At 33.1% G+C, this 72,089-nt stretch overlaps 3 protein-coding genes across 20 annotated transcripts; 2 read left to right on the forward strand and 1 right to left on the reverse strand.

Moving 5' to 3' along the window:
• Nucleotides 1-8,360: 8,360 nt before the first annotated feature.
• Nucleotides 8,361-15,934, reverse strand: LOC141720881 (uncharacterized). Of its 16 annotated transcripts, none has more exons than XM_074523539.1 (12): nucleotides 15,780-15,934; nucleotides 13,137-14,818; nucleotides 12,515-12,649; nucleotides 12,297-12,410; nucleotides 12,092-12,200; nucleotides 11,708-12,008; nucleotides 11,170-11,477; nucleotides 11,021-11,068; nucleotides 10,061-10,155; nucleotides 9,080-9,309; nucleotides 8,807-9,001; nucleotides 8,361-8,700 (listed from the first exon to the last, which is right to left on the reverse strand). In XM_074523539.1, the coding sequence occupies exons 2-3, from the start codon at nucleotides 14,809-14,811 to the stop codon at nucleotides 12,627-12,629; spliced, it is 1,698 nt and encodes a 565-aa protein (XP_074379640.1). In that variant the 5' UTR covers nucleotides 14,812-14,818; nucleotides 15,780-15,934; the 3' UTR covers nucleotides 8,361-8,700; nucleotides 8,807-9,001; nucleotides 9,080-9,309; nucleotides 10,061-10,155; nucleotides 11,021-11,068; nucleotides 11,170-11,477; nucleotides 11,708-12,008; nucleotides 12,092-12,200; nucleotides 12,297-12,410; nucleotides 12,515-12,626. The 16 variants fall into 16 exon arrangements, with proteins under 16 accessions (XP_074379640.1, XP_074379636.1, XP_074379642.1 ...); XM_074523535.1 differs by having other exon boundaries at nucleotides 8,362-8,700; nucleotides 11,002-11,068; XM_074523541.1 differs by lacking the exons at nucleotides 8,361-8,700; nucleotides 8,807-9,001; nucleotides 9,080-9,309 and having other exon boundaries at nucleotides 9,957-10,155; nucleotides 11,002-11,068; nucleotides 13,137-14,580; nucleotides 14,709-14,818.
• A 2,214-nt stretch (nucleotides 15,935-18,148) lies between these two features.
• LOC141720883 (CSC1-like protein RXW8) lies at nucleotides 18,149-29,141 on the forward strand. Of its 3 annotated transcripts, XM_074523548.1 has the most exons (14): nucleotides 18,152-18,398; nucleotides 19,669-20,048; nucleotides 21,399-21,545; nucleotides 21,904-21,967; nucleotides 22,268-22,474; nucleotides 23,751-23,927; nucleotides 26,034-26,332; nucleotides 26,829-27,105; nucleotides 27,484-27,762; nucleotides 27,899-28,132; nucleotides 28,202-28,484; nucleotides 28,558-28,605; nucleotides 28,710-28,754; nucleotides 28,867-29,141. In XM_074523548.1, exons 2-14 carry the CDS (start codon nucleotides 19,768-19,770, stop codon nucleotides 28,956-28,958), a joined length of 2,433 nt encoding a protein of 810 aa, XP_074379649.1. In that variant the 5' UTR covers nucleotides 18,152-18,398; nucleotides 19,669-19,767; the 3' UTR covers nucleotides 28,959-29,141. The 3 variants fall into 3 exon arrangements, with proteins under 3 accessions (XP_074379651.1, XP_074379649.1, XP_074379650.1); XM_074523549.1 differs by lacking the exon at nucleotides 18,152-18,398 and having other exon boundaries at nucleotides 19,869-20,034; XM_074523550.1 differs by lacking the exons at nucleotides 28,558-28,605; nucleotides 28,710-28,754; nucleotides 28,867-29,141 and having other exon boundaries at nucleotides 18,149-18,398; nucleotides 27,899-27,935; nucleotides 28,093-28,132.
• A 6,146-nt stretch (nucleotides 29,142-35,287) lies between these two features.
• On the forward strand, nucleotides 35,288-36,529 carry LOC141719567 (uncharacterized). The gene is made up of 3 exons (XM_074521944.1): nucleotides 35,288-35,425; nucleotides 35,674-35,899; nucleotides 36,006-36,529. The coding sequence occupies exons 1-3, from the start codon at nucleotides 35,288-35,290 to the stop codon at nucleotides 36,527-36,529; spliced, it is 888 nt and encodes a 295-aa protein (XP_074378045.1).
• The last annotated feature ends 35,560 nt before the right edge of the window (nucleotides 36,530-72,089 follow it).

Raw genomic sequence — 72,089 nt, forward strand, 5'->3', positions numbered from 1 at the left:
ATATAAATCGTTTGGTAGGTGAAGAATTATGCACGCAGAAGGATGATCAAGGCATTTTGAGATTTTTATCTAGAATCTGGATTCCACCAGTGACGGAGTTAAAGAATGAAATTTTACAAAAACCACATATTTCAAGATATTCCATCCATCCAGGGAGTACCAAAATGTACAGAGATTTAAAGAAAAATTATTGGTGGCCAGATATGAAGAGGGAAATTGCGGAATGGGTTAGCAAATATTATACCTGTCAGAGAGTTAAAGCAGAGCATCAAAGACCAAGCGGATTGCTACAGCCATTGGAGATTCCAGAGTGGAAGTGGGAACATATTACCATGGATTTCATAGTTGGATTACCAAGGACAAGGGCTAATCATGATGCCATTTGGGTTATAGTGGATAGACTTACCAAGTCAGCTCATTTTCTGCCTATAAATGAAAGATTTTCGTTCGACAAGTTGGTCCATATGTACCTAAAAGAAATTGTAGTTCGTCATGGAGTTCCAGTATCTATCGTATCTGATCGAGATCCAAGGTTTAATTCAAGATTCTGGAAGAGTTTTCAAGAATGTTTGGGAACAAGACTGAATATGAGTATAGCTTATCACCCCCAAACGGATGGCCAAAGTGAAAGAACGATCCAGACAATCGAGGATATGTTACGTGTTTGTGCTATTGATTTCAAAGGAAGTTGGGACGAACATTTACCTCTGGTAGAGTTTGCTTACAACAACAGTTATCATGCCAGCATTGGAATGCCACCCTATGAAGCCCTTTATGGACGCAAATGTAGATCTCCCATATATTGGGACGAAGTAGGAGAACGCAAGATACTTGGACCTGAACTGGTACAGCAGACAAAGGAAGTTGTTGAACTTATCCAAAAAAGATTAATAGCCGCTCAAAATCGTCAGAGGAAATATGCAGACCAATCAAGGAAAGACATGGAATTTGAAGAAGGAAGCTTGGTATTACTGAAAGTATCACCATGGAAAGGACTAACGAGGTTTGGAAAGAAAGGGAAGCTAAGCCCAAGATATGTCGGACCTTTTGAGATCCTAAAGCGCGTTGGCAAAGTAGCTTACGAATTGGCGTTACCTCCGCACATGGAGCACATTCACAATGTTTTTCATGTATCGATGCTCAAGAAATATAATCCAGACTCCAGGCATGTAATAGAATATGAGCCAATAGAGCTTCAGGCAGATTTATCATATGTAGAGAGTCCGATAGAGATTTTAGAGGCAAGAGAGAAAGTATTGAGAAATAAAGTGGTAAAGTTAGTAAGAGTATTGTGGAGAAACCCAAAGGTTGAAGAGTCAACCTGGGAGTTAGAAAATGATATGAGAGAAAAATACTCTCATTTGTTTTCTTAGGAGATTCTGAGGACAGAATCCTTATAAGAGGGGAAGGATATAATATCCGGGATATATCGTGTAATTATTTTTTATATTATTATGTGTGCCCAATATCTATTCTGTGAGTTAATTGTTAAGTGTTATCTGTACTTGAATATTCAAAAATAATATTAATTGAGTATTTTAATTTTTATATGTCCAAAATAAAATATAGATAATTGTCATATCTTCCTAATTATTTTTATGTTGATTTATGGATTTATAAGAATCATATGAAATTTCTAAAATCTTTTTCCGGGTAATTAAAATCTATTTTATAAAAACGGGAACCAACCGACGTCAACCGTTGTTACGTTTTTGGAACCCGAAACTCTTCCAAGAACTCCTTCCTAACCTAATTGTAATATTCCGAGCATTTTTCATGTTTCGACTTTTTCGATCCGGCTTACGGTTTGTCCTGCGCGGGTCCCGGCGCAACATTTTCGATACAATATTCATTTCGGTAAATCAATAAAACCCGTATTTTCGATAAACGGGAGCTTTTTATTAAACTATCCCAATTATCACTTCGTAATACGTGTAACCAGGCGCTGAGACCAAGACCGCAGTACAAATTGTACTGATTTGGATAATTATCTCGAAAACCGATACCGTTTGGATCAGTTTTTACAGATAAATGTACTGTTTTATATCCGGAATGATCCAACGGGATACAAATTTTCTGTAATTATAAATAGCCTTTTACCGTATTTTATTTCGTATCAAAATCATTTGCAGATAGTTAATTATATAATTTTCAGAGAAAAACCCTAATTACATAAACTGTTCTAAGAATCAAACAGCAAAACGAAGGCGTTACCGATCTCTGTTTTTAAAGCTTGAGTAACCAAAACGAAGGATTTGAGGTGTTCTATCAGATTCTGAGCTTTATTTCACTGCAGAAATCAAGGGTATTTTTCTAAAAATTTATTTATTTTCGAATTTATTTTATTAAAAATATGAATTTTTGTTCGGATGATTGTTTGTATGATTTGATGATTGCATGTTGTAGAGCTTGTTTTCCTGATGATTTTCATATGTCATACGTCTGATTTGGAGTTCAATAACATGTTCAAATTTGAGTTTAATTTTCGAATTTCAAAATTAGGGTTTATAACCCGTATGAATGTTCTTAATTGAAATTTGGGGGTTTCTTATTCTGTGATAGATTGATGTTGTGTTATAGTGGGTTGTGTTCTCTGTGAAATTTGCAATCTAGTCGTATAAGTTTCATGAACCAACGAGGTCTGTAGAGAAGGGAGTTGTGTTTTGAAGTTTTCCGATGTTCGCCGGAAACTGGAAAACTTCACGGCCAAATTTCGGCCAACTCAGGGATTGTTAGGTTGTTTTGATTGCATGGTTGTGTTCCTGGTAACCTGTAGATGTGATCTGGAGGTGTTGGTGGGGTGAGGACGTCGGGAACATGTTCTCCGGCCACTCCCGACTTTTTCCGGCGACTGGACTGCAAAATTGCAGTTTGGTCCCTGCAGTTTTGAAAACGATGCAGTTTGGTCCCTGTAGTTTCCAGACTTTGCAAAAATTGGATTTCTGTTTTAAAAATGTTTAAAAATCATATTTCCTATTTATTTTTATTATAAAAATTCGTTTTTAATTTCTGAAAATTCTAAAAATTATTATTTTAATTCCGAAAATTATTTTTAATTCACAAATAAATCTGAATTAATTAGTTAATTAATTTTAGTTAATTTTTAATTGATTAATTAGTCAATTAATTCGAAAATTAATTGATTAATTGATTTAATTAATTATTAATTGATTTTAATTAGTTATTTAATTAGATTTAATTATTTAAAAATGATTTAAAAATTCTGAAAAATAGTTTCGAGCTTTAAAATATTATTCTAAATTATTTCCAAGGCTCGATAATTATTCTAAAATTATTTCGGAGCCAGAATGGGCCAACCGAACCCTGTTTATTAACCCGAAATTGATCCAACGACCCGTTTTAATTCCGAAAAATGTTTTAAAAATCATTTTAAATACCCGAAAGTATATTTATGACCCGAGACTTCTTTATAGATGATATGTCATTGATTACGTGATGTATTATGTGTTATACGTGACCTGTTGTTTGACTATCGGTCTATATATTCGGTGTTTACTTGGTTATTGCATAGATTTCAATACGTTAATCGGATTTGGGTAAAACGAAGGGTAGATAGAAGTATGTGTTGAATTGAATCCTGTGAGTTGATGATTGATGGATGCTTATGATATGTGAGCAGAAGAGGCAAGGCGTAGGAAAGGGAAACAGGTAGTTGAGAAGTAAGACGATTGTGATTGAAAGCAAGTGCAGGATAGTAAGCTAATATCAGGCAAGTGTTCTGAACTTTCTCGAGATATTGTAATTCTTGATAGTCTTGTTGACATTGCAAGTGCTTTGAAGCACGGAAACCTAAATCCTGATTTCAGTTATTGTTCTTGAGCTATGAACCATATTCTTTCTAAGCCATTGATTATTGTATACCCAAACACGAACCACAAATCTACGATACTATTCCACAAATACATACAAACTAAATACCAGACACTGAACTGAATTATTATATACTCAATCCATGATATCTTATGCTTTGAAAGACCAAATCCTTGAAACCCTGAAACGTTGTTTCCTTTGTTATCCAATTCTTTCATTACCCAGCATTCAAGCTTTGAAAGTACCTTGTTGATCCTTATAAGGATTGAAACCCTTTCATTGTTAAACATTTATTGTTGTTAATGATTTCGGTTATTGTTTATTATTGCATATTCTGTTATTATGTTAGAATTGGATTGTTTTTATAAAATTGTGGACCAGATTCGTGGTCAGACCATATAATGGTCAAGTTAGGCCAATGTGTGCCTTGGATCCAGTAGTTAGAGCAATGCTGTGTGCCTTGCTCGGGGTTAGTGCGTGACTGATCAGCAGCCTAACCTTGGTTTTAAATTAAAAGTATAATATCCAATTCTAAATCATAATTCATTGTTCACTTGATATCATAACCATATTCACCTGATGATCATTATTCTCAGTTTTGTCATTGTGACTTGCTGAGCTAGTTAGCTCATTTGTGCGATGTTGTTTATATTCTTTCCAGTTAAAAAGGAACCAGTTGGTAAAGAGGATCCCCAGTCCAGCGCGAGAGTTAGGGGTTCAGGTTGAGAAAGCTGAGCTAGTAGGCTTCTTTTGGAATAATTTAAGTTTGTAAAAGTTTGTAATAATGTTTAATACTCAGTTTGAATTTGAAATAGTTGGGATTTGAACGGTTTGTAATATATTAGTGTGTTTGGCTTGTGTGCATACTGTAACCTGTTGCGGTCCGTGGTGGTTGGTAAGTAGGGTCATTGCATATATTATTATTATCTTTATTATTGTTATAAGCAGGTTATAATTAAGGTGTGTGTGTGGACCCCAAACTTCTGACCCGGGTTTGGAGAGCGCCACATTTATACATAAGGGGAATGTACCATTATAGATGGATTTTTTTTAAATAATCTGTATATTTTTTATTTATAGTATGTATTAATAATTTTTAGCACAGGATTTTACATGGTTGGAGATGTTCGAACATGCGAATAATCCGATTTTCACATTTTTATGCTCACCCCTTTGGTTATCGTTTTTTTAGAACTCAAATAAAATATTAGAATACTTGTGCAATGCACGGAATATAAACTTGTTGTATAAAATTCAAAAAAATTGATACTAAATTAGCGTGTTTACATTTAAAGAAAAATACAAAATATATAACGAGATGCCCGATATAATAAGGCAATTTATCAAAAATATAAAATTTTGTAAAATTATTTGTGATTTTATCAACTTCTGATTTTTTTTGCAAAAAAATTATTTTATTCTGAAAGTATTTGTAAAAATACGATATTACGTAATAAGTTGTATTTATTCTAAATTTAGGTTGTATTTCAGGTTGAGCTTTATGTGTTGCATTTTAGGTTACAAATTATTTCGCAAATATTCTTGAAATTTGCAGAACATATTTTCGTAATTATATTTAAAAATTTCAGTTAAAAACGCGGTTGCAAAGTAATTTTAAAGTTGTATAATGTATTTTTTTAAACAGTTTAAAAAAATAATAATAATTTTTTAAAAAAAATTGTAAAACTTTGATATTTATGAAATTGTAATGCTTGATAATATGCAAGCGCAAAATTAATATGTACAGTTCTTTAGCTACCTGTAAATGTAAATGTATGTAAACAGTTTCAGCCTATACAATGTACGCTATTGGTCTAAATGCATTTTTATTTAACAATTTTGGGATCCAATTATACTGTGATACTACTGAAACTATTATCCCACTTTTATATTTCACCTCAGAACCTCAACTGATTCAATTTACTTTTAGAAAAAAGTCAAACGATGTGAACCGAAAAGGTTGACTAATACCCACAATTGCCCTGCAGTCCGGACTTCGGATCCTTCGAAAAGGATATAATTGATTTTTAATTAAATGCAAGAATATTATGAATTTAATAAAATAAATACTTAAATAGAGGGATAAAATAATATAAAATAAAATTAGAAATAATTTATTAAATAGATAACAAAGGAAGTATCTATACTATATTATAATAACCGGAATGGGGAATAATTTGTATTTTGGTTTACCCCTCATTTTGGTTATCCCTTTACATCACAACCGTCGGATCTTTTTCATCAAATAATCATAGCCATTAAATCCGCATACTAAAAAAATACACTCCACAAGTTTTGAGGTTCGAATCCCGTCAACAACAAACATTTATATTATTATTTATAAAAATACATATAAGTTCTCAAGTTCGAATCCCCTTAACATTAAATATTTAATAAACATTTATATTATTTATAAGGATACATATAAATTTTCATATTCGAATCTCACTAAGCAACAACAAACATTTACATTATTATTTATGAATAAGATCTCATCAATCATATACTATTTATACTATTTGAACCTAATTTAAAATTATAATTATATAATCATTATTTAGTATTTAATTATTTATATAGAATTTTAATAAAATTATATGAAATTAAATTAAAAATATATAAATATTAACTAAGACCCGTAGCACGTAACCCATCAATTAGGCTATGCAATTATCGGCCCCATAAAATATTATCGAATATAAACACCGATTCAATTTACTTTAAGAAAAAAGTCAAAGATACTTTAAGAAAAAAGTCAAAGATAATGAACCGAAAAGGTTGACTAACATCAACAATTGCCCTGCACCTGCAGTCCAGATCGTTCGGTAAGCTCCCCATGTACATCTAGTCATCTGTCATCTCATCTGTCATCTGCTACAACATACTCCCTCTGTCCCTCCCATTTATTTACACTTTTCTTTTTTGGATGTCTCATCCAATTGTTTATATTTCAAAATTTTTCAAAAATAGTAAGATTTTTATAATTTTTAAAATAACTGCATCCACTACTTCTCTCCGCTATAACCACTTTATACATATAATATTAATCGGTCCCACTACTTTACTCACTTTTTTAACTTTCCTCCACTATTTTATCATTTTTCTTAAACTTCGCGCCCCACCCAAATGTAAACATTTGGGAGGGACGGAGGGAGTAATATACACTTGTGTATTCTTGTTTAAAAGTTAAATGAATCGATTATTTTACTAAATATTGAATTTTTTGATTAACTATTTTCAAATATAAAAATTACGCCGTAAGTGTTGACTTAGTTGGTTAAATATGAGATAATTATCCTCTTATCACATATTCGAATTTAATTATGCCTCATGAATAAGAACATGTCGCTTAAGTGTTGTTCACGTGGTTTGCAGACTATTGCATGAGTCCGTGAGATTTATCTAGTACGCACTCGAAAGGTAGCGGCTGCAGATTTCTTACGATAAAAAAATAGGAAAATTACGTTTTAAAATAAACTAAATGTACTTTTTAACTATATAATTTTTATTATTTTTGTCAATTATATAATGGATGTAAATTACAGTTAAAATTTGATGAAATTAACGGATCAATAGTTAAATCAATATTTAGGAACGAATGGAGTACCTCAGCATCTCCGATGTTAAGAAGTTCTTAGCAATAATATCTATGTGGCACATAATATAGATAATACGTTAAAAAAATAGCACTCCAATACACCACACCCATTAGCAAAATTATTTAGACAATCTTGATTTATCGACTATATTTATGTGATCAAAATTTCTCTTAGCAAAAATTGTACCTATTTATTATTATAACTAAGTCAATTGAAGTTCACCCCATTCTCCTTATTTAAAATTTTAGTTATTTTCTATTTTAAATTTTTTTTAACCAACCATTATAGTTATTAACTTAAATCTCGTGCGATGCCAATACAAGAAATCTATATTTTACCTGCTAATTGTAAATGTAGCTAAAAGTATAATATTGGTAAATGAATATGTTTACTTACCAATATAGCTTTGGTAGAAATTGTTAGATAAAAGCTGGTAAATAAAGAGTCTTTATCTACAAATATATAAATTGGTAGGTAAAGTGTTATGTAGACCCCACTTGATTAATTTAGTCATCATCTGATGTGGCACAAACTGACATGCAAATGTGGCTCTTATGTGGAATGCCACCTGGAAGATTCTGATGTTCCACGTGGTGTCTCCAGGATATGCCATGTGTTGCCTCTTTATTTTTCTACATGGCACCTCCGGGTCGAACCACGTGGTGTTCTATAATTGTGCCACATGTCACCCCGGTTAGTGTACCATATGGAGTTTTAATTATTTAACACGTGGCACCTTGCAATTAATAACATTTATTTTAAAATTTAATACCTGTCACGTTATACAATTTATTTGTTTGCAATTTTTTAATTAATTAACACTGCACAAATGTAAATAATAAAAATAGTATTAAAAACTACATTTAACTGTTTAATCAGATATAAAAAAAACAAAGATAAAGTATTCAATAACCATCCTAACAATTAAAAGTTCCAAATAAAATTAAAAACAATGTTCTGAACTATCTGAATGTGCATCCGAAGCTTTTTTATCCTCATTTATTGGAGATGTCTGAGGCATGAGATTATTTTGACGTAGTATGCTGACAACCTCGTTGAGACGATTATTAGTGTCATTAAATTGTTGGAGCAACTCTTGGTAGCTTGGTTGATCAGGCTCTGTAAAAACACGATGACTTGGATTATCGGTTGCACATGAACGACCCCATCCACGCAAATGTACAGAATGACGACCAAGTACCCTTTCCATAATTTGCTTATCAGACTTCTCCTCTGGTGTAAAATTCTCTCTTAGAGTCATCATATCATCCTGATGGTATTATTTAGAGTAAGGATTATCAAACATACTAATTATAATAAGTCTATCCTAATTTACATTTCCTCTATTAAGTATGGAAATAAATTAAATTACTCACATATAAATCTTCAAGATCTGGCCCGGTCCATCCCTTTTCTTCATCAAAATGTTGTAGACGCCATGTCTCAATTTGCCCAGTGGAAGACGTTAATGTCATTCCACGTCTAATGTGATGTCGAGGTGTAGATACTGAACCATTTCTAGATGCCCACTTTCTTTTGGCTTGATTTTCGCTGTTTTTTCTTGCTCTTTCCTAAACAAAGATAATCAACCAATAATCACTAACAAAATAACATAGCAGGACTATAATAGAAAATACAAATTAAGTCACCTTAAAATGCTCTGCACTCCAACAATCACATAAGAACTCCCAGTCCTTTTGTTGGTCTTCATTCAAGTCCGCATATCGCTGCTTTCTTTTGCCATCTCAACATCACTTTCACCTCCGATGCGCTTGAAGTATAAATGTAACTTGTACCTATAACTCTTGCTTGCTTTTCTCATCTGATCATCAATACATTCTATGGTTGTTTTATCACTTAGGTCGATATCAAAATTTTCCTACATATATAAAAGCAAATAATATGAAATGATAGCAAGTATCTATTTTCAATCATATAGATGTTATACTACATCGATCATTATCCTCATATGTAAGCATCAAAACTCAGGTGTATCTTATTTCAATTCCTATCAAAATTTTATACAACTAAAATACATGTTCAATCTTAATTATAAAATGTGATTTACTTTTATTGACATTGCGTTTGACACTAATTTTCTATATATAACGAACACATTCCTCTAACCACGTTACTAAGGTTAACTATTTTTATATATTTGTGGTCACTATGCATCAATTATTATTATGATAGGCATTAGTGTTCACAAGTTAAGGAATCAAATCAGGAGGTAAAACATTTGTCAAGTTGATATAATTTAACAAGGTAACCTGTGATACTGGTTGCCAGTTGATAATCACAAGACGCTGCAACTAAAGTCCTCTAAATATACTTAGTCTAGAATATAATCCTATTAAATTTATTGGGATAACGAAAGTAAGAATTAGTGAATGAGTTCTATTACTTAGACATTTTCCTTTAAGCTGATATAAATTATGAAAAAAATGATTTTTTTTTATTTGTGGTTTGAAATGTACTAGAATATCAAACTAAATTCAAACAATCTAATAAAAGTATACTAACATAGTTCATAAAGCTGTTGGAACTAGATTTTCAAGAGAGACCAATCTCATTTAGTATTGCTCTAAACAACTTGTAAACAAGAAAAATACAAGCACCACTAACGAAACCTGCAAATCTGTAATTGAATGAATAAACTAATAAAGATAGTATGGTCTGGACCATGAATCTCTTATTCCTTCCGTCCATTTAGCTTTGGATGCTCCTGCAATGTAGAAAAATGTAACTTAATACTGAATGTTGTCCGTAATTCATAGCTGAAAATTTAGAAAAATCCCGTCAACGTAAAGCAAGAACAATGAATAGCTAGAGAATATATGCTTCTGTGTCTCAATCCATGTAGAATGCAAATTAGATATCAAACATCCAGTAATTACCTATTTATTTGCAACCCTGGTTATCTAATTATTAGGAATCTATTGACAATATACAAAAAACTAATACTTATGTATACACTTCTATAAATCTTACATGTAAATAGAGAGCTTGATATGGTTCTACAAAAACCAGATTAAGAGCAACTCCAAGAGTTGCTTGAGAGACTCCTAAAAAAACTAATATTTAATAGGCTCTGAAGTCACTGAATCATCACTGGCATATTTAGGAGGGTAGATATAGATGCCATTGGAGTTCATAAGAACTGACTAGCAAGATAAGCTCTTAGGTCAAATGAAGTCTCCCTCCCTCCCTCTCAGGCCTAGAGCTTAAAAATATTAAAAGCCAGACTGCTGCAATCATATCCTGAGTATTGTAAAGATTGTTGAGCATGTTTATCAAACTCTATCTATCCGTCTCTTTAAGGATTCATCATATATAGTGATCTGTGATGTACCCATTAACAACTACTTTATCTTCCATTTTTCTCCAACACGAGTCTATTTTATTATGGAAAATGTATATGTTAAATTCATAGTCAGAACCTAAAATAGTCCAACGTGTGGATTAAACGATAAGTATTACTTACATTTAATTAACTGATGTATTTGTCAATAAATTAGAGCAAGTGGCAATAGCTCCACACATTATATATTAAAAAGGAAATAAACCATACCTGGTACAAACATTAGTACCTGGAGCTCTGCGTTAATTTCCAAAGAAACACTCCCCTGCTAAAAGCCCTTGAATAACAAACATAACTAGCACCAATTAAGAACATAATTTACAAGCCTTGTAGAAATCAAGTAGAAAACAAGAAAAATAATATAAATGGAAACATTACATGTGCTAATAAACATTAATATCATCATGCTTCTGATTCTGTTTCCGAGGCTGCCTCATTGTCGTCATCACTCGAACATAGCAGTTCATTGTTACTGAAGAATCTATAACCATCATCATAAACTTCATTTTACTCATCATCGTCTTGATCAGCTTCCACACCAGTAGGCAACTTTTCATTTTTGGAGAATAGATAACAACAAGTTGGCTTGGAAGGGTTGCAGATGCAACATCTCTACGGACCAGTGATGAGCTTTCAATTAAATCGTCAACTGGTTAAAAAGGTGGTAATTGAAATGATTCTTCTTCCTGGAATACATCATTATCCGGTTGTTCACTAACCAGCTCATATTTTTCAGGAATATCAAACACAAAATGATGATTTACTTTTTGAACAAATATCCAATTCGAACCACGCTTCATATCAAGCAAATAGAAAACTTGTTGGGCTTGAGTTGCCAAAATAAATGGTTCATTAGAGTACCAATCAGTTGATGTATTAATGGATGTCAAATTGTTATTCATATAGATTGATCTACCTTTGGGATTTGAGTTGTACCACTTACAGCGGAACAAGAAAACTTTTCGATCAAACAGGAAGGACAACTGCATAATCTCAATCAGGACCCCATAGTATACGACGTCATCATTATCATGATCACCTTCTGTGCAGACACCTGAACACTGGGTTCGAAGAGTATTATCATACTCTTTGCAATAAAATCTCACACCATTTACAATACAACTTTGGTAACTACTATATCGTTCTAATGGACCCTGAGATAAAGAGTACAGATCATCATTGACTTTAACTGACTTTTGCATTTGCATTTCAGATACCTGTATAAGGATATATCAATGATTACACAACTTATAAATAAAAATTCAATTCAATCATTAAATCATTAAATGCAAGCTCACACCTTCTTTTTAAACCAACGTGGGAATTCTTCTCTTTGCTTAATACCAATATCTAATTGTGAAATGCCTCTTTCTACCAATGTATTTTTGTGATCACTACAAATCAAGCATCTGATTCATCAAAAAGTAAAAAATACAATTGAAAATATTTACACAAACTAAGAAAGTTATAGAATCAATTAAAATGATATTAAAAAGTTTACTTACTTGAGATATTCTTGGATTACATCTACAGAATTATTTAAAATGTACCACTTAATTGTATTCTTCCATCCCCTCAATAATTGGGTAGATGCAGCGCCCAATGGACGAACACATGACCTAAAAACATCCATTTGATGATTTGGAACATGTATATCCCAATTACGTTCAGGTTTGGAGTATCTTGTTTCTAATTCAAAAATATATATAGAGAGAAAAGTTACAGCTTCATCCACGACAAAAGCTTCTGCAATTGAACCATCTGGTCTAGCCATATTGCTGACGTAGCTCTTGTACAAACCCATATGACGTTCTGTCCCAAACATCCATCTTGGGTTAACCGGGCCGCCTAGCAACACCTGGTCAGGTTGTACACAAAGATGAACCATTATAGTAAAAAAGGCTTGGGAAAATATTTTCTCTAACTTACATAAAATTATTATAATTCCCGATTTTAATTCCTCAACATCAGAAATTCGTATAGTTTTGGCACAATTTTTTTGAAAAAATTGACATAGCTCAATCAGTGTGCCATGAATGTTTTTCGTCAGATAAGGTTGTATTGCAATCGGCAATATCTTATGAAGTAAAACATGGCAATCATGGGTTTTATTCCTTTCAGCTTGTTACCATTTGTAACACATCGACTAATATTTGAAGCATATCCATCTGGTAGCCTTACACAATTAATAAATTTACAAAACCCCTTGCATTCTTCTTTTATAAAAGTATAACTAGCATGGGGTTTTTCAAATTTATTATTTGCTATCTTTTTCAACCAAAACTCTTTACGAATATTTAAATCTTGCAAATCTTTACGAGCTTTCAAATTATCTTTAGATTTACCTTCAATGTCCAAAAGTGTGCCGACAATGTTATCACAAACATTCTTTTCTATATGCATCACATCAAGATTGTGGCGCAATAAGAGATTGGACCAATATGGCAAGTCAAACAAAATACTTCTTTTACTCCAATTTAAGTCATTTGCTCCACGTTTTTGTTTTCTGGACAAATTGTTTGGTGATTTACCAGTTGTACGTACGGGCACTTCCTCCAACTGCTTTAAAATATCTTCACCTGTAAAATTTCTTGGAGGACCACGAAATTCACTAGATCCATCGTATTCTTTGCTTTTTCTCCAAGGATGATCTTTATTTAAATAACAACGGTGGCCAGTGAAGTATTGTTTGTCTGTTATCCTTCTCGATCTTGTATCTTCCAAACACATTGGACAAGCTAATTTTCCAGCAGTGCTCCACCCAGACAAGTATGCATAACCAGAAAAATCATTAATCGTCCATAATACCGCTGCTTTAAGTTTAAACATACACCCCTTATATGAATCATATGCATCAATCCCATCCCATAACTGTTTTAGTTCTTCAATTAGTGGTTGTAAGAACACATCATAGTCTTTTCCGGGTGACTTAGGACCTGGAATTAATAAGGACATAAGGTAGTTTGTACCATTTGGGGAAGCCCAATGTGGCATGTTATAAGGAATCAATATCACAGGCCATAAGCTATATGTTGATGTCATATTAGAAAAAGGGTTGAACCCATCTGATGCCAACCCCATTCTTACACTCCTAGAGTCTGCAGCAAAGTCAGGGTATGCATTATCAAAATGCTTCCATGCCAGCCCACCAGCTGGATGACGTAATATACCAGGTTCATTTTTACGTACTTCTTTATGCCATCGCATGTCCTTTGCAGTGTGTTTTGAGCTGAACAATCTTTTAAGTCTATCCTTTAATGGGAACCATCTAAGTCGTTTATGTGGGATCTTATTTCGTTTATAATGACTAGATTGACACACTGGACATGATGTAGCATTCACGTTTAGACCGTAAAAAATAGCACAATCATATTGGAAGACATCAATGTGCTCATATCCTAGACCTACTTCACAAAGAAGCTTCCTTGTATGGTAATAATTCTCTGGACAAGAACTATGTTCAGGCAAGATCTCTTTTAAAAACTTTAATATATCCTCAAATGCTTTATCAGTCATTTTATTTAGCACCTTTATTTTCATTAACCTTACAACCGCACTTAGAACAAAGATTTTGCATTTGTCAAACAAAGGCATATGAAGAGATTTAAATAAAGCATCATACTTTTCATTCACTTTAGATGAAGAATCCTTGATAAGATCACTAGTCGGGCCAACATCGAAATACTTTGTATTATTAGCATCATTAAGACCTTCAGCCAAATCGTCTTGTTCATCTCTTGAATCCCAATCTTGATCATCAAAAATCACCTCATCTTCTAGGTCATCAATCTGCTCACCATGATAATACCATATCTTATAAGTACTTAAAAAGCCATGAGTGACCAAGTGTAGCTTTATCACATTGAGGGCTTGTGATTGCTTATTTATACATCGACAACAGGGACATAAAACCATGCCTTTGGAATTCACAAACTTCTTTGCAACACCTATAAATTCAGATACGCCTTTTGTATATTCTTCTGATAACTTATCTCGTATATTTATCCATGAGCGATCCATGTCCTTCCTGATCAAATTTTAACTTATTAAAAAAACTTACTAAATAACAAAGCTAACATACATGATGCACATCATATCCAATTCGAAATATACAACTATATAAATGTAGTCTTACTACGGGTAATAAATCTTATACAAGTACAGTTTGCACTTCCGATTCTCGAAATATACAACTATATCATATTTAGCCAAAAAGAAACTATATGTATCAGAATTTACCAAGACATTAAGGATCCACTATATATATTTACCATCTAAAGAACAAATGGTCGATGGACTAATAATCATGTTTACATGTGTATAGCCATAAATAATTAAAAAGGTAATATTCTGCAAATATATCACCAAGAACAAACTCAGATCCTAGCTTTAAGTGAATTTCATATTTTAGTTGCCTCACCTACATGATTTTCACTCCCCAAAGTGCTTCCTGTTTTAAGAACCATTTTTCATGATTTAATATTTGAATTTGGTTCGAAATAAGAACTAGATAATTTATTTCTTAACAATATTTTCATCAATATTCTTCATAAAATATACCAGAAGTAAAAATACCAATAAAAATAGTTTGATATCTTCCTGGACTTATTTATATAAAATCTCACGAGTATGTAACATATATACATTTAATCTACAATTAGCAATAGCAAAAGAAAGTTGGAGACATACATAATTGGGAGGAAACATATATAAAAGATATATCATTTTTTACAATACTTTTCTTTAAACATTCCAAGAATTTGGGATTCAAATTTTGTAGAAGTAAAATTTGTAATTACCCATTAACTAGATTATATTTTCCAATTGCGAATTAGTCATCAAACATAAATCTACAATTATAACTATAAAATTAAAGAATCAATCAAATTCATATATATAACCATCATCGGTTAATTTACATATATTTGAAATTAGCAAAGGTGTATACACACACCTCTATATGTACAGAAGAGTTCAAGAATATTTACCTAGAACAGATTTGGATGACTAGGGATAAAAGATCAACTTATATCTCTTTCTCTTCTTCTCTTTGAGAAGTCCACTCTCTGACAAATTTTAGATACTTTCGTTCAGAACTCATAAACAATGACATGACCTGAAAAATTGAAACAGAGAGACAGTTTAAGAATATATAATAATTATTGTAATATAATGATGTGTCAATACATTTATTTCTGATATTTATTTATAATTGGACACGTAAGATTATAGGGGATGTCCTATTTACGCATCAACAATAATTTTTAAAATAATAATAGGATAGAATAATATTAATAATGTATAAGTAAGTTACTATCTTTACCAACCAACTTTTATTATTAATTTACAATTGTTATGTACAACAGGCCATTTAGCTACTGATACCCTTTACCAATAAATATTAGTAGGCAAAAGCGAGTTTTAGCTACCAATATTTATTAGTGGATGAATTATTGGTAGATAAATGTCAAATTTCTTGTAGTGTGAACGGATTTTCGTTAATATTTAAATTTTTTATTTGTCCCATCATATTATAATTAAAAAATACTTATATAAATATATAATCACTATCTATCTATACTTTCATACTATATTATAATATACGAAATATTAAAAGTTTGGTAGTCATTTGGTCGGTACTTGGGGAAATTACTTAATTATCCTTACTTAATTATTTCAATTCTAATTATTGGGTCGATCAATTTTAATTCTAATTGATATTGAAGTCAACTTCCTCTCTTACTTTATCAATTTCAATTCTATTTTATACCGAACTATATATCATTATAATTTATATTAAATTCAACTTCTTCTACCAATTTATATTTTAATTCATATCGAGTTCTATATTATTCTAATTTGTTACTTCGGGCTAAATTAATAAATAAACTAAATATAATTATTAAGATTTAGTTGATATGCCATGGGAATCGGGTTAAGATAAAATAATAATAATACCAATTCTCCTAAAAAAATTATACAAATGAACTTGGATAAACAAAATAATATGTTTTATTTATCTAGGTTAAAAAAATACATTATATAATTGATTCACACTAACACAAAACTAAAATAAAAATACAATTCAGCCAACAAAAATAAACTAATTATTCAATCTAAAACAAAATTATCTTGCTGATCCACACTTAAAAAATAATTAAAATTAAAAATAACTAGTTTGATTTGGTCAGTGTACTGGGCATGAGGCTAAAATAAAATAATACAAACCACTGATCCGAGATAAATCAAATTAATATTAGACTAAGTATAATTTGTATCCTATTGATGTGAACTAAAAATCAAATTTTAATTAAAACATAAAATTATTTTTTAAAAAATACACATAGAATTACAAATAAAACTATATCGTTGAATTAGTAATATTGTCTTTTTCAAATATATTTTATAGAATTACTGTTAATCGATTAAGTAATCAACATGCTAAAATAATATTTTTTAAAGTCCCAACATAATGAAGACATTATATTTTTATCCTCAATAAAATAATAATTTCGTTATAATAACATTTCCCTCCTTACCAATGCTATCACTTTAAATAAGTTTAAATATTCTAAAAAGTTATGAACATATACGTCTACTAATATAATTATTATGAAATCATATCATTTAAATTTTGAATGAACAAAATTAAAAATTAAATTCAAAATTTTAATTTTTTTATATAATATTAAAGAAAATTTGTGTGATCCGTGCATCGCACGTGGTTTAAGCTAGTAAATTTATAATAAATATAATAGCATAACTTGTGGTCGTAGTTTAGTAGGATAAATATACTATATCTAATAGTTTAATAATTTAGTAGTTTAGCGGATATATATCACTATTTTTTTTAATAATAGGATAAACTGTGATTGTAGTTTAGTAGGATAAATAGACTATGTGTGTAATAATTTAATAATTTAGCTGATATATAACACTATTTATATATATTTTTAATAATCAAAATTAGATAATAACCGTTAAACCAAATTATATTTCATTATAATAACTTATTATAGGACAGATATTATTAAAATCGGTGATGCTCTCAAACCTAAATACAATACTATAAATCCCCACCCCTCTTTTTTCCACAAATATAATACTAATCTAATCAAATTAAAAGTAAAAAAAACTCAACAAATGACAGATATATCCACTCATATACGACACATTAATACACGCCACCACTTGTTTAAACACAAAAGCAAATTCTAAGTTATTCACACATGTCCCATTTATCAGCCCCTGGCTGGCCCCACTATTCCCTGTATTTTCCGTGTCCTCTTCTGTCTCGCGAATATTTAGCACTACTTATGAGACTTAATTATAAATTATACATAAATGCATACATACCCGTATCTCTATTATTCTGTACGCAAGTGGCTGTGCTTCCCTTTTAGGTTTTAAATTACAGATACATACATATATTTTACTCCTACTGGAAAGTTGAAGCAACAACAAATAACAGATAGTAATTGTGCTTAAGCAATTAATTATTAAATAATTTAATCTCTTGTTATATATGATAATTATAATATAAAGTTGTTTTGATTAGTGAGGTACACTTTTTTTGATTAGCACTTGAAGAACTCAAATCTCTGCAGGTGATTCTTATTTTCTTTTCTCCAATTTAATTCTATTTTTGTTCATATTTATTTTGTTTTTTCATAATATGTTGTGCTAGATTTTGCTTGCATTACACATGTATATTTTTGAACTGTAATACTTTGAATTTTGCTCTATTATGTGATTTATATTGTTTGATGATGGCGAGTGATGCTAGTATATTGGAGTATTGTATACACACACGAGTTACACGAAAGCGCACTCGTGTTATTGATTATTGTATGAGCAAGTGATTTCTTCTAGGTTCTAGTAATTGTTTTCTGTTTGTGAATTTCGAATTAGCAAAGTAGGATTCTATTTAAATGTTCAATCTGTTACTGGAAGTTGGAGCACAATAAAGACACGAAATAGGCATAGTCTACGGAATTAATTACTTATAATGCGAATTCAAAAGTGTTTTTGATTAATGAATTATATCATTTGTTTGACACTTCTAAAAACTTGAATCAGGATAGGTGACACCTAGTTTCACAGAGTCGTAGAATTCATTTTTATTATTGTTTTTGACTTTTGAGTGTTGTTCTTTGTTTGATTTTGCTGGCATTGTATTTCCTCAATTTATTCGTATGTTTTTATGATAGAGTATGATACTAATTTTTTTAATGATGAGAAGTAATTGGACCTATAAATTAAATTGTTTGTTGTTACCATGTGAACAGTCATGAGAATAGGTTGAGATTATTTTGTATCAAAAAATTGGAGTCGACACTTGGCAGGAAGTGCCTGTAGGATGTGCATTGTCCATATTGTTGGTGTATTAGTGTCTGGTAAGGTTTTGGCATACAGTATACACACATTTAATACATGTTTAGGTGAAGTGTAGTGTGATATAGAGTGGTGGGAGGTTTGTTCCGCCCACATAGATTGTTCATCCTTTCTCCTTTAAGGTACCTGAATTCAGCTGCAGATTTTCCACAGATCCCGTCATCAAGATGATCAAAAACAGGAGTTAACAATGTTTAGGTTTTATGTATACAATTACATGCATTGCAAGATGTTATGTGACTTGTTACTTGTTTTACCTCTTGTACTGTTTGTATATTTCCTTGGACCCAAGCTAATCACAATACACTCTGTATGCCCCTTTATTTTACATTAGCCCTATGCTTATGCATGTCCACCATGTTAGGAGAGAACGTAAACAAAATAGTCCAAATTATTAGAGGCAGTTTAATATTTATCTATTATGCATCTACTCAATAATTATCTTCTCAATAATTGATCTCTCACTGAATGTTCTTTCGGCAGGTTCTAAATTTCGGCGTCACTTTGTTTTTGGTATATCGATTGTTCTTGACATCTATTGTTTATCTTGGGTGAAGAGACCTCTTTTGTTAGTGGTAGGAGATGAATGTATCCGGGCTGCTGACTTCTGCTGGAATAAATATAGCTGTGTGCACGGTTTTATCTTCGCTGTATTCAGTTTTGAGAAAACAACCAAGCAATGTGAAAGTGTACTTTGGGCAAAGACTTGCTCAGGTACAATCAAAAGGTCATGGCCCTTCGTTCTTTGAAAGATTTGTTCCTTCACCTAGCTGGATAATTAAGGCTTGGCAGACATCTGAAGAGGATTTGTTCGCGGTTGGCGGTTTGGATGCAGCTGTTTTCTCCCGGGTAGTTATTTTCAGGTGGCCGTATATGTATATTATTAATATTATCTCTGTAGTATATTATTTATCCATGTTTCAACTCTTACATAATGATAAATTGTTGATTTTTTTAGTCGTCTATCTGGAGCTTTAAGAAATACCATGACTTGCTTATGTCACAGACTTATGTTAATTGCTTGGTTGTATGACAGAAACTATATAAATTATTCTTTTACATTACATATACTGGTTCTGATATAAGCATATGACAGTTTTTGTGTTGTCATTTCTTTTGGCAGGCAGATTTATTATACTCAAAGAAATCCTACTCTAAATTTATTTGTGTACGTATAAATGTGTGTATGCGACTATGCACTACAGTAAATGGGAGGTGCTCAGAAGAAATTGTTTTACTCTTTTACCCCCAAATACCGAGGAGCTATTCAGAAGTGATATCACCTCCTTTCTCTTAGAAATAGACTGTTGATCCTAAGCTATTTGCATATATCACCACTAGTTGTTAAAACATAAACATGTGTGAATTAATATAGCGAGTAGAATATCTTTGTTTCTAGTAGTGGCAGAGATTATTCAGATACAGTACATCTAATGACCGAGTGACTGACATTGGAAATTATACTTTTCAAGAGCAAGAACATAATGGAAAACAAGGCTCAACACAAAACCAAATTTAGTCTCATTAGTATTTTGTTCTCCGTGTGTGCCAATATATCTACTTTTTGACGGCCACGGTCATATGCGTACTTTTGGAGACGGATATTGTTTTACGTTCTATGATAGTAACTTAAGTTATTTTCAGGTGACCGTATATGTATATTATTAATATTATCTCTATAGTATATTATTTATCCATGTTTTAACTCTTACATGATGATAAATTGTTGATTTTTTTTTACGTCTATTTGGAGCTTTAAGAAATACCATGACTTGCTTATGTCACAGACTTATGTTAATTGCTTGGTTGTATGACATAAACTATATAAATTATTCTTTTATTAGCTTGAGGTTCAGTTACATATTGTTTTAGTCTAATTAGAACTTCTATCACTTCTAAAAATATGTACCACATCTGTGCAAAATGCTCTATCCTTAGGTTAAAATGTAATCTTTAATAACCATTTTTTTTTCATTTTAATAACCTTTTTTTCATTTTAAGAATTAATGTTTTTAACTTACTACTAATTTTTCATATGATCTTTTGGTTATCCTAATATTGGATTTTTTCCGGAACAATGAATGCAGACAATGCTTATGTCATTTTCAATTTACTGGTGATATATGTAACTTTTGAAATATGCGTTAATTACAAGTAATAATATGTTTTATCACCAGAAAACTCAACATAGGTACCTAATTGTTTCTGTGCAGTATCAGGATTCTCTCCGTTGCTGCAGTTATTTGCATTTTTCTTGTGCTTCCAGTAAACTACTTTGGACAACCCATGCATCATAAGAAGATACAATTGGAGTCATTAGAAGTCTTCACCATCGGGAATGTTGTAGAAAGATCAAAATGGTATGGTTCATCTCTCATCTCTCTCTCTCTCTCTCTCTCTCTCCTCCCCTCTTTTTCCCGTTACCACCAATGTCGTCACCACCACCGATGGTGGTGGCTTCGTTCTTCCCGAACCCAAAAACGCACACACACAACCACGACACACACACAAACACCGAACACACACACACCCACACAATCCAACACAAGTAGTAAACTACTTGTGTCAGGACTATATAATGACAGCATATTTAAATATTCTGTTACTTACGATATTTATTAAGGAAAATAGATCTTTTTGGAATATTATGTGCCAATTAAGGTGCTTGTTTTCAGCTTGGTTCGTGATTTTGCCAATTGATTGTTCATTCTTTGTCAGGATGTGGGTTCATTGTCTCGCGCTATACGTCATATCTTGCTGCGCCTGTGCTCTTCTCTACATCGTAAGGATGCAAAATAAATTTATATACTCCTGTACTGGGCAGACTTTAGGAATGTTGATTAAGCAGGCCAAGCTGAAAACTCTGGTCTTTTAGTATTTAGTCTTGGGCAGATAAATGCTCATCTAGACACCTTAAAAAAAATATTTTTACTTTTATACTCTCTATTAAAAAAGGAATCATTAGATATCATTGTATCTGTAGTCTGTACTTGACTTATTTATTGGAAACTCTGAAAACACTAGTATTTTCTGTTCTGGTTTATTTTCTAATGCTGTGTGGACCTGTTGCCTTTCGGTGTAGGAAAATAAACAAATTACAAAGATGAGGCTTGCATATATTTCTGGATCTCCGCAGAACTTAGGTCGATTTACAGTTCTTGTTCGTGCAATTCCCTGGTCAGGAAAATCGTACAGTGATTCTGTGACCCAATTCTTTACAAATTACTATTCGTCAAGTTATATATCACACCAAATTGTGTATCTCCCTGGTACAGTCCGAAAACTTGTGGTGAGCGCCTGAGTTAATAATTATTTATATCTTTGTAGTTCAGTCAATGTCTTGCATTTTGCTAAATATCCAACTGTATGTACGTTTTAGTCTTAAAAAAGTGAAACATATCATAAGAACATAGAGTTATTATGATTATTTAGTGGGAATTTGAACGAGAGCTGTAACCATCCGTCTAATTATACATTTACTTTGTATGGTCAAAACAGTTATCTAATATCTGATCGAAGTAAATATGTATTCTTGTATTGTATGGAAGGAAAAAAGGAGTGGAATAAAGAGGCACGTCTATTTCTTTTGGTATATCTACCCTCTTACAAGTTACTCCCTCCGCCCCCTTTTGCATATCCATTTTGTCCCTTTTTACATGTTCATTTCTACTTTCAAAGTAAGTTTAAACTTAATAGATAGTTATTCAAAACTATCCCTATAATTCCTATTTTCAAGGTTTGACTCTTTTAAAACTTGGTTGGAATCTCAATTTTGTAGATATTAATTGGGGGTATTCATAGGAAATATTTATTTAACTAACAATTCCTTAATATGCATATATTTTTTTTAAATAGACATGTAAAAGGGGACGGAGGGAGTATCAATCTGACTTATGTCTTAAAAGTGAATTACTCTATAATTCAGTAAGCTGTCTTGGGTAAATGTCATGTTAAACCAAATTCTCATAATGATTTTGTCTATTACTTTTAGTTAATCTTCTAATATACTACATTCAAACTAATATTAATAGCGATCAAGACTTATATTAATAGCTATAAAGTACTTTATCATATTTGGCCTAATTTTAGAAGTAGAACGCTTGCTTTGAATATAATCTTTGGTTAAATTCTTCCTATACATTCAATGCTCTTACATTTTTTTGAATACAACTTTAATAGTATGAGTTGCGTATATCAAACTCATTTAGTTAAACTGAATTATGCCTAGTTGCATAGTGGTAGTGGGTACCAATGTTTCATAGCGTAACACTTTATATAAAGTTATAGACCATCTATAATTGCATTTACTTGTCTGTTATGAACAAAGTTCTCTTATGCATATTTCGAACATGTGTAATTGTACAATTGTAACTGCATTTAGTGCAGACAGATAAAAAAAACTGAAAATGTTAGTTTTCAAGCCATTGTGACTTTAAAATCTAATTATTGAAGGGTCAGTTTTGTTATGTGTTGTTTCGATTTTTATGTATTCCTCTATTTTCAACTTTTGTCCTTATTGTAATGGTCAGTGATCAGTTTATATTGTTAAATCTGAATACTTTCAGCATGATGCCGAGAAGATGTACAATATACTCAAGGCCCCTCGCATGAGTAAGCATTGTGGACCGAGTATAGTAAAATGTGGTCTATGTGGAGTAACTGGAAAATCTTTCAGGTTCCTTTCCCAGAAATCAGCGACATCTGAAGAGAAAAATGATTTTGATGATGACTTTAGAAAAATGGTATTGATTATCTTTTCTACTATTTTTATTTGTTCTAATTATAGCAACTAACATATTTTCTTGCGCTTTAATTTCCTGCTGAGTTGACTTTAGGAAATTGATTTTGATTATCTTGTTTTTATTACATGTTGAGTTGTATACATATTTTTTGCGACTTTTACATATCTGTATATGAATTTAAACTTTGGACATTAATTATTCTTAGAACTTGAAACTTTGGAAGTCGATTTAGTCTAACACAGAGTTCATGGTTTTGTGGTGATAGAAAGCATGATTTTAGTTGGCAACAATCTTATATTCTATTTGTTGTTTTTATATGATTTCATAGATTGTTTATACGTTGTAATACATTTGTGAGAGGGCTAGAAGATTTGTAATATAAGTGATCTACTAGATTGTTCTGATGCTAAATCAGCTAATACATTTGAAAAATAGTTTTGCAGGATCTAATTTTAAATTATGATAGAGTTCCAATCAGATACACGTATTCGAGGCGCAATAAAAGGGGTGGCTAGACTGTCTAATTGATATTACTAAATCAATTAGAAGGTATATAATATATATAGATGCCATTATTAATTAATATGAATCTGGGAGAATAAATTAGTATCTTCTATATTTGGAAAGTACTGATTGTGACCGAATATATTGTCAAGAGAGGAGTTGAGAGAGACAGGCAGAAATTGATTTGTATTGAGCTACTTGTGCTCTAGGGAGAGTACCAGGTCTCTTGAATACCTGGGTATCTATCCTTCTGATATTATACTCAATAAAACACTCTTGAATCACTGATATTCTTAGGCTATTGTTGTTTTTTGCTGACATATATCAAAGGTTCTATCAAGTTACACAAAAAAAAAATTGTACTTTCTTCTGGCCCCAACATAACCTGTGCAACAATTTTTAAACCTCAATAAATTAATAGTCTTAAATAATAATATAAGTGATCTACTGGACATTAATTTAAACTTTGGACATTAACTATTTTTAGAACTTGAAATATTTGGAAGTCGATTTAGTATAACACAGAGTTCGTGGTGATAGAAAGCAATACTTCAGTTGCCAACAATCTTATATTCTATTATTTTATATATAATTTCATAGATTGTTTATACGTTGTAATACATTTGTGAGAGGGCTAGAGGATTTATATTGTAAGTGATCTACTAGATTGTTCTAATGCTAAATTAGCTAATAGCCTAATACATTTGAAAAATAGTTTTGCAGAATATAATTAAATTAATACTAAAAAAATAGCAATATCTTCTGGTCCCAACATAATTTATACAACAATTTTTAAACCTCAATAAATTACTCTTGAATTATAGAGGTTTCACTGGATAGGAATACTCATAAAAAATAGAACTTATGGCTCAAACTCTTTTTTGGTTATTTATAGTATTGTCGTTGTATATGTATCTGACAGTGTTAAATGGAAAGTTAAGAGTCTTGTTCTGAACTGTTGCAGTTGTTCAGCTTATTCAGCTCAAGCAACTGAACAATAATCAGCAACTCCAATAGATTACCCACATGGAACCAACTTAATTAGCCAATAATTCATTTTTTTCCCTAATACTTGTGTGATGTGTCTAACTTGATCACTAGGAGAGGCAAAGATTTCAAAATATTACATCCCTCTTCAGTTATCTCCTTAATTCCTTGGCCAATTTTTTGTTTTGGAATAATTAGGCTTATATGCCTTACAAATTAGTATCTGTTCTAATAAATCTCAGGGTGAGCGAGAGTCGAACCCGGGAGACAAGAGATAAGCAAGCCCTTATCACTTGAGCTATCTCATTTGTTAAGTCAGATACCTTAGGAGGGTGTGAACATATAAATATTCCAGCCACTTTTTCAGTGACTTCATTCTAACATAATTTTATATGCAAGGTTTAACTATTTGTACATGCAAAGTAAAATATTCACATTCCTGCATGTCTTTTTGGGAGAACTAGAGAACTTCTAAATGTAGATAAGATTAATGAAATCAAAGATTCAGAAATGGTGATGGTATTTCCAATATGCTGTTGCAACTGTATGAAAAAAGATGCAGAGAGATTAATATTTTATCTTAGTATGCATCTTATATCTGAAATTTCCATGCAGGAATGTCCAGCTGCTTTGGTGTTTTTTAGAACTCGTTATGCTGCTCTTGTTGCTGCCCAGACTCTACAATCCACAAATCCTATGCTGTGGGTCACAGAAATGGCACCTGAACCAGAAGATGTCTTCTGGGCAAATCTTTGTGTACCGTACAGACTGCTTTGGGTCCGCAGGCTAGGAACTCTTATAGCTACTCTTGCATTCTTGATTTTCTTCCTCGTGCCTGTGTCGATTGTACAAGGTCTAGTTCACCTAGACAAACTCAAGCATTTTTCTTTCGTGAGAAAGTTGAGTGAAAAGAGGTATATGCAACAGTGCAAACCAAATAACATATTGGCAGCTTTGTTTTTTTCTATTTCGATTTTCCTAAAAAATCTTCAACTAGATAATTCTGATGTTTATTCCAATAAGTCAAGTCGATTGAAGAACTCACAAGCATCTGTTGTAATTGTGGGTTTAATGTTTATATAGTTTATGTGCATATGTATATGCAGACACACATATCTATCTCTAACAACTTCTTTACCATGTAATAAAAACTAGTAATAAATGTTAATTGATTGCGGTTGTACCAAGTATAAGTTACATGAGTCAAGATTAACACTAATAGTAATGGTATAACCTAGCTTATCAACCTTCATATATGTCCATTTTCTAGGTATACATTTTGTTTGCTGAACCAGCATGAAATTTAACTTCTGATATTTTGTAGAATATGAAATATACAGAACACTGATTGTTCATTAGAGTGTATTACACCCAGTGGCTTGCAACTTACATTTCCTGATTTGGTTGCAGGAATTGGATCTTTGATTTGGTTACAGGGTACCTACCAAGTGCTATGTTGACGCTATTTATTTTCTGTGTTCCACCACTGATGATGATTTTCTCAGCAATAGAGGGTCCTGTTGCACGCAGTCTTAGAAAAAAGAGTGCTTGCCTCAAAGTTCTGTACTTCTTAATATGGAATGTCTTTTTTGCTAATATTCTATCAGGTTCTGTTTTACAGAGGTTTGATAGTATTACAAGTATAAAAGACATTCCTCTGCAACTTGCCAAGGGAATACCATCAATGGTGGGTATCTTTTCATCTGTCATTCTCTTTAACCTTCATTTAGTCAAAAAGTGTATTTTCCGGACACCGCAACCAGTATCACGCCTGACTGCCTCAGGCCCAACACGTGACATGTAAATCGGACTCGCTGAGCAGCACTCTCTAACCTTCATTTTCCGTTAAGCTAAAAAGAGAAAAGGGATTATTTATTGGGAAATTGAATTTTTTTTTTATATATATATATATATAGGCATTTTCTGACATGTGGCTTTAATTGGGATGCTTTAACAATAAAAAGATTCAAAATTCTAATAAGTGTGTTTGTTAATGTTATTAGTTCGTACAAGATGCAAACTTCTAGAATATTCTTCTGATATTGATAGGACACCAATTTTGCAGGCTGTCTTCTTTATGACGTATATATTAACATCTGGTTGGACAAGTTTGGCACTTGAACTAATGCAGCCAATTTCCTTATTGTTGCACTGGTTGGATAAATGCTTGTTTAGAGGCAAGCATGTTTTATCTTGCGAGTCACAGACTTTTCCATACCACACAGAACTTCCACGGGTGCTTCTATTTGGACTGCTTGGCCTCACTTCTTCCATCACGGCACCTCTACTGTTACCCTTCTTGCTGGTTTACTTTTTTTTTGCTCATCTTGTATATCGTAATCAGGTAAAAATCCTTTTACACACTTAATTTGGTTCTAGGACCATTCTATAATAATTTGTTTGAGGTTACTAATTTGTATGGTAGCTCACCATATAGTATTTATGTAATGTGCTAACCAAGTTACATTTGCATCTTTCAGTTTATGAATGTTTATGTCACAAAATATGACACTGGAGGTATGTATTGGCCTATTGCACATACTGCAATAATCGTCTCATTAATGCTGATGCAAGTAATACTTTTGGGAGTGTTTGGACTTAAAAAATCAGCAGTTGCCTCGAGCTTCACCATCCCACTGATCATTTGCACATTCCTATTCCACTTATACTGCAGGCAAAGGTTTCTACCGGTGTTCAAAAGAACTGTTGCCCGGGTATTACCTTAAATCCATATATCTATCCAAATTTACACTCTTTTCTCTGTTTAATACTGTTTTTTGCAGGTTATCATGGATATGGATGATCAGGATGAGCAGTCCGGGAAATTTGAAGAGTATCATGAACAGTTGCAGTCAGCTGCATATTGCCAGTTCAAATCTATATCGAAGAAATCCTCTACCTTGGATGACTGTGAGAATGGAACCTTGGAAGTAATTAATGAGCGTTTACGTTCATCCTACTGCTCCTTTAAATCTACTACCCTGGAATCTCCTTTAGCTTCACAGCAGGAGCAGTCTTACAATGGTGGTCATGAAAGACTTCAAGACCCCGATGATACAAAACCAGGTAATGCACCCAAAATCTTAACATCCCAATCTTATAACTCAAATGCTTACAGTTCGCGCCTTTTATTTTGCAGTAAACCAATTCAGCCCATCACCAAATAGATTTGTGCCTCAAAGTCCAGGTCAGGATCGGAAGCTGATGCACAGTAAATTAGATATACAATGTGCTTTTATATTTAAATTGCATGAACTTGTATACTTACATTTCATGCCTTCTATTTTGCAGTAAACCAATACAGCCCACCAAATAGATTTTTGCCTCAAAGTCCAGGTCAGAAATCAAAGGATCAAAAGCTGATATGCATAGATTATATATACAATATGCTTAGACATCCAAAGAGCATCAACTCGAATACTTACCGTTAATGCCTTCTATTTTGCAGTGAACCAATACAGGCCAACACCATCACCAAATAGATTTGTGCCTCAAAGTCCAGGTCCAGAAATTAAAGAATCAAAACCTGATACACATTAAGTGCAAATACAATGTGCTTAATTTATTTTTTTGAATGGAAAATGTTAGTTCCATTATACAGAAGACTGGGAGATTGTTATAAACAGCCCAGAAAGTGTGAGAATATGCGCTAGCCCAATATTACAAGGCTTTGAGTGTAAGTAGAGCTTAAATGTGTAAATATTACCACTTTTTTGCTGTCAATCCCATCTCGGTATATATAGATATTCCCTAACTTATAACTCGTGCGATGCACGGACTAATTATATATTTATAATTTTATTATTTTTTAAAAATAACTTATAAAAGACGGTAATTATATATTATTAAGATTAATGAAGTTAAATATTTACATATTATTTTGTATGTATTATATCGAATGATTCAAAATTTAGATAGTTAAATTTTAAAACAAAACACTCAAAATATTATAAATGCTATGACTATGGTTCGAGTTATGAAAATGGAACTATAGTCATTAAGAGAAGATAAATGTGACATATTTTTAGAAGATGTTAAGAATTTTTGTGTTAAGAACTCTATTGAAGTACCTAATATGGATGATATAATATCCATTCGTGGTCGTTCAAGGCGTGAAGGACAAATTGTTACATAATTTCTATTTTGTTGGGTTAGTTATTTACTTTGATTATTTATGTATCTTTTTTGCTTTAGTCAATTTATAACTTATCTATTTTGAGTCTTCCATGTTGATATCTTTTATTCAAAATTGTTTTTCAAGTGATTGATATAATATCCCGAGAGATGGAATATAGAGGGTAACACCGAGTTACTTACATTGCCTCTCTTAGTCCCTAAAATTCATTTTTAGATTTTGATCTTACAAAACTTCTTCGACTACCACCTTTAATCCAAATTATGATTTGGTATTATTTTTGTAATTTTGTTTTTTAATTTTTTTCATGGTTTATTAATTATTTTTATTATATTATAATTTGAATTATTAAAACTAATTTTGGAAGGGTTTTGTTTCCCTACAAAAGAGATAAGAAAGAAGTTGAGTGTTATTATAAATTAAGTTGAATAATAATTTATAGAGTTTGTAGTTATATTAGATACATGATTTAATTTTTTTAATAATTTATAAAAGATAATAATTATATATTATTGAGATTAATGAAGTTAAAATATTTACGTATTATCTTATATCTATTCTATTATTGAATGATTCAAAATTTAGATAGTTAAAATCTTAAAATGTCCTCCTACTTTGGGTTGCTTCGCGCAGGTGCAGGGATTATTGAAAAGTGGGAGTTTTGAATAGTAATGGTGTATGTTGATGATTTGGTATTTTTTTTAGAATATTATTTTTTTGTTTTTTTTCTTGATTTGTTATATTATAATTTGAATTATACAAAAAATTGGAAGGTTTTTATTTCCCTACAAAAGAGATAAGAAAGAAGTTGGGTGCGATTAGAAATCAAGTTGGATAATAATTCATAGAGTTTGTAGTTATATCAGATACATGATTTAATTTTAAACTTTATTTTGGAAGGTGTTAACATACATTTTAGGAAATTGTTAACTGACCGACTAAACGAAATCATGTTTCGCTTATAATAGTATAATATAGATGTATTATATTATTGAATGATTCAAAATTTAGATAGTTAAAATCTTAAAATGTCCTCCTACTTTGAGTTGCTTCGCGCACGTGCATAAGCTATTGAAAAGTGGGAGTTTTGAATAGTAATGGTGCATGCGGATGATTTGGTATTGTTTTTTATAATATTGTTTTTTTGTTTTTTTACTTGATTTATTAATTATTTTGTTATATTATAATTTGAATTATAAAAAAAAATTGGAAGGTTTTTATTTTAATAATTTATAAAAGATAATAATTATATATTATTGAGATTAATGAAGTTAAAATATTTACGTATTATCTTTTATCAATTATATTATTGAATGATTCAAAATTTAGATAGTTAAAATCTTAAAATGTCCTCCTGCTTTGGGTTGCTTCGCGCAAGTGCAGAGATTATTGAAAAGTGGGAGTTTTGAATAGTAATGGTGTCTTGGATGATTTGGTATTGTTTTTTAGAATATTGTTTTTTAGAATATTGTTTTTTTCTTGATTTATTAATTATTTTGTTATATTATAATTTGAATTATAAAAAAAATTGGAAGGTTTTTATTTCCCTACAAAAGAGATAAGAAAGAAGTTGAGGGCAATTAGAAATCAAGTTGGATAATAATTCATAGAGTTTGTAGTTATATCGGATACATGATTTAATTTTAAACTTTATTTTGGAAGCTGTTAACATACATTTTAAGAAGGTGTTAACTGACCGACCAAACGAAATCATGTTTCACTTATAATAGTATAATATAGATGTATTATATTATTGAATGATTCAAATTTTAGATAATTAAAATCTTAAAATGTCCTCCTACTTTGGGTTGCTTCGCGCAGGTGCATAGACTATTGAAAAGTGGGAGTTTTGAATAGTAATGGTGTATGCGGATGATTTGATATTGTTTTTTATAATATTGTTTTTTTCTTGATTTATTAATTATTTTGTTATATTATAATTTGAATTATAAAAAAAATTGGAAGGTTTTTATTTTAATAATTTATAAAAGATAATAATTATATATTATTGAGATTAATGAAGTTAAAATATTTATGTATTATCTTTTATCTATTATATTATTGAATGATTCAAAATTTAGATAGTTAAAATCTTAAAATGTCCTCCTGCTTTGGGTTGCTTCGCGCAGGTGCACGGGTTATTGAAAAGTGGGAGTTTTGAATAGTAATGGTGTATGTGGATGATTTGGTATTGTTTTTTAGAATATTGTTTTTTTTGTTTTTTTTCTTGATTTATTAAATATTTTGTTATATTATATTTTGAATTATAAAAAAAATTGGAAGGTTTTTATTTCCCTACAAAAAAGATAAGAAATAAGTTGGGTGCGATTAGAAATCAAGTTGGATAATAATTCATAGAGTTTGTAGTTATATCAAATACATGATTTAATTTTAAACTTTATTTTGGAAGGTTTTAACATACATTTTAGAAAGGTGTTAACTGAACGACCAAATGAAATCATGTTTCGATTATAATAGTATAGATGTATTATATTATTGAATGATTCAAAATTTAAATAGTTAAAATCTTAAAATGTCCTCTTACTTTGGTTGCTTCGCGCGTGTGCAGAGATTATTGAAAAGTGGAAGTTTTGAATAGTAATAGTGTATGTGGATGATTTGGTATTGTTTTTTGGAATATTGTTGTTTCAATTTTTTTTTGATTTATTAATTATTTTATTATATTATAATTTGAATGTTGGGTGCGATTGAAAATCAAATTGGATAATAATTAATAGAGTTTGTTGTTATATCATATATATGATTTAATTTTAAACTTTATTTTGGAAGGTGTTAACATACATTTTAACAAGGTATTAACCACCGACCAAACAAAACCATATTTCGCTTATAATAGTATAGTATAGATTTTTCCATTTCACGAGTCTTCCATTGATACTCTGGGCATTGCAAAAGACAGGTGCAGCTAGGACTCCTGTCCGAATGATAGGAATGCCTTTCTTAACGAGAATATAAAAAACGAATTACTCAAATGTAAAACTCTATTTTTTTGTGTAACAGTTAGAGAAAGAACATCCTTTTAAATAATACAAATTAAGGATAGCAAAAGAATATTTGGAAGATATTGCTGCGTGCAAAGAGATTTGGAAAATCAGATTATATATTTTTTTGGTCAACAATGAAGGGGCCGAAGCGTAGTAGCGGTCGGCCTAAATTGTAAGCTTGCATACGATAGCTTTTCTAGTTAACATTGGGTCAATATATTATATATTTCTAGTTAACATTGGGTCAATATATTATATATTTTAAGGGATGTATTCATTTGAGATTACATAGAATTTTTATTGATTTACAAAATTAGCAAATTTAATAAGGATTTTAAAAATCTTTTAAAATTTAGAGATATTCAAATCTGATTTCAAATAATCCTTATAAATCTGTGAATATAAATTTGATATTGAAAAAAATCTTATAAAATCTGTAGATATTCAATCCGAATTCTAAAAAATAAAACAAAAATCTCTTTGTATTCAAATTTTAACAGATTAGCAAGAGTTATGGATTTCGAAGTATTTATTTCATAATATATATACAAATTCATGGACCTGAAATCTCTTATTTGAAGTAAAGATTTTGATGAATTTACAAATCATAACAACTTTTTAGTAGAAAATCAAAAAAATAATAAGTGAAAAAGATATTACTTGCAAGTATTTATATCTACGTCTTTTTCATCAGTTGTTCATGCTTGTACGTTGTCTTCGGGTTGTGTTCTTCTCTCTAGGTTTGTTTTCTTTTCGTTCTCTATATGGTTATATTTTTGTTCTTGGTGAATATCTGTATATCGGTAAGTTTTCTTGTTATATATCATGGTATATTGTCAATTATCAATTTTTATGTATCGTTACGTGATATATGTGTTCTAAAAATTTAAAACGTTTTAGTTCTATTATGGCTGATTCGCAAGGTGCCAAAAAAAGAGCTCGTTATGATCATGGAAGACGAGAGTAATGCGTTATTAAAGCTTATGGTTGATATCGCGAGTCGACGATGGCATGATAATAGTGATATTTTTATTAAATAAATAGTAAGCGAACGAATTCTTCCTCCGCTCAATGAAAAATTTAAGTGTAATAACTTATAACAATTATCAAAGTCGACTAAAATGGTTCAAAAATAATCGGTTTCTCTGTTATTCAACTCTTATAAGTTTTAATTCTGGATTTGGATATAACTTGTTTCTAAGAGGTAATCAACAGATAATGGCAGATGAACACAACCGCGTTAACACAAATAGAATCTCAAATTTCCTTCTGCAAACCTGTACCTTGTACCTCAGCCAGGTAACCAGTAACATCTTCAACGATGGTATTGTTCTTAGTACTGGACTAGGCTTACAGTAGCTGTGCATAAGAATATATTACGTGATGTGTTGATGGAAGATCGCATAACTACACCCAAGGACGTTACATGAAATTACAATGCTTATCATGGTCTACTATGCTACTAATCATGGTCTACTACAAATATGTCTAATAATAGTCTACTAGGTAGTCAGTTAGCACAAAATTCCGAAATGCTCCTGTCAGATTAGAATCTTATCTCTCTGTCATTATCTAGAGGCTAGAGGTTTCTTTTGTTTTATAGAATCGATAGTACAGATTATGGTCAAGTCGCCAAAAAGGACTCCTATCTAACTCTATTATTGCATATTGCACTCAATTATAAAGTAAAATTCTAGCATTTTTTAACAAATATGGAAGAGAAGTATAACGTTATAGTCTGTAAATTAATGATTTGAGCTTTTATTTATGATTTATAGAAGCCTGCATAGTTTATTTTTTAATGGCCTGGGATATGTACTATCATAGTATATGAACACCTTTTACAATTAGCAAAAGGACACCTCTACCAATCCTCGTATTCTTTTATTTAATTATATTTATTAAATTGTATACTATGGTAGTTAACATGTTTAGATGAAACAATTGACGACTTAAATAAGTATCCCATTAAAATACTATCATCATGCTGACATGATCTTATGAGTTCATATTTCGTAGTATACAATAGTTGAAAATCCTGTTGTGACATATTATGGTTGTATTCTTTTTGATAAACGGGGCTTCCAGTCTCCTGCATTAGCTCTCCCACATTCTGAAAATTAGACTACTTGTAATGCATTAGTAAGTATAGTAGTACTTTCATCTAAAAAACAGAAATCAGATCCAAGATATAAAGTCCCATTGGTGTTCCCATGCTTATAGTAAAAAAAACTGGTTACAGTTGCAGATATACAAGATCTAAAGAACAAGAATATCACAGGTAGGGGAAGAGTTTAATATAGTTCGTCTAACAATCACTTCTCGTTGGTGTTCCCATGCTTATTAAAGGGCCAAAGTTTTACCAATCGCTCTAATACATCTGCACTTTTGGAGAAGTACCCAGAGAATCCTTGAGCATATTTCCGTGAACATTTCTAATCTCTGTTTTTTTTGAATCTTAATGCAGGTCAAAATGGATAATCCGATAATGCCGGAAAACAGAATAGAAGAAGAACTCGGAAGAAGAAATTGACAATCAGTTTTATGAAATAGTTAAGTATTTATTAATGGTGATCAAGGCAATAATGACCGTGTTAAAAGCTAATTTAACTTTGATGAATGAACCTATTGGTCGTTCTCTAACACGACGACCAATATCTAGGATTGGATATTCTTTTATAAATAATATGTTAAAAGAAGATCCTGAATATTTTCGCGAATTACATAGAATGTATCCAAATGTGTTTCTCAAGCTGTGTACAATTATAAGAGAGGGAACTAATTTGGAAGATATAAGGTATGTGTCTATTGAAGAAATGGTAGCTATGTTTCTACTAATTGTAGGACATAATGATCGTTACTGTAATGTACGATAAAGGTTTGGCCGCTCACATTTCACTGCTAGTAAAAATTTCAATAAAGTTTTGAAGGATTTGAATACTATAGCACCATAAATGATGGTAAAGCCCGGGGGTGTATCCCCTAAAATTTTTGCAAGTAAAAGATTTCACCCTTACTTTAAGGTAGCTTTTTGTATAAAAAGTATAATATTTTGACTATATTCTAGTTTAATTTTTAATTCTAATTTAATCTTTTAATGAATATTTTATTTTAGGATTGTGTTGGTGCTATTGATGGAACTCATATTCTGGCTATTATAAGAGGTCGAGATGTTAGTAGCTATCGTAATCATCATGGAATTAATTCTCAAAATGTTTTGGCTGCTTGCAACTTTGATTTGGAATTTATTTATGTGCTTAGCGGGTGGGAAGATTCAGCACATGACTCGAAATTGTTAAATGATGCACTCTCGAGGAGAAACGGGTTGGAAGTTCCTCAAGGTAATATTTATCTGTACTTTTATTTATTGTTTTTCTTGTATCTACAGTCTTATGACTTTTCATTTTATAAGTCAAAATAAATTAGTGAAATACGTTTCATTTTCAGGAAAATATTATCTTGTTGATTGCAGATTTGTTAATTGTCGCCAATTTTTAGCTCCAATTCATAAAGTAAGATATCATCTAAAAGAGTTTGGTGGCCAAGGTCGTCACCCAAGAAATGCAGAAGAGCTATTTAATCTCCGTCATTCCTCGTTGAGAGATGTGATCGATAGAATTTTTGGTATATTCAAATCTCGATTTAAGATATTTAAAGTTGCACCTCCATTTCCATTTCAAGTACAAGCAGAGTTGGTATTAGCTTGTGCTGGCTTACATAATTTTCTTCGAAAAGTGTGTAGCTCTGATGAATTTTCTGTTAAAGTAGAAGATGACCAATCTTCGCATATAGAGGAAGCTGATAATCCTGAATTAAGTATGTCAAGCCAACAACAACAAAGGACTGAAGCACATACTTGGAGAGCTAAAATCGCTAATTCTATGTGGGAAGATAGGTCTCGTAAAGCAGTAAATGAAGAAAATGGCGAAGAACAGTATGATGAGAGCGAGGAACATAACATATATGAGTGATTAGTTACACTCTTTTTTTGTTTGTTAATGAGTTGGTCTTATTATTTGAATCTTGTATTTATTTTAAATTACAACATTGTTATTAGTTAATATATTCTATTATTATATAAAAGAAATATTAGTAAATCAATCTAACAAAATCCATGAGATTTAAATTGAATCCACCAAAATCAATCCTTCAAAATCCATTAAAATCTGCATAGAATTAAGAAAATCAACATCCAAATCCATGTGAAATTTAAACAATCCATGGATTTACAAAATCTATTAAAATTCACGGATGATTAACAATCCATTAAAATCTCAAATGAATACACCACCCTTAGATTTTATTTGCCGGACTTTTCTTGTCAAAAATAAAAATGTTCATAATACTTCTTAATTTTTTTCTTTCTCTTTTAAATAGTTAATTACATTACATTTTTTCTATTTCTTTTAAATGTGATTTATCTTCATTCCCCATCCAGAGCTCTACCGGGTTCTCTATGTTTATGCATCCATTTTATGTGAAATTATGTTTGAGATTGCTACGTTTTATGCACCCATTTTATGTGAATAGCTTGAGATTGTTGTGAATGAAAAATTATCGTGTTATTAGTTTTTTATATAAAAATGTTTGGACGTAAAAAATTGAAAAAATAATACTTTTTTTAGAATCGGATGAATGTTAGGTAATATTTTTTATGTTTAAACGTTTTGATGTAAAAAATTGCAAAAAATAATATTTTGGTGAGATTTGATGGTGAAACGAGCAACCGCAGCAAAAGTTGAAACGTAACTTTTTCTCAAACAACGGTTTTTAGGTCAGAAATATTATTTACAAAAGCAGTTTCTATTATCGGTTTTAAAAAAGAACTATTTTTGAATTTTATCAATAGTTATTGAGCCCATTTTCAGAAAAAAGCTGTTATTGCTGCTACCATGCCAAATACAATACTAATTTTTTTTTATGAAATACATGGTGTGTTCGGTGTTGATTGGTATTTCTGTTGCAAGCAATAAGGATGACAATTTGTACCGATCCGACCAGGTTGTACAAAACTTGAATATTTCGGGTTTGGGTTCAGTTTCGAGTTTGATTTTTAAACTCGAACTATTTTCGGGTCGGGTTTGGATTGAAGGTATACTGTTTCGAACATGACCTGGAAACCCGAAACATATTCCTTTCCGACCTCAAAATGAACCTGACCCGAAACTCATATTAATATATAAATAATAATTTGCATATATATATATATGTATGAGTAATATTAGTATAAAAATAATATAATACATTACTGAGATTAGTATAAAATAGGATTATATTTTGTATAAACTATTGCATTAAAATCTTACATTACTAAATTATTATTATTAAATGTGTTTTCAACAACGGGTTTCGAAACAAAATATATTATAGGCCAAGATTTGTTACCTTGTTTTAACAACAATTTCATCCTAAAATGTCTGATCAATTTCCTTCTCTGAACCTCTAATTCAACCCCCAATAATTTCAGTATTGTCATTTCTATGAACCCTTTCCTCGAATCAGATCATAGTAATGCTTCTCTTGAGTTTAATGATTCGGGTTTTCCGAGTTCGTGTTCGGGTTTTGTAATATCTGGGATATAGCGTGTAATTATTTTTATCAATAAATAATTATTATGTAATTATTGTGTGATTTTTTTGGTGAATTATCTGATGATTGGTGTTGATATCTGGATGTTTATATGTGGTAAAGTATATGTATGTTAATTTTAATATGTCAATAATAAAATATAGATAATTATGGTATTTTTTCTGGTAAATTTTGGAGTGATATATGATTTTATAATGATTTATTAATTTATTAATTATTTTCTGAATAATTACATAATTATTTTATAAAGCCGGGAATCGTCCAACTTCAACCATTTTTATATTTTTACAACCCGAAACTCTTCGGAAAACTCCTTACTAACCTAATCAGATAATTCCAGACATTTTTCGTATTTTGACTTTTTCGATCCGGATTACGGTTTAACCCGTACGCGTCCCGTAAAGTGCGGCTAGTTTCTAGGAGAGGATCTGGACTAAACAAAGGAAGATATGCTTTAGGAGTTGGACGACCAGAAGACTTGTAAAAAGATAATATCTGATTGATATATTTTAGGAAGATATATATTTCATATCAATTAGAAGATATCTTGTAACTGTGTATTATATAAACATAGCTTAGGGTTTACACTATATGTGTTATCATTCACGAGAATATTATTCATTGTAACCCTAACAGCTCTTAGTGATATCATACATCACTGAGAGAGTAGATTAAACCTACTGTAACAGAGTTTGATATATTGAATAAACTTGTTTTCTGTTATAAACTTGTGTTCATAATCGAATTGATTGTAGATACTATATTCAACCCCCTTCTATAGTATCATTGAGGCCTAACAAGTGGTATCAGAGCCAATCTGTTAAGCTTACGAAAAGTTAAGATCCAAACAATCAATTATGTCTGAACAAGCAAAAATACCAGACCCTCAAGAACCTACAAAGGTTCAACCCATTCAAAACACCAGTAGATATGAAACCATCAGGGTTCCTTTGCTCAGGGTGTCTGAGTACCCTGTATGGAGTGTGAAGATGGCCATGTTTCTGGAAGCTACAGATCCTGAATATTTGGAAATAATTTATGATGGTCCACACAAGCCCACAAAGCTTTCTGTTACAGTTGGGAATGAGCCACAGAGGATGATTCCCAAAGAAAAAAGAGAATACACCACTGAAGACATCTCTTCACTAGGCAAGGATGCAAAAGTAAGACACTTGCTTCATAGTGCACTTGACAATGTCATGTCAAACAGGGTGATTACATGCAAGACTGCAAAAGAAATATGGGATGTATTGGAAGTGAGATGTCAAGGAACCAATGCCATCAAAAAGAACAGGAAGACAATACTCACACAGGAGTATGAGCACTTTGACTCAAAATCTGATGAGTCACTAACTGATACATATGACAGATTCACAAAGCTGTTGAATGATCTGTCACTAGTGGATAAGGAATATGAACAAGAAGATTCAAATCTGAAATTCCTACTAGCTCTTCCTGAAAAGTGGGATTTGAAAGCTACTACAATAAGAGACAACTATGAACTTGCTGATATGTCTCTTGATGAAATCTATGGGATGCTCAAGACTCATGAACTTGAGATGGAGCAAAGAAAGAAGAGGCATGGATGTGGCGCCCTCCAAACCTGGGTCAGAAGTTTGGGATTCACAACACATACACAATATATAAACTTGTATAAGACATATTATTTGCAATGACCCTTCTTTACATAACCGCGGATCGCAACAGGTTAAAGTATGAAAATAAGCTACAACCTTAACTTTTATTACATCGTACCAAATCCCAACTAATTTGACTTACCACTGATAATAAAATTATTCTTACAATCTTACTATCTCACTACCGCAATAAGCTCCTGCTAGCTCGATCCAACTCAATCTGGAAACCTAGCTCGTGCATTGAACTGGGAAACTTTTGCTATCAACCGTATCCTTCTTAACTGTAGAATACATAAAAAGATTCGCAAGAGTGAGCTAACTAGCTCAGCAAGTCACAATGACAATAATTGGGGTTAATCAATGATTAAACAAGATGATTCAGAGGAATCAAGTTTATTGCTAGACAATCATTAGAATTGGATATTCATTTTAAGTTTTAAAACCAAGGTTAGGCTGCTGATCAGTCACGCACTAACCCCGAGCAAAGCACGCAACACTGCTCTCACTACTGGATCCAAGGCACACATTGGCCTAAATTGACCATAGATATGGTCTGACCACGAATCTGGTCCACATATATAAAAAAAACTATCCAATTCTAAAGCAGTTCAATATGATAAATAATATAATTCGATAAACAAGATCATAATCAATGATGGTTAAGCACTTGAATAAAAGCATAAAGAAACTCATGGATATCTCAAGGGTATATCAAGGTATGTATAAGAAACGGTTTCCAGCTTGTAAAGGATCAGGTATTCGAACAGTAATGATTTTTCAAGGTATAATTCTTTGATGTTATAAAGAATGGTTGGAGTATAAAAGTTTCTGGTTTTCAAACAATTTTGTTCCAGTAATTGGTGTTTGGTAGTTATACATTTAGGGAGTAGTATCATATCTGTGTGGTTTGGTGTTTGAGGATCAACAAAGGATGGTTTACAAAGAGTAATGTTTATGGCTCAAAATCAAGAAAATCAGGGTACAAGGTTAAACGGTTTAAAGCACTTGCATTATAAAACAGGAGTTATGTTTAATAATAGCGACATATTATGAAACAGTTCGAAAACATTGGTAATAGATCTTGGAGAAAATTTCAGAAATACTTGCCTTACAGGCTTTACAACTATTACTGATAAATTCTGAGCCGACTCTGCCGCTCAGGCTTTAACGTCCAACCACTAGATCCCATTGGATTTGACTTCGACACTCAGGTTTTTCTGTTGAAACTCTACTGAGTTCGTCGACTGATTGCTAGGGTATCTTTAGTCCATCATCCACTTTCAGTGTTCTCGACTATAACCTACAGGGTCGAAATACCCTACGTTAGACGTCTAGGTATGCTTGACATATCCTCGATACTTATTCTTACCCAACGATATTCAAACCCGACTCGTAATTATTCATATTAGAATAACACAGACAACAATTAGGGTTCACATTCTCGAAATCGATCCAGTGTTCGTTTTCAGAAAATACGTATACTCGTCATTTTACGAAATTAGGGTTACTGTGTTTTGGACAAAACATACAACACAACATACAATCAGGTTCTGTATAAAACATACGTATATGTATTTACTTATACTCGCTCGATGTCCCAATAATCCTCAGATGCGCTTCCGTATTTTCGTAGTTCGATTTTCCGGAAATCGGATAGCGTCCCCTTTGTTTATCGGACTACCCGTCGAAACATCCATCGACGTCAATTCAATAACAACAATCCAATTCATAATAACCACAATCCTAATCATCAGTTTAACCCAACAATCAATCCAATCACAATTCGTTAACTAAATTACGTACTCGACTTAATGTAAAATCAATTTCTCGTTTCAAAAATAATTTCACAAATCAATTGATTTATTTTATGAAAATTAGGACTCGGAATAAATTCATCACCGTCCACCGTCCGCTCATAAAAGTCATCGCGGACGGCGGTAAAATTCGTCGGTGCCTGAATAATTCCGGGTTTCCACACGAAATTTCACCGATTTTTAAAATCATTTTCCGCACAAATTGAATTTAACATCACGAATTATTATTCAACAGATTTCCTGCAGTAAATAAATAAATCAATAATTAAAACAAATCGTAACCCAAACCAATATGCACCAAGTTAGCCCAACAGAGGCCCAACAAAACAAGGCCCAACAAAACATGCCCAAATCCGGCCCAACAATAACCAGGAGAAGACAGAAACGGAACCACGGTGCAACGCGGCCAAACACGGCCATCACACCTCTCGGAATTTCTGAGAGGTAGCAACCACAATAACAATCACCAAGGAAAACCACAACTCAACAGATATATATACATACGAGACACACACATAACACAGGAATGAGCAGAACAGGACGGAAAGAGCTAGGAGCGAAGCGGCTACACGGTGGCCGCACAATTGCACCACCGCATACACACAACACTAAACACAAACATCACACACCAATACACACAGCATATATATACTATAACATATATGCACATATGTAAGCATATGATAAAATCACCACCATGGCCAGAATCTCACCAGAAATGAAAGAGGGACGGTGGCGATTGAAACGGGGGAGGGGGACAAACAGATAACAGGGAGATAGGAGAGGTAAGGAGAGATGAGAAAAGAGATTAAAAGAAAATAAATTGGTACAATTTAGGAGTATAAACTGGAAAGAAAATGGGTTAAATGAGAGTTTTCCATGAAGCAACATAAATCGATACGTGTCAAAGAATTTGACACGTGTCCCTGCACTCCCAAATCTTATCGTTTGATTTCATTTTATACCGTTTATCGGTTCAAGCTGCGGGTGAAACTAATCCGAAAAGCTACCGAAACAGTCTTAAAAATATTTTAAATATCCCGAAGATGATAAAAACGTAACTTTCAAAATTTTAAAATAATTTTTGAAGCGCAACTTATATCCACTTTTAATGATTAACGGTCCGAGCTGTACTTAAAACAAATTCAGAAAATTACGAAGGTAGTCTTAAAATGCTACAAATATCCCGAAGTAAATAAAAACGTAAATTTCGTAATCTTAAAATAATTTCTAAAATGCACTTTATACCAGCTTTTAATAAATAAACGAAACAACGCGCGGGTAAAATTAATCCCGAAAATTTCCAAAATAATTTTAAAATTCTCAGAATATTTCAAACTTAAATAAATATGAGTTTCATATTTTTTGAAGAATTGTAGAATTAAATATGGATTTTACAAATAAAAGCAATCAGAAAATCATTTAAAGATAAATAATTAGTAAAAGATTGATCTCAATTTTATAAAATCTTAAAAATAATAATGTAATTATAAAATCATAAAAACAATTTTAGAGACACTCCAAGTATTTATGCAAATAAATTTGCACCAAATTCACTTTTGAAAATGACCACAATCCAATGCGACTCCATAATTAATCACACGAACACCCCTGTACATTATAATTCACACATCAATAATCAAACAACACATAGCGGTCAAAACCAATACACATATTTTATTTATTTAATAATTTCCACAATTACACATTTAAATTATATAAAAATACACGAGTCGTTATATCCTTCCCCCCTTAAAAAGATTCTGTCCTCAGAATCTGGTTTAGCTAAATAAGTGAGGATATTTGTCAAGCATATCTGATTTTAGTTTCCAAGTAGACTCTTTTACTCGAGGATTTCAAACATGCTTGCTATAGATATACACTCATTTCCAATAACTTGCCTTTAACGATCAAGAATTTAGATCGATTACTATATGCAAAATAAGCTTAGACAAGAGCCCATTAGCCCCTAACCAATCGCTTAATTCAAATCAAATACTTTTCGCTTTAACTTTGACAGGCCAAACACATTATATGTACACACTGATGCGACGGTAACATCAACTCATTAACAACTTTATCTATATTTATCAATACCTCGAATGGTTCACTAATTTTTAGGACTTAACCTGTCCCTTCTACTTAGACTTATCCAGTCTCTTTCAAGATAAAACTTGTACTAACACTACTGGTCCTATTTCTATGCTCATATTCTCTCTCGATACAATTTCGCCTTCTTTCTTTGTCTACTCCGATCTGCTTTAATCAATATCCCTACGCTCTTGGTGTGCTGAATTAACTTAGAATTTAACAACTTTCTTTCTCCCACTTTATCTCAATAAAAATGGGGACCTATACTTGCATTCACATGAGGCTTGATACAATGGCATTCCAAGGCTGACATTGATGATAAATGATCATTCCAGTGTTTCCTTAAAACTCAATCTCTCAATATATCTTATATTTCCTGAATCACTTCCGTACTTTGACTCTCCGTTTAGGGATGATAGGCGGTGCTCGTTTTCAACTTGGTTTTTAAACATTTAAATATCTCTTACTCTTTTCCATCAGTTAAGGCTGAAAAGTAATCTCATATATTTATGTATTATTACCTTTAAATATTTAAACTCCAGACTTCACTCTTTCCAATTCATTTATTAACTCCTCGGTGGTCCTAATTACATCCAATCCTTTCTGTCGACATAAGGCATATGTTACCATACGGCTTTGCTTAGGTAGTTGTTAATGGATTACTTCAGAATCTTTTGTTAACCTTAGTCAAAATTTCATTCTTGAAGACTCAACGTATAGTTGCTTTCCTTCTGATCTTTGGAGAAAAAATTCTTGGGCATTCCACGTAGACCTTCTTATTCTTTGAGTAACTGAAGATGTTATCAATAAATACAGTTTGCTTATTCAAGTACTCCTTATACACCACGTTCCTTAATTCCTTATAGCCACCTGGTACACTTGTCATTTCACATAATATCACCAGAGCTTGCAATGCTCTTAACTCACTTTAATCATAATCTCTGATATTTTCTCAGGTCAGATCTTAAGTTAATCCTCGAGATATAATATATTGCTTGAATCCTTGTTTATTAGGTTTCCGATACTTCGCTTTAATTCTTTGGCATGTCTAACATTTTCCAATCTATTTTGAAATTTGCTTCTTATACCTGGTTATCACTATTTTTCTTTAAATTTCCACATATCTTGGCGTCTCTTCAATAACTTAAATACTTAATATTATGAATTCCCTGTGGGATCTCATTTCTTAATTTTTCTACTTGTAGCATCCAAGTGCTGGAAGAAAATCTGGAGATATCGTGATCGTTCTCCTGGGCGCATAAATTTCCTTTTTCTAACTACTAACATCGTGATTCATTATCTTCTCTTGACATCTTATCTTTCCCTTCACAACTTCAACTGAAAGGTCACACTATCCATCTTTCTTTCTTTTTGGATTATGAACTTTATCTTCCAATTCCAACTTCTAGAATCCTATAGTTAATTCTTCTGGTATAGTCTCTATGTTCGTTCTTTCCTTTTTTGCTTATCGCTTACCACTAAATTTGCTTTTCCTCGTGAATACCTACTTCAAACTCTTATGGTCCGTATAGATCTTACACCTTTCTTCATACATATCATGTCTCCCAATCTTTCAAAACAAATATTATTACTGTTAGTCCTAATGATGAGTAGGATACTTCTACTCATAAGGTTTCAGTTGTCTGGATGCATATACAATAACTTTATTGTGCTGCATCAACACACATCCTATTCCCTTATGAGAAGTGTCACTATAAACTACAAAATCTCCTTGATACTTTCAAAGTGATAAGGCAGGTGTTGTTGTAACCATTCCCTCCTTTAACTTCGCAAAACTTTTTTTTCAAACTCCTCTATTTCCTATAAACGTCCCGCTTTTCCTAGTAATCTTCGTCAAAGGTATCGCAATCTTCAAGAATCTTAAACAAATTTCCGATAATAACCTTCCAATAATAAAACTTCTTGCTTTTATTGGTGCTTTTGGTCTTTCTTTATTCATACTAACCTTAATTTCTGCTGGATCTCCTTTTGTCTCCTCCTCACTGACTATTTATGCTTTCTACCCTCAAAACTTTCACCTTGTACACTTTTCATACAACTTCTTTATTCTTCTACTTCTCAGCTATCATTAAATACTTTGCATGGTTCTCCTTTGACTTTAAGGAACATAAATACAACTTATTTGGATCTTCCTTCAAGATTCTGTTCATCAAGTTTAAATATTACTGGTATATCGATTAATCCAAGTGACCTTACTAGAATTTTATAACAACATTACTTAATTCTGAAAATTATCTTTGACTTGTCCATAGGTTTAATCTTCAATTGGTGAAATACCAAGTCTTAAATCAATCTTATAAAAGTATTTTGCTTCTTTCATTTGATCAAACAAATCATTGGTTCGAGGCAACAGATACTTGCTCTTTAATGGTAAACTTAGCGAGCTTCATTTCTCTATCGGGAGGAAATATTGATAACTCATCTGGAAACATATCTTGAAACTCCTTAATTGCTATGAAATCTTCAAATTTTGTTTGCTTCTGACTTTTATTTATCTCATAATTACCATAGTGCTCACATCTTGATCATCATAATCATCGTTAACAAATTCTTAACCCTCCTTTTCCTTTATGCCTCATATATTCTCATTTAACGTCTTCAGGACTATCTCTTTATCACGACGGTTCGTCTGGGAATCATGCTTCCATAGTTAATCCATTCTTTATAATATTATCAAATCCTCACATCTTATTGTCATAAATCTCACTTTCACCATTGGTACTCATTTACTTAACAAATACATGTTCTTGAATTTGCTAGTCCTTTAATCATAATCTTATCAATTCAATGAGGTACATCATCTTATCAACAATACCTTGGGGAATAAACAATCAAGTTACTTCCACATCTTTCAATACTTTAATGTATAAGGGATTCACAATAATCATCCCTGTCATCACGTCCGTATTCTGAATAACATATTTCGCAGACAAATCGTAAACTCCCGCTCTTGGAGACGTATTCCTTATTGAAGTAGATTCCCTTGACTCTTAGTGCATCCCTAAATGGGGCTAGTGATTTGCAATTCTCGTCATATGCCCTTGTTTGCTTTCCATGCGTGAGAGGTAGATAGAACTTTGCCCGCTTGATCCATAATATGTTGATTTCTGTTGGAAAAACTCTGGCAAAGAACGACAGTACAACGAAACAACTAGAAGGATTCACAATTCAATAAAAATTAGAGTTGAAAAGAAAGAAGAAACAAGGATTTGAATATGAATGAGACAACCACATTGGTATTTAAGATGGCCAGTCTTTCATACCCTTTGGCATACAACACATGATTAGGTGGCGTCCCACCCGACTCTTCGTCTTTCTGACAAAGTGTCTCATCATAACACTGTTTGTCCCAATCAGAAAGCAAAACTTGAGGAAAACAATTAAATTTGATAGGAATGCAATATCCTCCTTTTCGATATCATTATAAGGAGTTTATTAAGAAAAGAAGTTCATATATTTTTTTTGGAATTAAAAAGGGATATACGCTGCAATATTGAAGACAAGAACGACACCATTGGTCACCATCCACATTTCACTTGTATTCATCTTTCGAGCTTGTTCGATTATATTTCCATTGTTCCATATAATAATTTTAGAAAGTACGCTGAAATGTCTTCGTAAATTAAGTATTATGGTAGATTCTTACTTGTTAAGTCTTGCATCCCTGACATCGCACCTACACGTATAATACTTTAACAATTCAATCATAATGGCATTCTAATCTAATAACTTCGGGCTTCCTCTTTTAATTTAGAATAACCACGAACCATTCGACATAACGATCCTTTTGTTAATAATATTCTTTTTTTAGAGAGGTCTGGAAATCTTTCCAATCTTTTTCGATCACGCTCCGGCTTCTGTTAAATCAATGAATTCTTCAAACTTTGATAGTCCTAGTTATTGAATGTATAGTTACTCCATACGCTGATTCTGTTGTAAATTTTATCAAACAATATATGCATCTTATTTTTAGGAATAATCAACTCGTTCATAATCGTGGGTTACTTGGTTCTCTGAATTAACTAAGTCGGAAATAAGTATCCTTACAGGCAATCCGGGTCTTTTAACAAACAAGAAACTCAAGTAGTAACTTGACAACCAAGGTTTAAAACTTATTTTATTCAAAAAGGCTTTTAGAAATTTTGTAAGGAAAATCTTTTTCGAAAACTTGTTAAAAATTTTGAAAATCACAAATCTGGTTGTCCTTACTATATGAGTTGGTTGTTGTCCTTCTTACCCAAAACAAGGTACCGTATTAAAGAAACAATCACATAAAAGTCCGTTCACTCCAATCTACCTTTTCTCCTTTATCATGTCCATTTTTCTTCCTTAATTGACAAAAACTTCAGTTGTCGTTGCATGTTATCTTATTTGTAGTTTCACATCAAAGCTTTCATACTGGTAATACTCCCGACATTATCGTTGCAGTAGTTAAGTAGAACAGGCTATCCAATAGTCAACAAGTCTATTTCATAGAACAAAGTTTGCTCGTATCACATCACATCACTACTTTACATATCACATTTATCATAGCACCATCATTTAATTCTACGAAAATTCCAGATATATACTTTTCTCTCTAACTCTTTCAAAACTCCTCTAGTCCATCCCACAAACTAATCACGTATGGTCTATTCACTAGTGGCCTCCTTTAATCTGGTAACAGCTATCCTCCGGAACACTTAAATCTTCTTCTAAACTTCTTCTCACCTTTATTTATATCTCAAATACTCACCATTTACTATTACACCCGAATCCGCCCTCGTAGGTACAATTGCTTCATATGACAAGTTCTAAACTGGGGGTATATAACAGGGTGTAAGGTAAACTGAAGAGATACACTCACAACCGAATGTCCAGTAGAATAAGAATAAACGAATGGAGGTTTTTAAATAGGTAGTCTCATATCAAGAGGTGGTAAAATAATGTAGAATAACTTGAAGAGGTGCAACTGTCATAACAAAAGGTAGTACCATTAATACTGATGGAGGAACAAGGTGCAAATCAAATCTGGAAGAAGATGACGATCCTCGAACGAAAAGCTCCAAATGATCAAATGATACAGAGAAATCAGGATCTTCCATTGCCGTTGTCTGGAAATCACATCACAAGCTAAGAATCCCGAATCGCCACATGAACCGTGCCGGAGACCTACTATATAGTCGCACTCAACCTCACAACGTCCTATCTTTATATTCCCTATTCCTAATCCTAACCCTATACCCAATCCCGACAACTTAGGCTTGTTTCAGTGACTTATAACCTGTAGCTCTGATACCAACCAGTGGCGCCCTCCAAACCCGGGTCAGAAGTTTAAGGTCCACAACACATACGCAATATATAAACTTGTATAAGACATATTATTTGCAATGACCTTTCTTTACATAACCACGGATCGCAACAGGTTAAAGTATGAAAACAAGCCACAACCTTAACTTTTATTACGTCGTACCAAATCCCAACTAATTTGACTTACCACTGATAATAAAATTATTCTTACAATCTTACTATCTCACTACCGCAATAAGCTACTGCTAGCTCGATCCAACTCAATCTGGAAACCTAGCTCATGCATTGAACTGGGAAACTTTTGCTATCAACCGTATCCTTCTTAACTGTAGAATACATAAAAAGATTCGCAAGAGTGAGCTAACTAGCTCACAAGTCACAATGACAATAATTGGGGTTAATCAATGATTAAACAAGATGATTCAGAGGAATCAAGTTTATTGCTAGACAATCATTAGAATTGGATATTCATTTTAAGTTTTAAAACCAAGGTTAGGCTGCTGATCTGTCATGCACTAACCATGCTTTTCTTTTAGGTGCCATCTTTCTGATAATAAAACAACGGGTTCTCTTAATAACAATATACTAAACAGGTATTATATAATGGAAACAGTCTTTATAATATTAAAACAGTGTTAAAACAGTTGATATGGGGAAATAAATTTTTTTATTAAATATCTAAATAAATAAAATAGTGCGATGTGTAAATAAATTCTTTTTAAAATACTTTTTAAAATTTTGAAAACATAAAGGGTACAACATGATCGTAAATAAAACAACATTTGTAAATATGCAACGATAAAATAGTGAAATAAATGTAAATGCTTAAATAACTGGGAAATAAAGAAAACGTGAAAAGCTTCATCTTATATATATATATATATAGGTAGGACACCAGCTGCAGGTGTCAATGCTTGATACAAAAGCCTATAATATGTCAGTCATACTGCTACTGCTATCAGTCAAAACTAGTAGCTATCCTCATACAAACTAGTCATACAATACTACGCTGCCTCTATCTACAAAAATATATACAAAATACAACACTCCTCCATCTGCTAAGATCAGAATCCTGGTGGCACATGGCTCAGCTGCCAAACCGATAATAATCAGATGGATCAGATGTTCCATCTCATGCAACAGCAGATGCTGATGATGCAACAACAAATGCAGCAGCAACAACAGCAGTTTCAACAACAGATGTTACAACAAGCCGCTCATCCAGGACATCAAGTACCACTAGCAGCACCTACAGTCACTTTCAAGCAATTTCAGTCGGTAAAGCCTCCAGAATTTACCGGTTCCACAGATCCTACAAAGGCAAGAGCTTGGCTGAAGGAGATAGAAAAGGCTTTTGCGTTGGTTAAGGTTGAGGAAGAACATAAAACGGAGTTCGCTAGCTACTTTCTAAAAGGCGAAGCCAATTACTGGTGGGAATCAAAGAAAGCTTTGGAAGAAGAAGATGTGGTGACCTGGGATAGATTCACCAGATCTTTTCCTGGAAAAATATTTTCCTCGCTGTATGAAGAACTAGATGGAGATTAAGTTCCTGGAGCTGAAGCAGGGCAACTTATCGGTCGTGGATTATGAGACCAAGTTCACTGAATTGGCCAGATTTATACCTGAGCAAGTGGATACAGAGGAAAAGCGGGCCAAAAGATTCCAGCAGGGACTGAAACCATGGATTCATAGCAGAGTAGCTGTATTTGAGTTGACGACTTATACGGCTGTTGTTTAGAAGGCCATGATCATTGAAGGTGAGAGTGAAGCAGCTCAGAAAGAGAAAGGATCGGGAAATTCTCAGAACCGTTTCAACAAAAGGTCGGGATTTGAAGCCCGGGGAAAAGCAAACTTCAGGAGACCAAAACAAAACAATCAAAGGGCGGGTAATCGATTTCCAGCCCCGAATGAGCAGAAACTTATTCGACCTTTCATACCTGATTGCAGAACATGTGGGAAGAAGCATACTAGGATTTGCAACAAGCCAAATAATACGTGTTTCAAGTGCAAGCAAAAGGTACACTATTATGGAGAATGTCCGATGGGAAATACAGAGATAACTTGTTTCCAGTACGGAAGAAAGGGACATATCGCCAAAGACTGCAAAGGAGTTGCAATGGCCGCTAGCATTCCAAGGGTTTTAGCATTACCTCCACCTCCACTACCACTACAAAATCAACCTAGGGCAAGGACCTTCAACATGTTAATGAAGGAAGTAGTACAGAGTCCGAATGTGGTTGCAGGTACGCTCCCTGTGAATTCTGTAAATGCTCTAGTATTGATTGATTCAGGAGCTGCCAGATCTTTTATTTTTGAAGATTTTATCTCTAAGATAGATTGTGAGGTTCAGTGGTTAGATGAAGTGCTAGTTATAAAATTAGCAAATGATGATCAGGTTAAGGTAGATCAAGTATGCCCAGGTTGTGATATTGAGATAGGAAGATGTCATTTCTCAGTTGATTTGATACCCTTCAGGTTAGGAGAGTTTGATGTTATTTTAGGAATGGATTGGTTAGCTAGTAATAATGCTCAGATTGATTGCGCAAATAAGAAAGTGAAATTGCAGACTGAAGAAAATAAAACGGTAATATTTAAAGGAGAAAAGCAAAAGCAGAAATTCTTAACAATGATGCAGATGAAACAATTGCTACGTCAAGGATGTCAAGCTTACTTAGCTTATGTATTGAATACCGACAAAGAAAGTCCGAAGATTGAAGATATTCCTGTAGTTTGTGAGTTTCCCGATATCTTTCTAGATGAACTTCCAGGACTTCCACCGGATCGAGAAATTGAGTTCACTATTGATTTGGCGCCAGGGACTGAACCAATTTCGAGAGCTCCATATCAAATGGCACCTGTTGAAATGAAGGAATTAGCAAAGCAGTTGCAAGAACTTCTCGACAAAGGAATTATAAGGCCAAGTGTATCCCCATGGGGTGCATTGTTCGTGAAAAAGAAGGATGGTAGCATGCGACTGTGCATTGATTATCGTGAGCTGAACAAATTAACTATCAATAATAAATATCCTTTGCCTCGCATTGATGACTTATTTGATCAACTGAAAGGAGCAGCATGGTTTTCGAAAATCGACTTACGATCACGTTATCGTCAGTTAAAGATCAAGGCAGAAGATATTCCAAAGACTGCGTTCAGAACGAGGTACGAACATTATGAATTTCTTGTGATGGCTTTTGGACTGACGAATGCACCCGCAACATTTATGGATTTGATGAATCGAGTATTCAAGAAGTACCTGGATAAGTTTATCATTGTATTTATTGATGACATCTTGATTTATTCGAAGACGGAACAAGAACATGCAGCACACTTAAGAACGACATTGGAGATGTTACGAAAGGAACAACTTTATGCGAAATTTTCAAAATGTGAATTTTGGTTGAAGGAAGTGCAGTTTCTAGGACACATCATTAGTATTGAAGAAATTCAAGTGGACCCAGCAAAAATTGAAGCTATTCTAAATTGGGAAAGACCAAAGACGCCAACGGAAGTCAGAAGTTTCTTGGGATTAGCAGACCATTATAGAAGATTCGTTAAAGATTTTGCAAAGATAGCCACACCATTGACGAAGTTGACGCGAAAGAATGAAAAGTTCGAATGGAACGAGAAATGTGAAGCCAGTTTTCAAGAATTGAAAAATCGACTAGTAACCGTACCCGTGCTTGTGTTACCTGATGATCAAGGAGACTTTGTCATATACAGCGATGCTTCGTATCGAGGACTTGGATGTGTTTTGATGCAATATGGGAACGTGATCGCATATGCTTCCAGACAGTTAAAGCCGCATGAACAGAAATATCCGACGCACGATCTCGAGCTGGCAGCAATTGTGTTCGCATTGAAGCTTTGGAGACACTATCTATACGGCGAAAAATGTGGGATTTATACAGATCATAAAAGTTTGAAGTACATTTTTACCCAGAAGGAGCTTAATATGCGACAGCGACGTTGGCTAGAATTAATCAAGGATTACGACGTTTCAATCAATTATCATCCAGGCAAGGCCAATGTAGTAGCTGATGCGTTAAGTCGAAAGGAACGATTGAACTTGTTAACGTCTTCAGAAGACTTAATCAAGGAATTCGATAAATTGGAGATTGAAGCTCGTGTGCCAGAAAGTTCTACCGAAATGATTTACGCTATGACTTTTCAGCCAGAACTATTGGAGAAAATAAGAAGGTGTCAGGAAGAAGTAATGGACCAGGATATTGACAATTTGACAGGAGAAGAGATTACCAGTTAGAAGGATACTAAAGGAATTTTTCGTGTTGCTTCAAGGATCTGGATACCTAATGTACCGGAATTAAAAGCGGAAATTTTGCAGGATGCTCATAGTTCAAGATATTCGATTCATCCCGGAAGCACAAAGATGTACAAAGACCTGAAATAAAACTTTTGGTGGCCGAATATGAAGAAAGTGATAGCGGAATGGGTCAGCAAGTGTTATACGTGCCAAAGAGTGAAAGTTGAACATCAACGCCCGAGCAGACTACTACAACTACTAGATATTCCAGAATGGAAATGGGAGCACTTAGCTATGGATTTCGTAGTGGGACTTCCAAGGACGAAAGCAAATCACGATGCAATTTGGGTTATTATTGATCGATTAACGAAATCAGCACATTTTCTTCCGATCAACGAAAGATTTTCACTAGACAAGTTGGTGCATTTATATCTCAAGGAAATTGTAATGCGTCATGGAGTACCTGTATCGATTGTATCGGATCGAGATCCCCGTTTCAATTCGAGATTTTGGAGACAATTCCAAGAATGTCTAGGAACAAAGTTGAACATGAGTACTGCTTATCATCCACAAACGGACGGGCAAAGCAAAAGGACAATCCAAACAATTGAAGATGTGCTACGTGTATGTGCAATAGACTTTGAAGGCAATTGGGACGAGCACCTACCGCTAGTGGAATTTTCTTACAATAACAGCTATCAAGCGAGTATCGGGATGCCACCTTATGAAGCTCTATATGGAAGAAAGTGCAGATCAACTACCTGTTGGGATGAGGTTAGAGAATGCAAGATTCTAGGTCCAGAACTGATTCAGCAGACCAAGGAAAAAGTAGAACTTATCTGCAAACGACTTGAAGCAGCGCAGAATCGACAGCGTAAATATGCTGATCAATCCAGAAAAGATATGGACTACCAGGAAGGAGAGCATGTACTGTTAAAGGTATCACCATGGAAGGGATTAACTAGGTTTGGCAACAAAGGCAAATTGAAATCTCGCTACGTTGGACCATTTGAAATTTTGAAGAAAGTTGGAAAGGTTGCGTACGAGTTAGCTTTACCACCCCATATGCAACATATTCACAACGTATTTCATGTATCTATGCTTTAGAAGTACAACCTTGATACAAGGCATGTAATAGAATATGAGCCAATAGAATTTCAGGCAGATTTGTCATATGTAGAGCAACCGATAAGAATTCTAGATCGGCAAGAAAGGGTATTAAGAAATAAGTCTGTATCATTAGTGAGAGTTTTGTGGAGAAACCCAGTGGTTGAAGAATCAACCTGGGAGATCGAGAGTGATATGTTAGAAAAGTATCCTCAGTTATTTTCATAATGTGATTCTGAGGACAGAATCCTGTTAAGGGGGGGGAGAATGTAACGATCGAGAAATTACGCTTGTATTATATCATAATAAAGATAAATTGTGTGTATTATTATGTGATTAAATGTGTTGAGTCATTAAACCCTAACTGCTATGTGTTCCGTGTTGTCTGTTTTGATCCAAACGTGTTTTGGATATTTATTGAGTGTTTTATCGTAAGTTATATATCTTATATCAAAACCCATACAGCTCAAACCATGTTTTAAAAGCCCGTATTTCAAACAAAATCATTGGCCCTATTTTTCCAAAACAACTTATACCATATCGCTATTCTGAACCCCTAGATATTTTACAAATTTACCTTTTTCGCGAAAAACGACTTTTCCGGACCTCTTCGGGTACCAAAAACCCCACAAAAATCACATTTTTATTTTTATATGATCATGAAATTATCATACATTACTTTTCTTTGCATTTTTGTAATATTCACAATTTTTGGGAATTTTTAGCATTAATTTTGTATTTATTGGATATTTAAAAATTCATTATGAATACCCAAAAATTATAAAAATTGGGGCCAAATATTTTTATTAGGAGTGTAATTAGCCCCTTAATTTTATTTAGGGGTATTATTTTCATAAATATAAATAGCTGATTTACTGTTAATTAATTAGCTAATTATAATAAATAAATCAGAAAATTCAGAAAAATCAAGAACTAGGGTTTGTTGGTGAAGAACAGGGCAGAGAATCAAACCGGATTTTGAAGGTGATTCTGTTAACCAAATCGAACATGCAAGTAGTCAAATTGAAGCTTGTGATTCGTAGTTTCTGATTCGTTTTTGTTGTTGGATTGCTCGATTTTAATTTCGTATTTTCGGGTTTTTAATTCGAATTCGGGTTTTGATTTCTAGTTGTTGTTTGTTGATTCTGTTGATTGGGTTGAATAGATCGTCGAATAGGGAGTTGTTTGGCACCGGTTTCATCGAGTTTCGTTTAGGTTTTAGCATCGCCGGAAAGCGGCGACGCCGCCGCTGTTCTTCGCGGTTCCGGCGTCGTGTTCGACGAGGACGAAGGAGGAACAGAAGGGAACGTTGTGTGGTTGATGTGGAACAGGAACGTGAAGAAACGAGGCAGAAATCGTGGCGATTGTTGGCGTTTTTACTCGCCGGAAAAACCCACCGGAACAACGCCGGTGGGGCTGTTCTTCGCGACCCGGGTTCGACCCGGTTCCAACCCGGAAATCGACCCGGGTTTGATCCCCCAAACCTGAGAATTCTTTCTGTCTTTATGTTTCTGAATTTTTAGTATTTATCTTATTTTTTTCTAAAATCAGAAAATTATTTTAGTAATTCTAAAAAGTAAATAAAAAATAGTTTTAAATTCTGAAAAATATTATAATTAATTTGTAAATTATTTTATTAATTTAGAAATTCGAATTTAATTATTTAATTATTTATTTAATTATTTATCTAATTATTTATTAATTATCTAATTAATTAATAATTAGGTAATTAATTAATAATTAGGTAAATTAATTAATAAATAAGAATTAAAAATAATCGAATAATATGATTAATAACTCGATAATTAATTGAATATTACGAGGAACTCGTATCTATACGAGTAGTGATTCGATAATTAGAATTATTATTCGAGCGATAATTATTCGAAGAATGTCGTACTAATTATTCGTATCGAATAATTAAATACAGATAATTAATTGATTAAATAATCGTGTAGGTATAATAATAATAATAACAGTTCGATAGTTATTTGAGAATCGCGAGTAGCTCGTATTTATATGAGTAAGTGACCCTGAGTTAGATTATAATTCGAGTAATTATTATTTATTCGATAAATAGCGTATCAGTTAATTGAGTTGATTGATTATTTGTAAATAATCGATCTGATCGAGTAAGTAATAATAATTTGTAAATAATTGTAATACATTGTAATTAATCCTAATAATCAGGGAATAATTATTTTGAAGTACAATAATTAATAATTAATTATTAAAAAATATAATTAAGGATTATTTAATTATAATTAATTAATTAATTATAATTATTAATTAATTAAATCTTATTTAATTCATAATAATTAAACCGTTAGTCCGATTTGAGCCAAACGAAGACCCCTAGACTTAGAAAAATGAAACGAATCCAATAAAAATAATTGTAAGTCATAATTTCCTCCGAAAGAGAGTGGTCTTATGATATTTAATTATTTATAGGGCCTATAAGGGGTAGAATCAAGTCAAATAAATCCCGAAAAATTATAATAAAATTAGATAGGGTTAGTTATTATAGGTATGAGTTTAATATCGATTCTAAACATAATTATAAGTCTAAAAATTAATTATGTGCCTTATGTGTTATGTGCTTTACGTGATTATGTGAATCTTATGTGCTATATAATTAAATATGTGTATATACGAGTCAGATAAAGACGCATGGGTAGAGTGATAGGGTTTCGTAGTATCAATTCGAGATACGCGTATGTAGTAAGTTATCTAAACAATTATATTTCTATGATTAGTTCAGTGTCAGCAAGGCCGATCAAGTTAGAGACCGAAGGCGGTGAGTTGAACCAGGTTAAGTACGCGCAAGGCAAGTTTTTCCCTCTTCTAAATTCAGAATAGTGAATTGTACCCCATTTTCCATATCATTTATACTTTGATAATTCTTGTTCATATACACTGTTACCCAATTATTGAATCTTGTTTCTATTTCATTTCGATTCTTGATTTCTCCCAATTCATTGAATCCTTTACTCATATTCCAACACTTTTACCCTTGTTACATATACTTTGATATATCCTAGTGTTGGGATACATCAAAAGCATTCCGATTGTTCCAGATGCTACGCTTTGGACTGGATAGTTACTATACGGGCTGGGTTTTACCCAGACCATTAATTAATAGGCCGTGGTTGCCTGAGTACTCTTTATATTGGTCGGGTCTATGCAGTTGGGTATAGATCCACACTGTATCCTGACTGATCAGCAGGTTATAGTGCATAGTTAGTTCTTGTTTCCAGTCTTGTTCATTTGGTACTCGCCAGCAATGGCAAATTATTATTCTACTCAGAAACAAATGGTTGTTCAAACCACCAGATTATCAGTTCATTTATTCTTCTCTCTTTATACTATATATATTGTTGCAGGCTTGTTGAGCAATTTTGGCTCATCCTCTTTTATTGTTATTCCTATTGTTTTACAGTTAAGGTAGAAAATGAAACCCATCAAGACCCGCGTGGTCAAGAAGCGAATCAAGCAGCGGGACCCTCTTATACCAAGGGTGTTCCTTCCTATCCCCGAAGAGAGCTTTGAGTTACCGGATCAGGTGTAACAAGATAAGTAGTATTATGGTTTGAATAAAAATTTTGTGTAGTTTGAATAAAAGCTGTGTGGTGAGAATGTAGATAGAATAAAGTTTTATAACAAAGAGAGTTCTTGAGACAGTTTGTTTTATTTGGGTTTGTAATAAAGTTAGAGTGTGCGGTTCTTGTTTTCAACTCTTAACCTTAAAAGATCCTGAGTAGCAGTAGTTCGGGGTAATTATTATATTTATATTTCGCTTGTGCAGGTTTAGTTTGTAGTTGTTAATAGTAATGTCACAAATCTATACCCCGGATTTGGAGGATGTTATAGATAGCCTACAAGAAATTCAGAAAGGGTAAGAAATTTTCCAGGAAAAGTGGAAGTTCTGACAAGAAAGGGTTCAGAAAGTCTGAAGGCAAAGGAGGGAAGTCTGACAGAGGAGACAACTCAAATGTCAAATGCTACAATTGTGGTGAAAAATGCCACATCTCTCCTGATTTCAAGAAAGGAAAAGGTGATAAAAGCCAGGCACTTATCACAGAGAAGAAAAACTGGGCAGACACTTCAGAATCTGAAGAAGAGGTGAACTATGCCTTAATGGAAAATGCTGATAGTAGTTCTGATGCTGCTAAACTAGAGGTACCTCTGTCAACTCTTGCTTTTGATACAGAAGATATTACTGAATTGAGATTTTTCTAAAAAACATTTATATTAGCTATAGAGATCAGACTTTAGAGAATGAAAGATTAAAATATGAAAATCTAAAGTACAAAAACAGAAATAGCTATCTTGAAGAAGAGTTAGTCAAGATGAACACTATTCAGACAGAGAGAGATAATGCTGTGTGTGTTAAGAATGAATTGCTTAAACAGAATGATTATCTAAAAACTGAATTAGAAAAAGATAGAGAAATCATCAGGACTTGGACTAACTCAGGAAAATCAACTCAGAATATTCTAAGTAGTGGAAACTGAAAAAGGGGTTAGGTTATAAAGATGATAAAAGTGAGAAAGGGAGTTTGCCAATTAAGCCAATTGCTATCAAACAGATTGTAAAGCCAAAGGTAAATCCTGTTAAATTTGTTGCAAAAACTGTTGTGTCTGATTCTGAAAAGATGAAAGACTCTAAAACAGAAGTCAAAGAAAAGTCAACTTCTGACAAATCAAAATAGGATAAACCAGCTTTGGTGAATGTTGGCTTAATGACAAAGAAGCAGCTTAAGTATAAGCTGAAAGAGATCAAAAATATGAACAAGGTAAAGGAAGCTAGGAAAAATAGGAATGGAAAGGAAGGTGTGAATAAAAGTAATAATTATATGCCCGTTCCTAATGTTCCTAGAAAGAAATGCTATAATTGTGGAAACTCTAACCATCTTGCTTCTTTTTGAAGGAAAAATAAAGATATAAACTCTTTACCTCCTAGATCTGGAGTTAAGAGTCAGTTTGTTAGATTTAAACCATAAAATCCTTATTTCCATTGTGGTAGTTTATGACATTCTATTTATACTTGTAAGGAATATCATAGTTTGTACTATGATTATTATGAAATAAAACCTTCTTTAAAGAAAGTTAATATAATTCCTTCTAGTGTAAATTCTGATGCAAAGTCTGATATAAAGTCTGATAAAAAGCATGTTAGCATAAACTCTGAAACTAAATCCGTTGCAAATGCTAACAAACTTAACAAGGCCAAAGGATCCAAGCAAGTCTGGGTCCTTAAAACTAATCAATAGTGGTCTTTGTGATTGCAGGACAACAGGAAAAATATCCTGGTTCTGGACAGTGGATGTTCAAGACATATGACTGGAAATAAAGCCCTGCTATCAGACTTTATGGAGAAAGCTAGCCCAGGAGTTTCTTATGGAGATGGCAACATGGGAAAGACTCTGGGATATGGTAATATCAATCTTGGGAATGTCATAATTGAATCAGTAGCTCTTGTCTCAGGACTTAAACACAACCTGCTAAGTGTGAGTCAAATATGTGACAGAGGTTATCATGTGGATTTCTTTGAAGAACACTGTGAAGTTGTAAGTAATTCTACAGGAAAAGTGGTTCTGAAAGGTTACAGACATGGTAACATTTATGAAGCCAGACTTTCAACAAATTCCGATGGTTCTGCAATCTGTCTGTTAAGCAGAGCATCAATTGAAGAAAGCTGGAATTGGCACAAGAGGCTCTCTCATTTAAATTTCAACAACATAAATGAGCTAGTAAAGAAAGATCTTGTGAGAGGACTACCAAAATCAATATTTTCTCCTGATGGTCTTTGTGACTCATGTCAAAAGGCAAAACAAAGAAAATCTTCATTCTAGAGAAAAACTGAATCCTCAATTCTTGAGCCTTATCACTTACTGCATGTTGATCTATTTGGTCCAGTCAATGTCATGTCTATTACAAAGAAGAAATATGTTATGGTTATAGTGGATGAGTTCACAAGATACACTTGGGTGTATTTCTTGCACAAAAAGAATGAAACTGCATCTACTCTAACTGATCATGTCATACAGCTGGACAGGTTAGTCAAAGATTCTGTTAAAATAATAAGAAGTGATAATGACACTGAGTTCAAGAATTCAATCATGGAAGAGTTCTGTAAAGCGCAAAGAATAAAGCAGGAATTTTCTGCACCTGGAACTCCACAGCAGAATGGAGTTGTAGAAAGAAAGAACATGACTCTTATTGAAGCTGCACGAACTATGCTTGATGAAGCAAAGCTACCAACCTACTTTTGGGCTGAAGCTGTGTAGACTGCTTGTTTTACACAGAATGCTACACTCATAAACAAGCATAGAAAAACACCATATGAGATGGTGAAGAAAAAGAAGCCAAATCTGAAATACTTTCATGTATTTGGATGCAAGTGTTTTGTTCTTAAGACTCATCCTGAACAGCTGTCAAAATTTGATCTAAAAGCCGATGAAGGAATTTTTGTTGGATATCCACTTTCCACAAAAGCCTTCAGAGTCTATAATTTAAGAACAAGGGTTGTCATGGAATCTATCAATGTATCTTTTGATGATAAAAAGATTACTGGACTTGAAGATTTCAATGATCATGATCAGCTGAGATTTGAAAATGAAGATGTAAATTTTGATTCTGTAAATTCTGATGACCTAAATCCTGATCCTGTATGTTACAACCGGCATTTTTGTGTAATACTATTTGTAAATTTGATGCAATTTTAAAACCGAATGCCAATATATTCAACTATTGTATGCTTGTGTGAATGAGAATTTTTGCGTCTTAAATTTGCGTTATGTGGTATATGATTTTTCAAAGCAAAAGTTTATTTATTTCTTTTATTTTTGATTTATAAGGAATATTTTAAACCTTGAATAAATTTCTTTTTAAAAGTTATTTTGTTCACATATTTCAAAAGTGGTTTTATAAAATTTCTAAAAATCCAAGTTATTTTATGGTATAAATTTTATAATTTTTGAACTTGTATTTTATTTTATAAAAATAAATCTTTATAAATTTTAGTTGTCATAATTAGCAAATTACATGGTTGCCCTTATATGCAAATCCTTTTCTATCCAATTTAAAGGGCTAACGAGACAATCCCAAACCCACTAACTCTTATTTTACTAGCCAAATTCCTTCTTTGCCCTTGCATGCAAAATAATCCAAGTATAATTGGAAGGTTAGTCTTATCAATTCTCATTCCTACTCATATTTTGTCAAATCAAAAACCATAAAACAAGCAAATGGCATGATCATTCACTCCACTCACACCACACTTTCTCCTCCCTCCCTCCTCCCTCTCTCACTCTCGGCCCTCCTCCCCCTCACTCTCGGGTTTTAGCCGAGACCAACCCCCTCCCTATTTTCTTCATTCCTCAACCAAGCTCCCACCTTCTATACAAGTAAATACTACTTCCCATATCATGATCACATATATTTCAAGGTGTTTTGAGTCAAAAGTTTAAGTTTTAAGGTTGCATGTTAAGGTTCTAGTTGGAACTCAAAGTACAATCTTGATTCTTATGGATTTAAGGTTGTTTTTGAGAGGACTACAAGGAATGGTGAAGTGCCAAGTCTTGAGAAGGAAACTCTTGATGTTGAATGGCCATTTCCCTTCCATTTCATTCGGCCATGACCTTAAGGGAGCCGAATGAATGGTCCTTGAGATCATTCTTGTTACTTTGTTCAATCTTTGTATGTTTATGTGATAATGGCATGAATCTTGTAGTGAAAATTTCATGAAACTCTTTGCATGCTAAGTGATCATCTTGATATAACTTATGCTAGGCTTTCATGTCAATTTTATGGTAAAATATATTTAGAAAACATGTTGCTTTGGTTGGTAAAACTCGAAGACATGCATGCATATGGATTTCTCTTAGAATGTTATAAGATTTTGATCATTTGGAAAGATTTTGATAGTAAGCTTTAATTTCAGTAGGAATAAGGTGTTAATATTGATTAATGCTCCTTGATGTATGGTAATAATTCGTGTATATGTTATAAAGAATATACAACTTGATATTTTCAAAAACTTGATGATTTGTGAGTTGTGAAATGTGATTTCCTTTACTTTGCCATGATGTACCTTAGGTAAGGATGATCTCCACCAAGATTATTTTGAGTATAAGGGAGTTAGTTCAGTAGATCACCATGTTTATGTCTTGGTTTGGGTATTGGGTTGTTGGTGGTTGAGTTTGTCAAGTCAAAACCTTGGAGAAAGGAGAGTTATAGTCTCTGCAGAAAATCAGTTTAGTACCCTGAGGTTTAGAGTGAGTTTTGACCATGTCATTGATGTGCACTTTGAGGCCCAAGCCACCAGAAGTTAGTGTTTGGAGTATATAAAAGGTTTTAGGTGTTGGTTGGAGGTTTGCATGTCGTTTGGTTAGGTGCACAAGTAGAATAACAAAATCTGTCCAGCAGGGGACAGTTTTGTTGCAACTTAGAAAAGGGAGATTTAACCATGGCATGGGTAGGCCCTCATTAGGCCCTGTTGGGCCTTAGTTAGAGGGAGTGTCAGAGAAGTTTTTTCAACCATAGTTCATAGGATATGAGTTAGAACCATGTGTCACAAGTTAATTCAAGTCAGGGTGTTTTCTGCCCAGAAAAACAGGGGAACCTTGGACTTTTAGCTTAGGCCCAAGAAGGCCCAAGCCAGGCCCTTGAGCCACATCAAGTTTGGGAGATGTCCTAAGGTCAGGAGAGTCTTGTGTAAAAGTTTTGAAGGAAAAAACTATAGTTTAAGGGTGTCTAATGCACTCAAGAAACCATAGATGTCATTCTGAAATTTGCACCAGTGAGCACTTTCACTTATCACATAGTTTTAGAACACTTAGAAGTGAGATTTAGGTTGACCACCATAGTTGTAAGATAGTATAAGGTCAGTAGAGCAAAAGGCCCAAGTGAAGGTCAATAGGTCTTGGATATTTTAGTAAAGGCACATCGAGTTAGGAAGCAAAAATTTGAAGACTTTGTCTAGTTTAGCGACCAAGTGACTTAAGTTGTGAGTCGAGATCATCCACGCCTAGTGTTGCATTATGGTGTATATGGTAATATTTGGTATTAAAATATGATATGTGAGTATATGTGGCTTTGTGTGCAAGTATATTTTAAAGGTGAATATAAATTAAGTGCATATAGGCCTAAGTGCCATCCGTGTTTAAATTCGGGTTGTAAATAGGTTAAGATGGTGAGAATATATTATAATGAGGATTATTATTATTATTTATGTAGGATCTCGAGATGAGGGTAAACTTGCCATAAAGGTCGAGTGAAGCTTCCAGTTGCTCCTACCAGTCAGACCAGACCAGCCTTTCTCAAGGCAAGTGATTCAACCTGTCTTTCGTATTCACTATAAATAGTTCATATATATCGATGCAATTATCCTGAGTCATTTTGATATATTTAAATCAAGCGTATCTTTTGTTTATCTTTGAATCATATAAAAATGCCATGAACCCTCGAGTACGTATTGCAAGTAGTTCAAAAGTCATATCATGATAGTATATTAAAGTAATTTGAATGCCATGATAAAAGAAAGGGTAGTTATAACTCTTGGTTGATTCTCTTGATTTACATGCTGATGATTTCTAAGTATTGATATCTCATCCTGATACTTGAACCCCTATAGAAACTTACCTTGAATCCTGAAAGCCATATATTTATCAAAGCGATTCCTCATTGATTGATACCCCTCTTTCTTATCCTAAAGCTTGACAATTCTGATATATCCTGAGCTAAAGATCATTTCTTCATACCTTAACACCCTTAGTATTCATGAAGCTTATCTTCTTGATGATCCAACACCTGTACCTTGACGAGAAACCTTTGCTTTAAGCCCAGTTTGGCATTACCCCTTTATATTATCCATTAGCCTCACTAAATTTCCTTGTCCAAGTTTTGACATATGAAAACCTTTTAGTTACCCTAATAGAGTAAAGTTTTGTGAATCATGGCCCTGAGATTTAGTACCATATTTCCCGTGTTTCGAGTTGATCTATAATCCCTTGATAAAAATGTTTACTGTTAAAAGAGATTTTGTTATAATTCGGCATCAGTTTTTGAAATAAATAAAATATGGGTTTTCAGTCCCAAAGGGGGATAAATGTTTTCTTTGAATAGTGGATCTGGACTGAGACGCGAGTCCTTTCCATACTTATATTAGGCTTAAAAGTTGCCTAGGGATTCCCATTAATGTTCTAGAACCCAGCGAGGTTCGGGATTACTTCGCGGCTGACCACCGGCTGTAATCCGTAGCGTCATAAAATGATTTTGATTAAGATATGGTTTTGAAATTGTTTTGATACAAGCAAAATGATGCCATCACCCAAAGTTTTATCTCTCGTTATCATTGGTTATGTCTTTCCATTGTCATTCTTTAATGTATATCTCGATTTATGTTTTGTATCGTACTGTTTAGCACTTGTTGAGCATTTGGCTCACTCCTTGCTTTACCCTGATATTATAGCTAGCAGCTATGGTTAGATTCAAGCAGACCGCCCGTAAGACCTGTGATGCTGATGCTTATGTTCGAGCTCAGGTAGAATAAGAGATAGTAGTTTTGTGTGAGGACTCGATATTAAATCAGTTGTAATAGATGTTAGTGTTGGGCTGTTCCAAACCCTAAACTGTAAGATCTTGGATTTGGTTATGTTTATGTTTATTTATTTTTAAATAATGTAATATTTATATTTAATTTTGCTGGTTAAGTTGGGGGTGTGATACTGTAAGTTCTGATAGGTTAAATTCTGATGTCATTGAAACTGTGGTAACTGCTCCAAAGGAAAATGAACATGTTCAGGGGGAGCAAGCTGATGATCATATCACATCTCAAGACTCTCAAGAAGCATCAGAACCAGTCACCGGCTCTTCAAGTTCTGATGAGCCAAATTCTAATAATTCTGGAAACTCTAATTCTTCAATTCCTGAAGGATCCAACTCAAATTCTGGAATCTCAGAGAGCATAACTTCAGGGGGAGCATCAGAAAATGCTGATGGAGACAACATGGATCATGAAGGAGGATCCAGTTCTAGAGATCAACTTCCATCTGCAAGGAAGTGGACTAAATCACACACACCTGACTTAATAATTGGAGATCCCGAAGCAAGTGTAAGAACTAGAACAACAACAACAAATGAATGTCTCTATCATTTCTTTCTATCTCAGACTAAACCAAATAAAGTGGAATAAGCTCTTCAAGATGCTGATTGGGTGCAAGCAATGCAGGAAGAGTTAAATAAATTTAAAAGAAATAAAGTCTGGACCCTAGTACCAAGACCAAATAACAGATCCATTGTTGGCACAAAATGGTTGTTCAGAAACAAAACTGACAGTGATGGCATAATTACAAGAAACAAAGCAAGACTGGTTGCTAAAGGTTACTCTCAATAGGAGGGTATTGACTATGATAAAACATTTGCTCCAGTTGCTAGATTGGAAGCCATTAGAATCTTTTTGGCTTATGCTGCTCACAAGAAGTTCAAAGTCTTCCAAATGGATGTAAAAGGTGCATTTCTCAATGGAGAATTAGAGGAAGAGGTATATGTTGAATAACCTCCAGGATTTGTAGATCCAAAATTTCCTAATCATGTCTACAGACCTGATAAAGCACTTTATGGCCTAAAGCAAGCTCCAAGAGCATGGTATGAAACTCTGGCACAATTTCTTCTAGAAAGTGGATTTACCAGAGGAACAATTGATAAAACTCTGTTCTATATCAACCATGGAAAGGACTTACTTTTAGTCCAAATTTATGTTGATGATATCATTTTTGGGTTCTACAAATGCCAAACTCTGTGAAAAGTTTTCAAAGCTAATGCAGTCAAGATATCAAATGAGTATGATGGGAGAACTTAGCTATTTTCTAGGACTTCAAGTCAAGCAAACTGAAGAAGGTACTTTCATAAATCAATCCAAGTACACCAGAAATTTACTCAAGAAATTTGGAATACAAGACAGTTCAACTGCATCCACTCCCATGGCCACAACCACAAAGTTAGATAAAGATACTGGAGCATCAGTAAATATTACTAACTACAGAGGTATGATTGGCTCTTTACTCTATTTAACTGCAAGTAGACCAGATATCATGTATGCTACTTGTCTTTGTGCAAGATTTCAGGCTGATCCAAGAGAACCTCATCTAATAGATGTGAAAAGAATTTTCAAGTACCTCAAAGGTACAACTGATCTAGGATTGTGGTATCCTAGGGAATTAGATTTTAAGCTAATAGGTTACTCAGATGTAGATTTTGCAGGATGCAAAATAGACAAGAAAAGCACTAGTGAAAGCTGCCAATTTCTTGGAGGCAGATTGGTTTCTTGGTTTAGCAAGAAACATAAATCAATTTCCACATCAACTGCAGAAGCAGAATATATTGCTGCAGGAAGCTGTTGTGCACAGATTCTTTGGATAAAGAATCAGTTACTGGACTATGGGTTAGAATTTTCTAAAATACCCATTTACTGTGATAATCAAAGTGCTATTGCTATGACATGAAATCCAGTTCAACACTCAATGACAAAGCACATCAGCATTAGGTACCACTTCATAAGGGAACATGTGATTGAAGGTACAGTGGAATTGCATTTTGTTCCAACAGATCAACAACTAGCAGATATATTCACAAAACCACTATGTGAAGCTACTTTTACAAGACTGGTAAATGAACTTGGAATGGTTTCAGGTTCTTTCTCAAAATCTGTTTAGTTTTTATTCTCATACATCAGACTTTATGATCAGTATTTACAGATTTTTTTTATCTCAATATAATCTGTGCTTAAATTGTAACATATTAAACACTGCCTATTATCTGATGTGATTCTATAAACTCTGAAAGTGTTTTGAATGTTCTGTGACTATTCAATCCAATGAGGATTATCTAGTTAGATGCTGACTTAGTATTCTTTAACAAACTATGTATCCCATGTTTGAATTAGTTATTTATATGGAAATCAATAGCACAAGCAAATTCTGATTTTGATCTTAGTCAAATTTACTTCCTGTATCTTATTACTAAGTCACAAACTAGATTATTGCTTCTTATTTGTCAAATTCTGATGTCAGTAAATCTTAAGGATGAACTAGATGTTTGATAAGCCTCACTTATCTAAAGAAAATAAAAGAAAAGAAAAAATTGAAATCAGGTACTCCTTTAAGATCTAGAGTAATTTATGTGAAAGGGAAGATCCAAGTGCATTGCTGGTATTAAGTTATATGCATCAGAAAAGCAAATTAATTTTTCTTGGTGACTTTTCACATTCTCTGATTACTGGAGAAATACTCTGATAACAGACTGATGGCAGTTGTAACTCATTTACACTGAGAAGCCATTGTCAAAAGAATTTGAAATGATGCATAAAATAAGCATAAACAGTTGAGGTGGATTCTTGCATAACTTTATTCCACAGTAGACTTCACAATTCAAGACATATTTTAAGCATTTTTCTTAGTTATGCGTTATTTATAAGATATACTGAAGTTTATCAGACTTTAATCTTTATATGATCATTTGCACATGCACACACTATCACTCCATATGAATGATGAAAATAAATGTGGTGATTAAGTTGTTTCTGATAAACAATTAAGCATTATTTGCATAAATTCTGAGGATAAGTTCTGATTATATTCTGATGATTAAACTCTGAAGAAACCAGTCAGTATTTATGTGAAGAATCACAGAAACAGTCATTCACTTTTTGAGTACAGAAGCCATGTTCTAATGACCATTAAATTCTGATAATAGTCAAGTTCTGATACAAATTCTGATGCTTACGTGTCACATTTTAATTGGTTGATTCATTATTACTTTTTATTGTAACGGTCATTTTATCAGAAAATAATTAAGTGAGATAAAAACAGTGATAATCATTTGGTTAATGGGTTGCGTGTTTGTTTTGGTAACCGCATGTGAGCAATAATTACTGCACGTTTACCGTGCCCACTAATAATGTTTTGACTGTTTACATGCTACCAGGTGTCAAATGTCGGTTCTGCTTCAGAAATTAGCAGTTGTAATTAGTGGAGAGAATATATATACGAGAGATAAAAGATTTTACAATCTTTTACCTACTTTCTTACTCTTTTCTAATCTCTCTTATTTTCTCTCACTCTCTATTATTCTCTGAAGCTATTTTCTCATAGGCATTTTATCAAACACTCTGTACACGGACAACTTTTCACTTAATTTTCACAGAAATGGAACCTAAGGATCTTATCTATGATGGAGCCAAGTTTGTCCCCAACAACTATATGGCTATTCTCAACAAGGACGAGGCTCCTTCAGAACTTTACTTTATTCAAGATTTTCTCGCTCAAAGTGAAATTGGGTATGCTCTGACCCAACCACAGACTCTCTCAGGCAAGCAAATTTTGGAGTTTTGGAGGTCTGGAGTCTATGATAATGGTGGTGAAAGTGGGTCCCCAAGCATCATTTTTACAACAGGGGAAGATGAGCACTTGGTAACCTTGTCCACTGTTCGACAAGCATTGCATCTGCCAGAAAACTGTACTTACAATTCACAAGTTGGGGAGTCAGTTCTTCAAAACATGATGGCAAATATTGGCTATGGGAAGTCTTTGTCCAAGGCGGGACAACTAAAGAGGCCCTACATCAGGAGGGAGTGGAGCTTCTTTTTCGATTGTATTACTAAAGCCTTTGCCAATAAATGCTCAAATTTTGATGCTATTCCAATCATGAGTCAGCAAGTAGGGTATGCCCTTCTTAATCAAACTCATTTTGATTATGCTACTGCTATTTTGGGTTTTATAGGTGATAGGATAAAAGAAGATAGCAATATTGTATATTTTGCTAGATTCTGTCAGCTTATATATAGTTTTTGTTGTTCTGATGCACCTCAAAACTTTAGTGAGTTAATTGAACCCTTTAAACTTCACAAAAGGGCTTTCACAGACTTATTATCTGCTGACAATAAGAAGGATATACTAAGACCCCTCCAAATTCCCCAATCTGTCAAACAATTCTTAGTAAATTCTGATCCTCACACATACACAATGATATATCCTAATGTTGCACCTACCCAACCTACTACTTCTCAACCTCCACCAACCCAGCCTTCCAATACTCAACCACAGCCTACTATCAGAACCTACTATCAACCAGCACAATCCTCTCAACCACAACCATCAACACCTACTATCAGAACCTCACCTCTTAAATCCAAAACCAAACCAACCTCTGGTACTTCTCAAAAGGTGCCAGATGTAACACATCCTTTAGGCCCAAAACCAAAAGAACTATCTTTGTGCCTAAATCTCCACCAAGGAGAAGAAGAAGGATAATTCTGAGAGATGAATCTGATGAGGAAGAACAAGTCCAGATTCCTGCATCAGAACCTGTGACATTAGAAGCTGAAGAGGTAACTCCTCAGAAACAGAATGAAGCTGAGGGTTCTGGGATTTTGAAAAGGAAAAGACCTTCAAATTCTGATACAGATCATATCACTCCACCATCTAGAAGATCAAAGAAGACTAGAGCAGGTGTGCATATTGCACAAATTCAATTTGAGGATACTGAAGATGCTGAGGAAGGGGATCAGGAATCTCTGATCTCATCAGAACCTACAGTCATTGAAGCTTTGACAGCTCCACCTCAACTTGAAGACACTGTTCAAGACATAATGATCACACCTCCTATCTCTCCATTCAAAGAAACTGCCTCAGTTGGAGATTCAGGGTTAAGTCCTGAAATTGATATTCACATGTTGAATATTCCAACTGTTTTGTATCTGGAAGCACCACCAGCAAAGGAGTCAACTCCACCTGTTTCTCTAATACTAAATGCTGAAATTCCTACTACACCAATTCTGGATTTAGAACCAGAAGATCAGAATTTGGAAACAGAAGCTCCGGAATCTCCTTCAGTTACACACACTCTGGTGTTATCAGAAGATGATGAGATTTTATCAAATTCTGAAGATACCGCTCCAACAAGTGCTCCAGTCAATGTTCCAATTCTTGGCAATGAGGCACTGCTTAAATTTGTTGAAGAAGATGCTCCAGTTCCATGGGAGGAAACCTTTAGAGGAGTTGAATGGACAAAGAAGTGGAATGAACTTGACTTCATTCCCATCCCAACTGTTCTAACAGATCATGTTGCAAAAGCTGATGAGTTGCTGATAAATTCTGACTTCAAAACACAACTTAAAGTCACTGCTCTGAGTACTAAATCTCTTCAAGGTCTACACTCCAAGACTCATGCAAAGGTTGATAAACTTCAAGAAACAGCTGATAAGCTAGACATGGTGTTCAAACTAGACAAGAATAGGTTTATCACACCAATTCAAGAAAAAGTGGATGCTATTGAGCAAGTTCAATCCCAGCAGCAGGCCCAACTGGATGAGATCTTACAAAATCAAGATGCTCAACAGACTCAATTAGATGAGATCCAATCTTCAGTGGAACTCCTTCTTTCTCTACTCCTGACAGATGACACCAAAAAGGGGGAGAAGGTAGTTAAGTCCAAATGCTCACCAATCAAGACACTGAAGAAAAAGGATGATCATGGTGATGACCAGGAAAACTCTGATAATAGTAGAGGTCACAGTCAAGGAGAGCAATTGAGCAGGATTCCTTCTCAATAGACAGGTTCTCATTAGAGATTATCTGGTTCTACTCAAAGGAGGGATAAGAAAGGAAAGAAGCCTACAAATCAGGATGTTCCTTTGTTGATCACAAATTCTGATAATCAAGTTCTGACAACTACTTCTGATGTAATGATTCAAGCTGGAAGCCAAGATTCACAAAAGTTTTTGCAGACTCTGAAATTCAAGGGAAAGAAATCAACATTCTTTTACAAGGATCTCAAAATTCAAACTATTGATGAAGAAATGGCCAAGAGACTATTCCTTAGGGATAATCCAGGAGTGGATTTAGAGGAATTATGAGAAGAAGAAGCTATATTTGATGTTGAGAAGAGCAAACCAAAGTCAAACGCTTCTGATGCTAAAAAGCCACCAAGTCAAAAAGAAAAGGGGATTGTGATAAAAGAAAGATCTGCCACAGAGATTTCTAGATCAAGAACTAGATCTCAAACTACTACTGATCCCAAAGACAAGGGAAAAGGAAAAGTTGGGGAGACAATCAAGAAACAGAAGATGGAGATTCCTCAAATTCTGATGGATCCTGTGTGCAAGATGGTTCAAGTCTTTGATGATACTACTGCTAAAGATGAAACTGTTGAAATTCTGAAAAGAAGAAAGATGACAGAAAAATCTAAGACAACCTCTGAAATAGCTCAAGTTGTTCAGAGTGAAGAAGTTCAGAACTTGAAAAATCCTGAAGAAATTTCAGAACATCAAGCTATAGAAGAATCTGCAAATCCTGAACAAGTCATCAAGACATCAACCTCTGACAGAGCTCAAGTTGATTTGGGCAAGATGACAATTGCTGATAAGAAGAAACTCCTATGGAAAAATGTTAAACCATCAGACCTAAGAAAAGTCAACTACTATCTGATTTCTTGACTGTTGGAGTGAATGCAAGAGAAGCAAGAGACATATCTGGGTTATGATCAAACCAAGCCAAGAAGAAAATAGGATTTGAAGTAACTATCAAAGACCCATTTTTATTAACTGGCAAACCACTTAAGGAAGTTACACAGAAACACCTTGACAAGGTTATATCTGCTCAAGTGGTAATGGATACTCATGATAAGAGTAAAGTCAAGGAAAAGCTGATTCTATTTCTTAAAGA

Source organism: Apium graveolens, chromosome 4 (genome assembly GCF_009905375.1).
Source record: "Apium graveolens cultivar Ventura chromosome 4, ASM990537v1, whole genome shotgun sequence".
In the NCBI taxonomy this organism is placed as follows: Eukaryota; Viridiplantae; Streptophyta; class Magnoliopsida; order Apiales; family Apiaceae; genus Apium; species Apium graveolens.

Bases quoted from the DNA above. Each gene is read 5' to 3' on its own strand.
- LOC141720881 (XM_074523539.1), bottom strand. From the start codon at position 14,811: ATGGATCGCTCATGGATAAATATACGAGATAAGTTATCAGAAGAATAT. The intron at 12,650-13,136 runs GTAAATCTAAAG...CAACCTGACCAG, and splicing joins CACACTTTTGGACATTGAAG to GTGTTGCTAGGCGGCCCGGT.
- LOC141720883 (XM_074523548.1), top strand. From the start codon at position 19,768: ATGAATGTATCCGGGCTGCTGACTTCTGCTGGAATAAATATAGCTGTG. The intron at 21,546-21,903 runs GTATGGTTCATC...ATTCTTTGTCAG, and splicing joins GTTGTAGAAAGATCAAAATG to GATGTGGGTTCATTGTCTCG. The intron at 21,968-22,267 runs GTAAGGATGCAA...CTTTCGGTGTAG, and splicing joins CCTGTGCTCTTCTCTACATC to GAAAATAAACAAATTACAAA.
- LOC141719567 (XM_074521944.1), top strand. From the start codon at position 35,288: ATGTATCCAAATGTGTTTCTCAAGCTGTGTACAATTATAAGAGAGGGA. The intron at 35,426-35,673 runs GTACGATAAAGG...ATTTTATTTTAG, and splicing joins ATAATGATCGTTACTGTAAT to GATTGTGTTGGTGCTATTGA. The intron at 35,900-36,005 runs GTAATATTTATC...TTTCATTTTCAG, and splicing joins CGGGTTGGAAGTTCCTCAAG to GAAAATATTATCTTGTTGAT.